This window comes from Pelobates fuscus, chromosome 2, assembly GCF_036172605.1.
Source record: "Pelobates fuscus isolate aPelFus1 chromosome 2, aPelFus1.pri, whole genome shotgun sequence".
Lineage (NCBI taxonomy): Eukaryota > Metazoa > Chordata > Amphibia > Anura > Pelobatidae > Pelobates > Pelobates fuscus.
Genome location: NC_086318.1, coordinates 232375983 through 232448071, shown reverse-complemented (window position 1 = coordinate 232448071; position 72089 = coordinate 232375983). Strand labels below are relative to the sequence as shown.

The following is a 72089-nucleotide window of genomic DNA, read 5'->3' as shown; positions in this document are numbered from 1 at the left end:
CTCTATTTAGGCTACCAGCCGGTTCCCTCGTTGTGTTTTGTATATATTTGTATTGAAGTTGATTGCTAGCTGGGAGCGATCTGAGGGAGGCTGTATTTCACCTACCACTGATAAGTATCATTGTATATAAGTGTGTGTATAAGGTGCATTTTTTTGTTGTATTAATATGTTGGTGCAACCTATTAAAGAATAATGAAATTCTCTTTTCAGCTATATAACTATGTAACTATGTAATATTGCTTGTGTCCCCAAACAATGAAAATAAAAATACAAGCTCCAAATGTGCAAACCTTATTTTGTTAAAGCGGCTGTGGCGCGTACATCATGTGCCTTTGGATTCAATGCTTCTCTATGAGAAACGTCTGAAAGGCAGAGTGAGGTAATTGCTACGTATGTGGCTTGGCAAGTAAGTTCATAGGTTATAGACCAGTGACAGCAGCCTGTCACCAGGGCCAGTGCAAAGATTTCTGCCGCCCTAGGCAAAGATCCATTTTGCCCTCCCGTCATGTCACATAACTCACTGACAGACACACACTGGCAGACATACACTCACTGACAGATACACAGACAAACAGACAAACACACTTACTGACAGACACACACTCACTCACTCACTGACACATAAACACGAACACAAAGACACAGACACTGACAAACATACACTCACTCCATGACAGACACACACACAAACACACGTGCGCACACACAGACATACACTTACTGATAGACATTCCCTCACTGACAGGCAGACAAACATACACTCACTGATAGACAGACATATACTCACTCACTGACAGACAAACACACACTCACTGACAGCAATACACTCACTCACTGACAGACACACACACTCACTGACAGACAGACATACACTCACTCACTGACAAACACACTCACTCACATACATACATACACTCACTCACTGACAGACACAGACACACACACACAGACAGACACACACTCACTGACAGACAGACACACACACACACGCACACAGACACTTACTGACAGACACACAAAGACACACTCACTTACACACACACAGACACTCACTGACAGACAGACACACACACACAGACACTCATTGACAGACAGACATCATACACTCACTCACTGAATGACAAACACACACACTCACTGACAGACATACACTCACTCACTGACAGACACACACACACACTCACTGACAGACAGACATACACTCACTCACTGACACACACACTCACTCGCATACATACACTCACTCACTGACAGACACACACACACATACACTCACTGACACACACACACACACAGGCACTCACTGACAGACACACACACATGCACACACACACACACTTACTGACAGAAACACAAACACACACTCACTGACAGACATACATTCACTCACTGACAAACACACACACAGACACTCACTGACAGACATACACTCACTGACACAATCAAAAACACTCACCTCCCTGCTGGGGTCCAGTGTGGGGCAGCTACTCACTCCTCCAATGCACCGTTTAGTATGCTGGGGCCGGAATGACAGACGGCCACCACCTGGGCCCCCTGTGACACCTTCGTGCACCTTGATCATCGGCCCAGCACCGGAGGCGGCTCAAGAGCCGCTCTCCCAGCGCTGCGGGCCCAGACACACACACACAGACACTCACTGACAGACACACACACAGACACTTACTGACAGACACACAGACACTTACTGACAGAGCTGCTCTCCCAGCACTGCGGGCCCAGACAGGGGAAGCCCACCAGGAAACATCACCAGGAATGCCTAGTTCGCCTAACGGTGGCGCCGGCTCTGCCTGTCACACGTGCCTAATACCTCATACGGCCCTAATTAATCTTGCACTACAGAGAGACACAGGAGGATGGATTTCCCAAGGATGTGGGTTAATCTCAGACATCATATTGTTCGAATAGGACCTGCCAAAAATGGGGTACATTGGTGTTGTGGCAAGCTTATGCAATTTCTTATAATATACTACTATAACAAAATCCACAATATAAAAAAAAAACTATTACATTTTGTGAGCTTTGAAGTTGGTGCTTAGTGAGTGACTGCGCTGGATCTTGTATGATATATATACATAATATATACGAGGTCTGTCCAGAGAGTGGCCAGCCATGTAATATGAGAAATAGAGACATTTATTGAAGAAGATACAAGATACAAGAAACATTGTACAATGACGCATAAGTCCCCTTCAAAGCAGGCAGGGGAGGGCTGGCAGCCTTAGACCTGGGGGGCAAAACCAGTCAAGTGGCCCATTGCACCACCTAATCAGTTCACCATCCATGCCCACCTTTTCCTGGTTTTATAACGGATATTGATGTTATGCTAATCAGTAGCTCTTTGCCATACCCGCTCCTTCACGGCTCTGACTTTCAATGTTGTCAGAGTGCAGGCTGAGAATCTCTGAGCCTGTGCTCTGACTCATTAACTGAGCGCCGGAACCACGAGGGAAAGGATATAATCTGACTGCACCTACTGCTGGTGCGCACCAGTGGACCACCAGCGAATCGTTTAAATTGAATATGCTGGTGTCCCCAACTTGTGAGCTGTGTTGGCTACCGGGCGCCTCTGTTGTCATGGCACCCTGCGTGACCGCACAGCTTGCACACCCCAACGGCTGGCCCTGCTGACACACACTGACGTTACTACTTAGACATCCCTCAATATTAATACAGACATCAGAGTAAACACCAATAAACTGTGGAAACAGAGCTGATCCCCCCCCCCCCCAAATTTATAAAGATTTGCTTACTGGATTTGTTGTAAGATTAAATCATGCCTCCTCCTCTCTCTCTCCCATGCGCTGCTCTGTAGGCTGGGAGGAAGTGAAGAGTAATCACATTCTCCCAGCACAGCGCCACCTGTGGCTGCATGGGGAACAGCTGTTTAATGTAATGCTTGCAGGACGGCCAGCTGCCGCAGAACCTATTTGTTCCCGTCTCTGCAAAGGGCTCCAGGCACTGCTTTCTGTGAGTGTGAGCCACTGTAAATTAGGGACAGAGGGCACTTGTACTGCGGTAAAATGGATCTGGGCAGAAGGAGAGTGCTGTGCAATCAGTGCACTCCCCTCCTGTGGGTCACCAGTAGACTGATGCACCTGCCCAGGATCAGAGCCGGTGCAAGGATTTTTGCCGCCCTAAGCAAAAGAAAAATTTGCCGCCCCCCCCCCCACGTGACATCACAATATACGATCCTATATGATCTGCCATATGAACTAACGCCAATGCTGCACACCGTGTGTGTTTACATTAAAAAGCCTGCAGGGACAGGCTATAGACACCAGAACCACTTCATTAAGCTGAAGTGGTTCTGGGGACTATAGTGTCCCTTTAATGTGAGGTAAATTATAGATTAGTGTCACTAATAATATCCTGGATTGCCTACTTACAATCAGATGAGGATGGTGATGGGCTGCAGTTTGGCTCCACTGGTCTGGTGTAGAACAGGATCTCTGGAGGCTGCTTGTAACTGTGGTCACAAAATTCAAAGTTCTAGTAGAATGGGAAGCAGCTCCATTTTTTGGGGGCCCCTTACACAGCTCAAGGTCTGGGCCCCAGGGCCTGACGGTGAGTATGCTCATAAGGCCCACCTAAAAGTCCACCTACATGTTCCACCCATGAGTTCGCTCACAGGGAGTGGAGTGTGTAGGGGATGTGTTATGTGTTATTGTAGAGGATGTAATGTGTGTGCTTATGGTAGGTAGTGTATAGGGATACCAGTTTGTGTAGGTAATGCAGTGTATTTGTTTGTAATGGAAGCAGTGTGTGTTTGTGTATAAGGGATGTATTGTGTGAATCTGTGTCTGTATGCATAAGGGATGCAAAGTGTGTGTCTGTAAGTGTGTGCATTGAGTGTGTGTAAGAAATGTATTGTGTTTCTGTGTATATGTAAGAGAAGCAGTGTGTGTTTGCATGTGTGTGTAAGGGTTTGCATTGTGTGTTTCTGTGTATGTGTGCAAAGGATGCATTGTCTTTGTGTGTAATGGATACATTGTGTGTTCCTCTGTGTGTAAGGGAAGCATGTTGTGTTTCTGTGTGTGTAGGGATGCATTGTGTGTTTCTGTGTATGTATAGGGATGCATTGTGTGTGTGTGTGCTCGTAGTGTGAAAGAGCTCCCTGTCCTGCCCCCTGTCCTATAGAGCTCTCCCCTGCCCCTTAGTGGTCTCTCCTCCCCCCCCTCCCCTAGCAGTCACTTCTCACACCCACCCACCCTCCCTGTGCTCTTCTCATCCCCCCCCAAACCCCCGTTGTTCTTTTCACCCCTCCCTCCCTGTGTTCTTCTCACTCCCCTCCTCCATGTGTTCTCCTCACTCCCCTCCCTTTCTCCTCACTCCCCTCCGGTTCTCCTCACCTCCCCCCCATGTGATCTCACTCACTCCCCCCACCCTCCCTGTGTTCTTCTCACTCCCCCAACCTCCCTGTGTTCCCTCCTACCGCGTGGAACAGGAGTTTCTGTTTCCTGTAACCGGCCGGACTGACAGGAAGTGCATCACTCCGGCCGGCCACCGCGGACCGGAGAGCAGCTCGGCCACGCTACAGGGGAGGGGAGAAGATGTGCTGCAGCCGCCTGAGGCTCTTACCAGAGCGCTCAGGCGGCTGCAGCATTTAAAGGGCCGGCCCTGCAGCGGCCGGTCTTAAAATGGTTTGGGGCGGCCTGGGGGGCAATTGCCTCGCTGCCCCCCGGCCCAGCCCGCCCCTGAAAGTAGGCACCTTGTTACCTTACTCAGTTCTCCCATCGTCTCTTCCACTGTTCAAAACACTATGCAAAATCCTTTGTTGTAGCGGCTGAACTATAAACTTCAGTGAGCCGTTTCAATTAGGCACGGTCTGTGCAAGCCTTAGTGATACATGAAAGTTGATTACAAGTCGCTTGCACAGTTCCATTATGATATGGCTCCATGTTCATGGTTGAGATCCTTGAGTGTAGACTCTTTCAGTCCAGTCTATGCATGCTTCTTTTATCGGGTAAACTTTTATTTGGACATTTTCAATAAGAAAGAAACCAAGGGAAGAAGAATTAATGTTCCTCAACAGAGATGTCCGAAATACTTTTATGGTTCTTGGTTCTAGACTTTCTAGAGGAATTCTTCCAGAGATAGGTGTTCTTTTCTCCCTTCAAAGTAATATGCTAGAATCTGCAAATGCCTATGCAGCAAATACTCAACTTCTTTAGCAGGACATTCCAAGGATATGCTCTTTCATAATTCCAGGAAAGTATTCCCACATTTCTAGTATCCAAAAACTGACTTATGGAACCCAACACAAAGACTCATGGGATTTATCAATCCAGTCAGGTTACACACTCAATGTCCTTGTGTTCCTATAAACAGCTTGTATTTTTGAATGTGGTTATGAAAAGTTAGTCTCCTTTGTAATAAGGAATTTCACCAGGGACCAGATAGAAAATGTAACCTTATCCAGAAGTTCCATCTTATCCTAAAACGTTATTCTATTAATAGTTATGTCCTTGGCATATAGAATGTATTGCTTTTTTTTCTTTTACACATGTGCTATTTCCTTACGTATAAACCTGTCACTTTATATACAGGTTATTTTCTGCCTTTTCTGTGGCACAGGAATAATAAATGTTTTCCCATTATATTCCTTTCTCAGATGTTTTACCTTTTTTTGGGATAATTTTACCATTCATAATAACATATGTTAGTTATGTAATTCATGCTTACCATAATTTTTTAAAAGTATTTAGAAAACTGGGCAGACTAGATGGGCCGAATGGTTCTTATCTGCCGTCACATTCTATGTTTCTATGTTTCTATGTTTACTAGCTATTATCCATGGCAGCATCTTAAAATTATGAAGATTTCAGAACTTGGTCATTATGAAACCAGTATTGCTCTGGTACCAACCCATGATGAGTAATCAAACCGTTTAGTATGGTTTGACAACTTATTTGGGTCCCACCTGCAGCTGCATCCCCTCCTTCTAATCTTCTGCAGCAGAATATGGTCAGCACTACATAGTTAAGTAGGACCATGCATATTGGCTGAGAGTGTCACCTGAGTGCTCTTATGCAATAGGTTCAGTCCTGGATTAACCATGTTCTAATCTATAGAAACATCCAGCCTGTTGCTTTATGCTGCTATGGATGATAGGTAGGAAAAGAAAATGACATTAACTATAAATAATTATTTCTTATTATAATTCTGTAACTTTCCTCACTATATATGTTCTTTCTAAACAAACAAAAAATAACACCCTCAGCATGCCACAAGATTTCTTGCAAATGCACCTAAAGGTAATTTATCTGTCTAGTCGTGTCCCTCAAGCTTATTGTCATATCCATCTTCGACACAAGTCAATTGGCTGGATAATCCCTTATTAAACTGTTGTGGGAATTTATGGTGCAAAAAAACAAAAATACTTCAAACAAAATATTTTTTTTAGTAATGCATTAATGGGTGTTTTTATTCATCCCTATTAACCACCCTTTGTTGTATTGTACTGTACATTTTCTTTTCACCATAGTGGAAATTATGTTGTTTATATTTTATTGTTTAATATAATTTTTGATTTAATAATAGAATTTGCAATGACCTCTGATAGTGACACCACCAAGTGAGATTTTCTTACCTGAACCTGTGACTCGCGGGTGGCAATATCCTCTTCATGCAGCTTTTCTTCAACTCCTGGTGCTTCACGTGACAGGAACCAACGTCAGTGCTGTACTCTTGCACAAGCAATAACTATGAAGGATTCCAAAAGACCACGTACTATGTCTGCGGGATTCTATATTGAAAGAGTTGTATTTCCCTACAGGAAAATACCTAGACAAAGTAGTATATCGTTTGACTGGGTTAGAAATTTAGTGAAATTCCAAAACAGTCAATCTGAGTATTTTCTATTATGATTCGATCATTATGAAATATTCGTTTTTGATATTGGGGCGACAGAGCCACATTAACAAATAGGCAAAAAAAATGCATATAAGCCATCAGTGCTTATATACATTTTTTTGTGTCTGGCTAATGTTGTGAAAGAGCTGTGATTTTTACATTTTCTAAAAAGTTAATCTGCTTGACGGCACACATGAAGAATAAAAAAGCTTAAAATCCCCAAAGGGAAATATGCATGTTTATATATATATACATTTTTTAAAGAACAGATGCTTCATTTTAGTTGTTTTTGGAGTGTTTTACATCACTGCTTCATGGCCCACAGATTGTCAGTTTTCTACTAAAAACAAAAATGTTTGTTAATAAATATCACTAGTGATGTCCCGAACTGTTCGCCGGGCGAATAGTTCCGGCGAACATCGCTTGTTCGCCACGGACGGCGAACACATGCGCTGTTCGGTCCGCCCCCTATTCGTCATCATTGAGTAAACTTTGACCCTGCTTGTACCTCACAGTCAGCAGACACATTCCAGCCATTCAGCAGCAGACCCTCCTTCCCAGACCCTCACACCTCCTGGACAGCATCCATTTTACATTCATTGTGAAGCTGCATTCTTAGTGAGAGTAGGGACAGTGTAGCTGCTGCTGATTTGACAGGGAAATTGATAGCTAGGCTAGTGTATTCAGTGTCCACTACAGTCCTGAAGGACTCATCTGATCTCTGCTGTAAGGACAGCACCCCAAAAAGCCCTTTTTAGGGCTAGAACATCAGTCTGCTTTTTTTTTTTTCTGTGTAATGTAATTGCAGTTGCCTGTCTGCCAGCCAGCCTGTGTGTCAGGCTCACAGCATATACTGTGCCCACTTGCCCAGTGCCACCACTCACTCACTGGTGTCACAATAGCTTGCATTTAAAAAAAAAAAAACAACTGTTTTTAATGTAGTATAATAGCAGTCAGTTTCCTTCACTAGTGTGCGTTTCAGGGCCTGCCCAGTGCCACCACTCACTCACTGGTGTCACAATAGCTTGCATTTAACAAAAAAACAACTTTTTGGACTGTAATATAATAGCAGTCAGTTTCCTTCACTAGTGTGCGTTTCAGGGTCTGCCAGGGCACAGTGTCACAACAGTGCAACTCATATCTGGTGTAACAGTAGTGTACATTTAAAAAAAAAAATTGTGACTGTAATAGATTGAATAGCAGTTAGTTGTCTGCCAGCGTGTGTGTCAGGCTCGCAGCGTATACTGTGCCCACTTGCCCAGTGCCACCACTCATATCTGGTGTCACAATAGCTTGCATTTAACAAAAAAAACTTTTTTGACTGTAATATAATAGCAGTCAGTTTCCTTCACTAGTGTGCATTTCAGGGCCTGCCAGGGCACAGTGTCACACCAGTGCAACTCATATCTGGTGTAACAGTAGTGTACATTTAAAAAAAAAAATTGTGACTGTAATAGATTGAATAGCAGTTAGTTGTCTGCCAGCATGTGTGTCAGGCTCACAGCGTATACTGTGCCCCCTTGCCCAGTGCCACCACTCACTCACTGGTGTCCCAATAGCTTGCATTTAACAAAAACAAAACTTTTTTGACTGTAATATAATAGCAGTCAGTTTCCTTTACCAGTTTGCGTTTCTTTGCGTTTCAGGGCCTGCCCAGTGCCACCACTCACTCACTGGTGTCACAATAGCTTGCATTTAACAATAAAAAAACGTTTTGGACTGTAATATAATAGCAGTCAGTTTCCTTCACGATTGTGCGTTTCAGGGCCTGCCAGGGCACAGTGTCACACCAGTGCAACTCATATCTGGTGTAACAGTAGTGTACATTTAAAAAAAAATAAAAAAAATTTGACTTTACTAGATTGAATAGCAGTTAGTTGTCTGCCAGCGTGTGTGTCAGGCTCGCAGCGTATACTGTGCCCACTTGCCCAGTGCCACCACTCATATCTGGTGTCACAATAGCTTGCATTTAACAAAAAAAACTTTTTTGACTGTAATATAATAGCAGTCAGTTTCCTTCACTAGTGTGCATTTCAGGGCCTGCCAGGGCACAGTGTCACACCAGTGCAACTCATATCTGGTGTAACAGTAGTGTACATTTAAAAAAAAAATTGTGACTGTAATAGATTGAATAGCAGTTAGTTGTCTGCCAGCATGTGTGTCAGGCTCACAGCGTATACTGTGCCCCCTTGCCCAGTGCCACCACTCACTCACTGGTGTCCCAATAGCTTGCATTTAACAAAAACAAAACTTTTTTGACTGTAATATAATAGCAGTCAGTTTCCTTTACCAGTTTGCGTTTCAGGGCCTGCCCAGTGCCACCACTCACTCACTGCTGTCCCAATAGTTTGCATTTAAAAAAAACTAAACTTTTTTGACTGTAATATAATAGCAGTCAGTTTCCTTCACTAGTGTGCGTTTCAGGGCCTGTCCAGTGCCACCACTCACTCACTGGTGTCACAATAGCTTGCATTTAACAATAAAAAAAGTTTTGGACTGTAATATAATAGCAGTCAGTTTCCTTAACGATTGTGCGTTTCAGGGCCTGCCAGGGCACAGTGTCACACCAGTGCAACTCATATCTGGTGTAACAGTAGTGTACATTTAAAAAAAAAAAAAAATTTGACTGTAATACGTTGAATAGCAGTTAGTTGTCTGCCAGCGTGTGTGTCAGGCTTGCAGCGTATACTGTGCCCACTTGCCCAGTGCCACCACTCATATCTGGTGTCACAATAGCTTGCATTTAACAAAAAAAAAACTTTTTGGACTGTAATATAATAGCAGTCAGTTTCCTTCACGAGTGTGCGTTTCAGGGCCTGCCCAGTGCCACCACTCACTCACTGGTGTCACAATAGCTTGCATTTAACAAAAAAACAACTTTTTGGACTGTAATATAATAGCAGTCAGTTTCCTTCACCAGTGTGCGTTTCAGGGCCTGTCCAGTGCCATCACTCACTCACTGGTGTCACAATAGCTTGCATTTAACAATAAAAAAACGTTTTGGACTGTAATATAATAGCAGTCAGTTTCCTTCACGATTGTGCGTTTCAGGGCCTGCCAGGGCACTGTGTCACACCAGTGCAACTCATATCTGGTGTAACAGTAGTGTACATTTAAAAAAAAATAAAAAATTTGACTTTACTAGAATGAATAGCAGTTAGTTGTCTGCCAGCGTGTGTGTCAGGCTCGCAGCGTATACTGTGCCCACTTGCCCAGTGCCACCACTCATATCTGGTGTCACAATAGCTTGCATTTAACAAAAAAACACTTTTTTGACTCTAATATAATAGCAGTCAGTTTCCTTCACTAGTGTGCATTTCAGGGCCTGCCAGGGCACAGTGTCACACCAGTGCAACTCATATCTGGTGTAACAGTAGTGTACATTAAAAAAAAAAAAAATTGTGACTGTAATAGATTGAATAGCAGTTAGTTGTCTGCCAGCATGTGTGTCAGGCTCACAGCGTATACTGTGCCCACTTGCCCAGTGCCACCACTCATATCTGGTGTCACAATAGCTTGCATTTAACAAAAAAAAACTTTTTGGACTGTAATATAATAGCAGTCAGTTTCCTTCACGAGTGTGCGTTTCAGGGCCTGCCCAGTGCCACCACTCACTCACTGGTGTCCCAATAGCTTGCATTTAAAAAAAACTAAACTTTTTTGACTGTAATATAATAGCAGTCAGTTTCCTTCACCAGTGTGCGTTTCAGGGCCTGCCCAGTGCCACCACTCATTTACTGGTGTCCCAATAGCTTGCATTTAAAAAAAACTAAACTTTTTTGACTGTAATATAATAGCAGTCAGTTTCCTTCACCAGTGTGCGTTTCAGGGCCTGTCCAGTGCCACCACTCACTCACTGGTGTCACAATAGCTTGCATTTAACAATAAAAAAACGTTTTGGACTGTAATATAATAGCAGTCAGTTTCCTTCACGATTGTGCGTTTCAGGGCCTGCCAGGGCACAGTGTCACACCAGTGCAACTCATATCTGGTGTAACAGTAGTGTACATTTTTTAAAAAAAATACAATTTTGACTGTAATAGATTGAATAGCAGTTAGTTGTCTGCCAGCGTGTGTGTCAGGCTCACAGCGTATACTGTGCCCACTTGCCCAGTGCCACCACTCACTCACTGGTGTCCCAATAGCTTGCATTTAAAAAAAACTAAACTTTTTTGACTGTAATATAATAGCAGTCAGTTTCCTTCACGATTGTGCGTTTCAGGGCCTGCCAGGGCACTGTGTCACACCAGTGCAACTCATATCTGGTGTAACAGTAGTGTACATTTAAAAAAAAATAAAAAATTTGACTTTACTAGAATGAATAGCAGTTAGTTGTCTGCCAGCGTGTGTGTCAGGCTCGCAGCGTATACTGTGCCCACTTGCCCAGTGCCACCACTCATATCTGGTGTCACAATAGCTTGCATTTAACAAAAAAACACTTTTTTGACTCTAATATAATAGCAGTCAGTTTCCTTCACTAGTGTGCATTTCAGGGCCTGCCAGGGCACAGTGTCACACCAGTGCAACTCATATCTGGTGTAACAGTAGTGTACATTAAAAAAAAAAAAATTGTGACTGTAATAGATTGAATAGCAGTTAGTTGTCTGCCAGCATGTGTGTCAGGCTCACAGCGTATACTGTGCCCACTTGCCCAGTGCCACCACTCATATCTGGTGTCACAATAGCTTGCATTTAACAAAAAAAAACTTTTTGGACTGTAATATAATAGCAGTCAGTTTCCTTCACGAGTGTGCGTTTCAGGGCCTGCCCAGTGCCACCACTAACTCACTGGTGTCCCAATAGCTTGCATTTAAAAAAAACTAAACTTTTTTGACTGTAATATAATAGCAGTCAGTTTCCTTCACCAGTGTGCGTTTCAGGGCCTGCCCAGTGCCACCACTCATTTACTGGTGTCCCAATAGCTTGCATTTAAAAAAAACTAAACTTTTTTGACTGTAATATAATAGCAGTCAGTTTCCTTCACCAGTGTGCGTTTCAGGGCCTGTCCAGTGCCACCACTCACTCACTGGTGTCACAATAGCTTGCATTTAACAATAAAAAAACGTTTTGGACTGTAATATAATAGCAGTCAGTTTCCTTCACGATTGTGCGTTTCAGGGCCTGCCAGGGCACAGTGTCACACCAGTGCAACTCATATCTGGTGTAACAGTAGTGTACATTTAAAAAAAAATAAAAAAATTTGACTTTACTAGATTGAATAGCAGTTAGTTGTCTGCCAGCGTGTGTGTCAGGCTCGCAGCGTATACTGTGCCCACTTGCCCAGTGCCACCACTCATATCTGGTGTCACAATAGCTTGCATTTAACAAAAAAAAAAACTTTTTTGACTGTAATATAATAGCAGTCAGTTTCCTTCACTAGTGTGCATTTCAGGGCCTGCCAGGGCACAGTGTCACACCAGTGCAACTCATATCTGGTGTAACAGTAGTGTACATAAAAAAAAAAAAATTGTGACTGTAATAGATTGAATAGCAGTTAGTTGTCTGCCAGCATGTGTGTCAGGCTCACAGCGTATACTGTGCCCACTTGCCCAGTGCCACCACTCATATCTGGTGTCACAATAGCTTGCATTTAACAAAAAACTAAACTTTTTTGACTGTAATATAATAGCAGTCAGTTTCCTTCACCAGTGTGCGTTTCAGGGCCTGCCCAGTGCCACCACTCACTCACTGGTGTCCCAATAGCTTGCATTTAAAAAAAACTAAACTTTTTTGACTGTAATATAATAGCAGTCAGTTTCCTTCACCAGTGTGCGTTTCAGGGCCTGCCCAGTGCCACCACTCATTTACTGGTGTCCCAATAGCTTGCATTTAAAAAAACACTAAACTTTTTTGACTGTAATATAATAACAGTCAGTTTCCTTCACTAGTGTACGTTTCAGGGCCTGCCAGGGCACAGTGTCACACCAGTGCAACTCATATCTGGTGTAACAGTAGTGTACATTTTAAAAAAAAAATACAATTTTGACTGTAATAGATTGAATAGCAGTTAGTTGTCTGCCAGCGTGTGTGTCAGGCTCGCAGCGTATACTGTGCCCACTTGCCCAGTGCCACCACTCATATCTGGTGTCACAATAGCTTGCATTTAACAAAAAAAACCTTTTTGGACTGTAATATAATAGCAGTCAGTTTCCTTCACGAGTGTGCGTTTCAGGGCCTGCCCAGTGCCACCACTCACTCATATCTGGTGTCCCAATAGCTTGCATTTAAAAAAAAACTAAACTTTTTTGACTGTAATATAATAGCAGTCAGTTTCCTTCACTAGTGTGCGTTTCAGGGCCTGCCAGGGCACTGTGTCACACCAGTGCGACGCATATCTGTTGTCACAGTAGCTTACACGCATAGTATCACTAATCGAAAAAAAATGACAGGCAGAGGCAGGCCACCCCGCAGGGGCCGTCGTGGTCGTGGTTCTGTGATTCCCTTTGGCCCTAGAAAAATGCCCAGTGTTCAGAGGCCACGTACCCTGAACTTGAAAAGTTCTGAGGACATAGTTGACTGGCTAACACAGGACACCCAATCTTCTACAGCTTCCGCTCGGAACCTCGACGCACCATCCTCCTCCAGCTTAGTTACCACTCGCCCGCCTGCCGCCACCACCAAAACTAGCACCACAGCCGCTTCACTTGGTATGTCAGAGGAGTTATTTACACATCAGTTGGAAGAAATGAGTGATGCGCAACCATTATTGCCAGAGGATGTTGATAACAGGGATATGTCTCAGTCAGGCAGTATTACACACATACGGTGTGATGATGATGATGTTGTACCCACTGCTGCTTCCTTTGCTGAGTTGTCAGATACAAGTGATGCGGTTGATGATGACGATGCGTCCGTGGATGTCACGTGGGTGCCCGCTAGATGAGAAGAAGAACAAGGGGAAAGTTCAGATTGGGAGACAGAGAGGAGGAGGAGGAGACGAGTTGGAAGCAAGGGGAGGTTGTCGCAAGGAGCTAGTGGCACAGTCAGACAGCATGCATCAGCACCCGGGGTCAGCCAGACAGCCCGCCAACCAACGCATGCTGTTGCCACCACCAGAATGCCGTCATTGCAGAGCTCAGCAGTGTGGCATTTATTTTGTGTGTCTGCCTCTGACAACAGCGATGCCATTTGCAACCTGTGCCAAAAGAAACGTGGGAAGTCCAACACCCACCTAGGTACAACTGCTTTGCGAAGGCACATGATCGCACATCACAAACGCCTATCGGATCAACACATGAGTACAAGCAGCACACAAACTCAAAGCCGCCATCCTCCTCCTGGTCCAGCATCTTCAGCCACGTTAACCACTGCTGTCCTCCTTGCCCCCTCTCAACCATCCGCCCCTCCGTCTCTCGCCTTGAGCAGTTCCTGCTCATCTGCCCACAGTCAGGTGTCTGTCAAGGACATGTTTGAGCGTAAGAAGCCAATGTCACAATGTCACCCCCTTGCCCGGCGTCTGACAACTGGCTTGACTGAACTCTTAGCCCGCCAGCTTTTACAATACAAGCTGGTGGAGTCTGAGGCGTTCAAAAAAGTTGTAGCTATTGGGACACCGCAGTGGAAGGTACCCGGACGAAACTTCTTTGCACAAAAGTCAATCCCCAACCTGTACTCGATTGTGCAAAAGGAAGTAATAGCATGTCTGGCACACAGTGTTGGGGCAAGGGTCTATCTGACCACTGATACCTGGTCTGCAAAGCATGGTCAGGGCAGGTATATCACCTACACTGCGCATTGGGTAAACCTGCTGACGGCTGCCAAGCATGGAATGCGTGGCTCTGCAGAGGAGTTGGTGACACCGCCACGACTTGCAGGCAGTCCTGCTGCCACCTCCTCTACTCCTCCTACTCCATCCTCTTCCATAACCTCCTCGGCTGAGTCCTCTTCTGCTGCTGCGTCTTGCTCCACATCAATGGCACCCCCCAGCTCCCCAGGTACTGTTCCACATCTCGGATACGGCAGTATCACGCCATCTTGGGATTGACTTGCCTGAAAGCAGAGAGTCACACCGGACCAGCACTCCTGTCCGCCCCGAACGCACAGGTGGATCAGTGGCTGACTCCGCACCGACTGGAGATCGGCAAAGTGGTTTGTGACAACGGAAGAAATTTGTTGGCGGCATTGCATTTGGGCAAGTTGACACATGTGCCATGCATGGCACATGTGTGTAATCTGATCGTACAACGCTTTGTGCATAAGTACCCAGGCTTACAGGATGTCCTTAAGCAGGCCAGGAAGGTGTGTGGCCATTTCAGGCGTTCCTACACGGCCATGGTGCACTTTTCCGATATCCAGGGGCGAAACAACATGCCAGTGAGGCGCTTGATTTGCGACAGCCCGACACTTTGGAATTCAACACTCCTAATGTTCGACCGCCTGCTCCAACAAGAAAAAGACGTTAACGAGTATTTGTATGACCGGGGTGCTAGGACAGCCTCTGCGGAGCTGGGAATTATTTTGCCACGTTACTGGCTGTAGGCTCATGCGTCCTTTTGAGGAGGTGACAAACCTAGTCAGTCGCACCGAAGGCACCATCAGCGACATCATACCATTTGTTTTCTTCCTGGAGCGTGCCCTGCGAAGAGTGCTGGATCAGGCCGTAGATGAGCGTGAAGAGGGAGAGTTATGGTCACCATCACCACCAGAAACAGCCTTATCAGCATCGCTTGCTGGACCTGCGGCAACGCTGGAAGAGGATTGTGAGGAAGAGGAGTCAGAGGAGGAATGTGGCTTTGAGGAGGAGGAGGAAGACCAACCACAACAGGCATCCCAGGGTGCTCGTTGTCACCTATCTGGTACCCGTGGTGTTGTACGTGGCTGGGGGGAAGAACATACCTTCAGAGAGATCACTGAGGACCAGGAACAGGACATAAGTAGCTCGGCATCCAACCTTGTGCAAATGGGGTATTTCATGCTGTCGTGCCTGTTGAGGAACCCTCGTATAAAAAGGCTGAAGGAGAACGACCTGTACTGGGTGTCCACGCTACTAGACCCCCGGTATAAGCAGAAAGTGCCTGAAATGTTACCGAATTACGGCAAGTCGGAAAGGATGCAGCAGTTCCAAAATCAATTAAAAAGTATGCTTTACACAGCGTATAAGGGTGATGTCACAGCACAACGGGAATCTAACAGGGGAAGAGGTGAAAGTAATCCTCCTCCTCCCACGACCACGCCGGCAAGGACAGGATGCTTTACAGACGTGTTGTTGATGGAGGATGCTTTTTAAGTCCTACGCATCGCCACAGCCCTTCGGGGTCCACCCTCAGAGAACGACTCGACCGACAGGTAGCAGACTACCTCGCCTTAACTGCAGATTTCGACACTCTGAGGAGTGATGAACCCCTTGACTACTGGGTGTGCAGGCTTGACCTGTGGCCTGAGCTATCCCAATTTGCGATAGAACTTCTGGCCTGTCCCGCTTCAAGTGTCCTGTCAGAAAGGACCTTCAGTGCAGCAGGAGGTATTGTCACTGAGAAGAGAAGTCGCCTAGGTCAAAAAAGTCTAGATTACCTCACCTTTAATAAGATGAATGAGGGATGGATCCCGAAGGGACTGACAGTGGGCGATACATTCGACTAAAAAAAGCCTGATGAGGGGGACTACTTAACACACCACTCCTACCTGGTGGCACATTAGATTGCACGCGCAGTGCCCCAAATTTGAAGTAGGAGGACCGACCAAGCATCTTTTTCTATCTCCCGCTTCCTAAAATCGATGCCTTATATACACGTCCCCTGATAGGGGACGTAACAGGGATTAAACTGATAGGAATAGTACTACTTAACACACCACTCCTATCTGGTGGCACATTAGATTGCACGCGCAGTGCCCCAAATTTGAAGTAGGAGGACCGACCAAGCATTATTTTTCCATCTCCCGCTTCCTAAAATCGATGCCTTATATACACATCCCCTGATAGGGGACGTAACAGGGATTAAACTGATAGGAATAGTACTACTTAACACACCACTCCTATCTGGTGGCACATTAGATTGCACGCGCAGTGCCCCAAATTTGAAGTAGGAGGACCGCCCAAGCATCTTTTTCCATCTCCCGCTTCCTAAAATCGATGCTTTATATACACGTCCCCTGATAGGGGACGTAACAGGGATTAAACTGATAGGAATAGTACTACTTAACACACCTTATAATAACGCAGAGAGAGGCAATGCAGAGAGAGGAGTCTGAAGAAGAGGAGTCAGAGGAGGAAGGTGGCTTTGAGGAGGTGGAAGACCAAACACAGCAGGCGTCCCAGGGGGCTTGTTGTCACCTTTTGGTGTTGTACGTGGCTGGGTGGAGGAAGAGACCTTCAATGACATCAGTGAGGACAAGGAACGGGACATGGCTAGCTTGGTATCCAACCTTGTGCAAAGGGGGAGTTTGCGGTTGTGTAAATGGACTGTTTGCGGTTGTTTGCGGTGCGTTAAACGGGGAGTTTGGTCTGTCACTGTGAAGCGGGCGTAACCCTTACACTACCTGATCGATACAACATCATACCTGATGTTTTAAAGCAGGTTATTCCAAACAATTTAGGAATGTTAGGTGATTTATGCCCTTTATGGATTAAAACCAGACTCTGCATCAACTATGTAATTTTCCATGGGAGTTTTGCCATGGATCCCCCTCCGGCATGCCAGAGTCCAGGTGTTAGTCCCCTTGAAACAACTTTTCCATCACTATTGTGGCCAGAAAGAGTCCCTGTGGGTTTTACAATTCGCCTGCCCATTAAAGTCTATGGCGGTTCGCCCGGTTCGCCCGTTCGCGAACATTTGCGGAAGTTCGCGTTCGCCGTTCGCGAACCGAAAATTTTATGTTCGCGACATCACTAAATATCACATCATGTGGAGCCTCACCAATGGTAAGGTGTTTAGTCACATGATACTTGTAACAGGTCAAATTTTATAAGAAACAAGAAACTAAAAAAGAGACTAAGTTATACATTTTATGAATTAAACTATTGCTATTTTGTACATTCCGGAGTTAATGGGTCCTTCAAACAGTTTTATCTTTATTTGCTAGCTTTATTAATTCTCCCCTTTTGAAGTTGTATATTTTGACGTTTTATAGTTGGCTACGCTTCCCTTAGTTATAATGTTTTACTTGTATCTCGCTTTGTAAAGGAAGAGCATTATAGCAAGCGTTATGTAACGGTGTTGGTGCAAGGACGCTATGGTTGATCTTCTTGGCACTTAAAGCGCACCACCTTTACTAGTAACATGATTAAGGTGATTTGTCATAGCACCATTATCCTGCAAGAATATAAACTCTGATTAGCAGGATTTGGCTATACTGAATTGCAGTTAAACTTGTTCACCAGGACATCTTGAAAAGTATTAAATTACAGTGGAACAACATAGCAAAAGTGCCAAGAGAAAAACCTTGGTCACAAACACTCATAATTTTGGAAAGTTAAAAAGGCACTTTACGAAATACGTGTATCTATAAGTTTATGGTGTTAAATAGGGCATGATATGCATGTGGTTAAGTTGGTGGGGCCCTACAAGTCAAGTTACAAGTCAAGGTGCCAGATTTAAATTCCAAGGGGAGAGTCTAGCACATCAGCTTTTTTAAAAGGGCACTATAGTCACCAGAAGAACTACAGCTTATTGTGTTTGTTCTGGTGAGTATAATCATTCCCTTCAGGCTTTTTGCAATAAACACTGTCTTTTCAGAAAAAAATGCAGTGTTTACATTACAGCCTAGAGATAACTCCAGTGGGCACTCCTCAGATGGCTACTAGAGGTGCTTCCTGGGGCAGTGCTACATACTGTGTACTGCCATTCAGTGTCTCCACCCTCTGAACGCAGACACTGAACTTTCCTCATAGTGATACATTGATTCAATTGCTGTGTTTTACTTGTGATGGCTCCGCCCCTGATCTGCTACCTTAAGAGTCTCAGTCAATCCTATGGGAAAGGATTGTGATTGGCTCAGACCACCACTTCTTATGATGTCAGCATACAGAGGCAGTTCAGGGGCAGAGGCAGCAGCTTCAGACTTGAATACAAGTAAGATTTTGCAATTTTTAGGAAGGCAAGAGGGGGCCTGATGGTGGTTTTAACACTATAGGGTCAGGAATATATGTTTGTGTTCCTGACCCTATAGTGTTCCTTTAAATTTCACCAGCCACTGCTGCATGTGTCAAAGGCCTTTGTATGAAGCTCTGAATTGTTATATACACATTTTAATAAGTTCTTCACATTCAGAGAGAATTTACAATAATCAGGGTGTTATGGATATCACCCCTTGTCAAATTTTATTGAATTATTTATTAATGGCACCCACTTCCCCATTAGTAAATTACTCTGTTTGCAGAAGCTTTTTAGTAAATCAATGGGACATTACAGATTTTAACCAGAAAAGAGGTTTCATTGTGCAAATATTTGAGCTCTTCTACATTTGTATATTTGCTGATATGGGTACATGACTTCTTGTCCTGCTGACTGACATGTACCATCGCACATTAAAGAGACAGTGAAATCAAAATTAAACATATACATATCAGAAGTCAATTGCAAACATTTTTACCTTTTTAAGGTTTCAACAACAGCCTTGTGTTATCTTTTAAAAGGTTATAATGCAGCTGACTCTTTGAAGATGTCTCAGCATCTCTGCTTGCATGATATTTACCTCTGCAGGAAGGTGTTTTTAAGTATCTGAGGAATAACTAGCTCTAAAAGATCTCTCACCCATGTCCTAATTTTTGTGGGTATTGTCTGTACCTCAACCTCTAGTGAAACCTCTAAAGTGGGAGAATGGAAAGTTTTACTTAGAGTCAAATGATCACGATTTAAACTGCTGCAGAGCTAACAGTGAGTAGTAACCATGCAATGCAATGATTTGTGTAGGAGGGTGCATGTGTGAATTTATCCAGCCTAGAAAATGATGATACTCATTGTGGAACATTAAGAAATAAGTATGTGCCTTTCCAGGTATTTAAGCCTCTCCTGTGTTGATCACTGTCAATTACACTGGCATAGGCGTGCGCAGCCTATTGCATTAGGGTGTGCACCCTAAAGCACAAACACACGGCGCATGTGTATATATGTAATATATATATATATATATACATACATACATACATACATATACACACACACATACACTGCTGTGTATGTGTGTGCTGCTCGTGTGCTGTGTGAGGGTGCTGGTAGTGTGCTATGTGGGTGAGGGTGTTTGTGTGTGTGTTTGTTAGGGTCCTGTGCTGTGTGAGGGTGCTGTTTGTGTGATGTGTGCATGTGATGGTGCCGTTTGTGTGATGTGTGTGGGTGTCGTGTATTTGTGAGGGTGCTGTTTGTGTGTGTTTGTGAGGGTGCTGTTAGTGTGCTGTTAGTCAGACACACACACTCAGACACACACCTACATTCACAGACACACTTACAGACACACATACATACATTCACAGACACACTCACTCACAGACACACACACATGCATACATTCAAAGACACTCACTCACAGACACACAGACACACACACACACATTCACAGACACACTCACTCACAGACATATACACACAGACACACACACACATACACACATTCACAGACACAACCACTCAGACACACTCACTCACAGACATATATACACAGACACACACACACATACACACATTCACAGACACAATCACTCAGACACACTCACTCACAGACACATACACACAGACACACACACACATACATTCACAGACACAATCACTCACAGACACATACATACAAATTATTATTTTTTTAATAAAAAAAATGTCCACCCAGCCTCCCTACCTGGAGTGCTGGCGTGGACTTGTCCCTGGGGTCCAGTGGGTCGGTCAAGCGCCGGTCTCCACTCAGCCGCGGCGAGGGAGCTGTGTGCTCTCTGCTTCCTCTCGCCGCGTGGGCTGTCTGCTGTAGCTGGGAGCCGGAATATGACGTCATATTCCGGCTCCCGGCATAAGCAAACAGCGCGCGGCGAGAGGAAGCAGAGAGCACACAGCTCCCTCGCCGCGGCTGAGTGGAGACCGGCGCTTGACCGGGGGGTGGGGGTCCTTCACCACCTGCCCCCCCCCCCATGACAGGGGTAACATAGGGGGAGGAATGGGGAGCTGAGTGCCTGCAGGACTCAATACATAGGCGTGCCACGGGGATTAGGGTGTGCCCAGGCACACCCGGCACACCCCGTGCGCACGCCTATGTACACTAGTAACGGAAACTAGTAAAGTTGACTTACAATATGGGGAATGGAACATGATAATGGTAGTTCCTCATCAGCCCTAGTAGTATATCATTACTTGAAGGGATACTGTAGGCACCCAGACCACTTCAGCTCTTTGAAGTAGTCTGGGTGCTGTGACCCTTTTGCACTTAGTGCTGCAATGTAAAACATTGCAGTTACAGAGAACTGCAATGTTTACATTGCAGCACTAAGTCTGTGTCACATGTTCATCCTCACCTTGTGGTGTCTGTAAAGGAAAAAACCTTTCTGGCATTACTCAGCAGCAATGTGCCGGTGTATCTGACCCCTGCACCATGTTGAAGGACACCGGTAGCTGCGGATCCATTACAATTTGTAATCCCATGCCCGCCCACGGTATTGACGACGTCGACGTGCGTGTGACGTCATGCAGGGGACGCGCACGCACGTTCTGGGGTCAAAGGCCGGGTATGGCCAATCAGATCTAAGGGAAGTTTATTTAAACTCCTTTTTCCTTTTCCTCATTGCCCTGTCGTGGTTTCACTTAGTGGTTGTCCGAGAGTGTGTTCCTGAGTGTTTATTTTTGGTTATTGACATTGGCTTAGTTTGAATTCCCTGTATTCTGGTATCCTTGACTTTGGCATTCCCTCATCTCGTTGTCTCATTCTTTGTCCCTGACCTCAGCAAGTATTCTGACTATTCTCTGGTACGTTAAGTCCAGCCATTCTAAGGCCCAGTAAGTCGTTACCTTTAGTCTTAGGTGTAATACAGTTCTGCGTGCTGGATCAACTAATACCCTGACATTACGACATGGCCATAGATCTGCAGAACTGTGTCAACACAAAGCAGTTTGCAAGTGAAAGCTAGAAGAGAATGATCACCGTATGGATCAATTTGCCCAGGCTTTCAGTACGCTTCTTACTCGAACAGTGCATCTACAGCCTGAGGTTTCTCGACTATGTCACCTCTGCCTAAAGTACCTCCACCTATAGTACATAAGGCACCTACTATCTCCCTATCTCCTCCCCCTGCATTTTGATGGTAATATTCAAGAATGCCGTGGATTTCTGAATCAATTTGAGTACCCCTTTGAGGCCTCACCGGGATCTTTTCCCTCGGACAGAGCTAAGATTGGTTACCTAATGAACCAACTTAAAGGTAAAGCCTTGGCTTGGGCCAATCCGTTATGGGAGAGTAATAGGAGTATTCCATATGATTACCAGAAATTCAAATTAACATTTGAACCATTAGGCAGGGAGGATTCTATCTCAGATCATGCCATAGAATGTTGCACCTTGGCTTCTGAGGTAGACTGGACTCATAGCGAGTTAATCTCTGCATTTAAAAAAGGATTATCCAAGACAATTCTGAATGAGATTGCTGCCAAAGACCTACCTAAAAGATTAAATGACTTTATCACATTTGTCATGCAGATTGATAATAGACTTAGAACCAGAGAAACTACCAGAAATAGAACCAGACGTATGGCTATGTCATTAGCACCTCGTTTCTCCAGACCTATTGTTCATGACCTCCCTGTACAGTCCGAACCCGAACCTACGCAGTTGGGGGTCACTAGAGGCTGGAGGAAGAATGGAGAGGCACACACTGCAAAATGCTTGAAGTCTAGCGTGAAGTCTAGCGTGAAGTTTCCACAGTCTGTGTTTATTTGGGGAGCCATGTCATCTGCTGGTGTTGGTCCACTGTGCTTCATTAAGTCCAGGGTAAACACAGCCGTCTACCAGGAGATTTTGGAGCACTTCCTGCTTCCTTCCACAGATGAGCTTTATGGGGATGTTGACTTCATTTTCCAGCAGGACTTGGCACCTGCCCACACTGCCAAAAGCACCAAAGCCTGCTTCAATGACCGTGGGATTACTGTGCTTGATTGGCCAGCTAACTCGCCTGACCTGAACCCCATAGAAAATCTATGGGGCATTGCCAAGAGAAAGATGAGAGACATGAGACCAAACAATGCAGAAGAGCTGAAGGCCGCTATTGAAGCATCCTGGTCTTTCATAACACCTCAGCAGTGCCACAGGCTGATAGCTTCCATGCCACGCCGCATTGAGGCAGTAATTGCTGCAAAAGGGGCCCAAACCAACTACTGAGTCCATATACATGCTTATAGTTTTCAGAGGTCCGATATTGTTCTATGTACACGCCTTGTTTTATTGATTGCATGTAATATTCTAATTTACTGAGATTGTGGATTTGGGGTTTTCATGAACGGTAAGCCATAATCATCGCACTTATGACAAATCTTGCTTTGCATGTAATACGTCTATCTCATATATTCGTTTCCATTTTATGTTGCATTACTGAAACAAATGAACTTTTGCACGATATTCAAATTTTTTGAGTATCACCTGTATACTCTAGGAATGATTACCAGCCTGTAGAGGAACACTTTTCTGTGCCAAAAGACTCTAGTCATTCATGCCATGCCTTTAAGTGTGCTGAAATGTCAGCTTATCCCTTCGTTCCAATAAGTAAAGGAAATGTTAATGGGTGATACCATTCCAACTGCCAGAGAGAAGGGAGGAGTGCATGAGCTTCTACCATTAGAAGCATTACATTAGCAGTTCAGAGATTGATACATTTTGCTTTAGCAATGTTAAATAACTTTATTTTAGAAATATATATTTTAACTGTATTTATTGTATGTGGGTATTGTGCTCCAATGCAGACATTTTTACATTTTGTTGCCATTTTAGTAAGCTGCACTGCTAGTAATACGTTCAGAGATCTTACAAATACCTATGAGTAGCATAATTATGTTCTATTTTTGGCACACCTACGTTTTGTGAGAAAACTAGTATGTTTGCTTTTATATTACAATTTCAGACCCTGTGTGAAATATTGCAACATAAAGGACACTATACACTGTTTAAATCTTTTCATTCCCCAAAAATGTCTTTAATGCATGGACCGAATAAAAAAAAACAAATAATTGTGCATACTTATTTTGCCTGAAAAGTAATTTGTACACAAAATGTTTTATTGTAGGGGGCGGAGCCGAACCAGCTAACTGACAAGACGCATGCTGTGTGAGCTCCTGCAGGGAAAGTCCGAAACCCGAGTACAACCTCACTCTAACAAATGGAAACTAATCACAACTGGGCTCAGTACATGGAGAAAGTGCCCACGAACCTGTCGGTACCATTTCTGGCACCTTACCTGCACGAGAACCGCTGCGGCAACATGAGGCCTAGCGGAGGCATGGGGGTCGGACGGCCGCCTTCCCGCCATACGCCGACCGCATCAAGTGTAAAGAACAAACTCACCCCCCCCCTATGGACCGACGGGGGATATCTCGGTCCCCACCAGACTGGGTGCTTCAACCTCCGCACCGAGCAACAGGCACACCGATCTCCCTACACAAAATGGAGACGGGAGACCCCAAGATGGTGGACCATCCTGACACGCAAGTGTCGGATAAGCGATGGCACCAAACCACCACAGCAGCAACTACAGACTACAAGGGAAACTCTATCGATAGAATCTTCAATCGTTTTTGGGCACAACTGGAGGCCCGCATGCAGCCAGAAACCCCAAGCCACAAAAAGGCCACAAGGGCCGGAGCCAAAGGCGGACAGAGGACTGGGGACACTCACCAGGGCGACTCTATGACCCACGCTCCATCTCCTCACCCCCAGAGCCCTCCTGGGCTGAGAGCAAAGAAGGGTATAACCCTGAGGTGCCGGCCACACTGGCGGAGAGCAGCACAGCGACTAAGCCAACGACTGGATGAAAGTCCCCGTACCACCCCGCGAGGGGCGACCCTGGGCCTCGTGGGCTCCCAGGCTCGTGGCCTACGAGCACCAGCTCTCCCACAGCTCCGGGGCAAGGGAGGGTTCCCACCTCCAAAATGCCGAGGCTCCGACATAAGATCCCTGCGGCCCTCAAGGCGAGCAAAGACACGTCGTCCAACCGCAAGCTCCCACTCGCAGCTATGCAACAGCAAGGCCCCCTCACGAGCGACACCTGCGAAGCACTCACCAACCCAGCCTCTCAGTGTCTGGCGCAGCACAACGCGACCTCCCGCCATCAGCGCTGCTGATCGAGGGTCTGAGCAACAGCGAACCTCACAAGACGCCATCAAAGCGAGATCCAGATATGAAGGCACATCGCCTAGAGCAGTGATGGCGAACCTTTTTGAGCCCGAGTGCCCAAACCGCAATACATGCCAACTTTTTTTTCCTTAAAGTGCCAACACGGCAATTGTGTGTGTGTGTGTGGGGGGGTGCGTGTGTGTGGGGGAGGGAGGGTGCGTGTTGTATGTGTAAATGAGGGGTGCTGTGTGTGTGGGGGGGGTGCTGTGTGTGTGGGGGGGTGCTGTGTGTGTGGGGGGTGCTGTGTGTGTGTGTGTGGGGGGGTGCTGTGTGTGTGTGTGGGGGGGGGTGCTGTGTGTGTGTGTGAGGGGGTGCTGTGTGTGGGGGGAGTGCTGTGTGTTTGGGGGGGAGTGCTGGGTGTTTGGGGGGGAGTGCTGGGTGTTTGGGGGGGAGTGCTGGGTGTTTGGGGGGGTGAGGTGTGTTGGGGGGGGTGAGGTGTGTTGGGGGGGTGAGGTGTGTTGGGGTGCTGTGTGTTTGGGGGGGGTGCTGTGTGTGTGTTTGGGGGGGTGCTGTGTGTGTGTTTGAGGGAGTGCTGTGTGTGTGTTTGTGGGGGTGCTGTGTGTGTGTGGGATGGGTGCTGTATGTGTGTGAGAGGGGTGCTGTATGTGTGTGAGAGGGGTGCTGTGCTGTGGGGGGTAAGGGGTACTGTGTGGGGGGGTAGGGGTACTGTGTGGGGGGGGGTAGGGGTACTGTGTGTGGGGGAGTAGGGGTACTGTTGTGGGGGAGTAGGGGTACTGCTGGGGGGTAGGGGTACTTCTGGGGGGTAGGGGTGCTGCTGGGGGGGTGGGGTGCTGCCGGAGGGGTGGGGTGGGGTGGTGCTGTGGTGGGTAGGGGTGCTGCTGGGGGGGTGGGGTGGGGTGGTGCTGTGGTGGGTAGGGGTGGTGCTGGGGGGGTGGGGTGGTGCTGGGGGTAGGGTGCTGCTGGGGGGGTGGGGTGGGGTGGTGCTGGGGGGGGTACGGTGCTGCTGGGGGGGTGGGGTGGTGCTGTGGGGTAACTTGGTGCTGGGGGGGTGGGGTGGTGCTGGGGTGCTGTGGTGGGTAGGGGTGGTGCTGGGGGGGTAGGGTGCTGTGGTGGGTAGGGGTGGTGCTGGGGGGGTAGGGGTGGTGCTGTGGTGGGTAGGGTGCTGGGGGGGTAGGGTGCTGCTGTGGGGGGTAGGGGTGGTGCTGGGGGGGTAGGGTGGTGCTGTGGTGGGTAGGGTGCTGTGGTGGGTAGGGTGCTGTGGGGGGTAGGGGTGGTGCTGTGGTGGGTAGGGGTGGTGCTGTGGTGGGTAGGGGTGGTGCTGGGGGGGTAGGGTGCTGCTGGGGTGTGGGGTGGTGCTGCTGGGGGGTAGGGGTGGTGCTGTGGTGGGTAGGGTGCTGTGGTGGGTAGGGGTGGTGCTGGGGGGGTAGGGTGCTGCTGTGGTGGGTAGGGTGCTGCTGTGGTGGGTAGGGTGCTGTGGTGGGTAGGGGTGGTGCTGGGGGGTGGGGTGCTGCAGGGGGGGTAAGGGTACTTCTGGGGGGGTAAGGGTACTTCTGGGGGGGTAGGGGTGGTGCTGTGGTGGGTAGGGTGCTGTGGTGGGTAGGGTGCTGTGGTGGGTAGGGTTGGTGCTGGGGGGGTAAGGGTACTTCTGGGGGGGTAGGGGTGGTGTGTTAGTATCCCACCCCCCTCCTTCTTACCTTCAATGAAGTGTGGGGGGGGGGGACACAGCCATCCCTGGTGGTCCGGTGGTGGTAAGTACTGCAGGGGGAGGGATCTGTGTAGCAGCTCCCCCTGTCCTCCGGCGCGATGCTGTGTGGAGCGTTGCCATGGTAACGCTCGGCAACGCTCCACACAGCATCGCGCGGGAGGACAGGGGAGCTGCTACACAGATCCCTCCCCCTGCCTCCCGACCCGGAAGCAGAATAGGCGCCTGCCGTTTCGGGCAGGCAGGCGCCTATTCTGCAGTGATGGCGGACCTGTGGCCGCGTGCCCACAGAGAGGGCTCGGCGTGCCACCTGTGGCACGCGTGCCATAGGTTCGCCATCACTGGCCTAGAGTCTCCAAGAAGGCACTGGGCATCGGCTGACAAGCCCACCTCTGTGCCTCTCAAGTGCACATGCCACACTTGCTTCTAGAGGGCACACTCACAGCCGGCAACAACCATCGAAATATGGACTACCCATAACTCGTAAATATAACTCTCACTACATGGACTAAGATTTATTTATTTTTTTTAAGTGGACAATGCTAGCCAACATATAACATATCTACCCAGAGATGCTGCAAAATATGCCATAGACTACCTCTCGTTATTTGTTTAGCTCAGAGCCAGATAGTTTAAGCTCTCCTCTGTGATTTATTATCTCCATTATGTCCACCTATAGTTAAGGTGCAGCAGACTAGCATGTTACCCAGCAGCCAAATAGTCTAGCCCGACATCTGAAACACCATACACGTCCAGGGCATACACTGCAAGCAGCGAGGGTCACCTCACCATTAACCACATCACACACTACAGGAATCAATCACCCCTCTCCACCAAGGACACTTAGGGTATCTAACCTCACCTGTATGCTATCCACTTACTAAATCTCACAGGTTGTCTGCCAGACACCCATCCATACCCCTCAATAATGCAGACCCAACCTCTAAAGCTACAACAGGCACCTTTATATTATCTGGCGGCACACTGCATTAATCTAATTTATAATTTATTTTGATCTTAATCTCTTTTTCTTCAATGTCCGCCTTATATACACTTGTGCTCCACGGCGGGACCTGTACATATGGTGTTTTTTTTTTTCTGTGTTTGCATGTATACTTCTTATAACGTTTTGCTCACTGCACACCCGCTGCAGCCTTAAACAGGGCAGAAGCCCCACTTCACAAAAGCAACAGGTTTAGCCGAGATTACACGCACTATATCTAAATGTATACCATAGTCTAATGTCAAACGCTAAAGAAATGTTCTAAGTCCAGATACAGGATGCTACATTTGCCCGATGAACCTAATTGCATAGCGCTCAGACCTAAACTGTTATGTGTTTCATTGTTTAAAACTTTTTCATAAAATAAAAATGTGCACCGTCTCCCATGCCAATGTTCATAATGCAATGTTCAAGTTTACACTGTTGTGGCGTCATTGAACCTATTTGTAAAACATGCACAATAAAATAAAGAATTAAAAAAAAAAGTTTTATTGTATGTTTATTTGCTAGCTAGCTATGCATCCATTATTTTAATAAATGTTATTTTAGTATTTTATTTAAACAAAAAGTGCTTAGTAGTGAAGGGGTTAGGGAGTCTAGGCTGGTCACCTGTTGTGGTAAACAAAACACACAAAAAATAATACTTCTGGAATTGGAGCTAGAATCCACTAGATTTGTGTACAGAAGAAAAATTTAGTTTGGCAGCAAATCTTGTGCAAAAAGCCCCCAAAGCATTTTAAGATGGCCCAATTTAGTCCATGCTGCAGTTCGGCATTTCTTGATTTCTTTACTGAAAAAAAAATTGGGAAATAAATTTTAACATCCCAAAAAAAGCAGAATAAAAGGTGACTTACTGTGCTTCCCAGTCAAAATGGCTACACTATTGCCTAAATGCCTAGCATAATGCCTTATCAATGTCAGATATTTTTGCAATGCCTCTGAGTTGGAAAAATGTGATCATTATAAAGCTGGACTAAAAAAATAGTGAAAAAGCGTAGTTTTATAATGACTGATTGTAATCTTTTAGCTATGTTATTGCCGTCACATGCTATGTTTCTATCATAGTCTTAAATTAGAGGAGCAAAGGTTTAAAAATAATATCAGGAAGTATTAGTTTACTGAGAGGGTAGAGGATGCATGAAATAGCCTTCCAGCTGAAGTGGTAGAGGTTAACACAGTAAAGGAGTTTAAGCATGTGTGGGATAGGCATAAGGTTATCCTAACTATAAGATAATGCCAGAGACTAATGAAAGTATTTTGAAAATTGGGCAGACTAGATGGGCCAATGGTTCTTATCTGCCGTCACACTCTATGTTTCTATCATATTAATGAAACATGGGGACAGGTGTAATTTTAAGTTGAAATAGGGGGCTGTTCAAAAAAAGTTACAGGAAAAAGTCAGTGATTAATTGACTACCCACTCACCTCTTCCACGCTGACAAGAACAAAGCTATCCCACACATCCAGTAACATGAATGACCGTCCCTCAATGTGGAAAAAACACAGCGCCCTATCAGTTTATGCTAATTGTGTCTGGGGGGTAGCAGCAAGAGTCAGTCATGCAGAGCAATATCACTACAATGAAAATCAAATCATACAATCAAAACATCTTAATAAACAAAATTAAGAACTTATATACCACAAATAAGGTTAGCATTTAACATATACAATGCATAGGTGAAAGATAGTATTTATGATGGGGTGAGTATAGGTTCTCACAGAAGACGAGAGACCAATGATAATACAAGTTCAGGTTTATCCCATCACGAATTTCATAGAAACGTAATGACATCCTATGGACACGGTGTACCATTTCTTTAAAGGATCACTATAGTGTCAGGAAAACAAACTTGTTTTCCTGACACTATACAATCCTTAGGTCCCCTCCCCCTCAGGGCCCCCCTCCCTTGGCGCAGAAGGGGTTAAAACCTCTTCAGTTACTTACTTTAATCCAGTTCCGGGCTCCCTCGGCACTGGTGACCTCTCCTCCACGCCGACGTCAGCTCCCGAGTGGAGCGGAAGGTGCATGCGTGGCAAGTGCCGCGCGCGCATTCAAACAGTCCATAGGAAAGCATTTCTCATTGCTTTCCTATGGACGTTCTGCACGCTGGATGCGAATTTCGCAGAAGCGCCACTAGCGGCTGTCAGGAAGACAGCCACTAGAGGTTGGATTAACCCTGCAATGTAAACATAGCCATTTCTCTTAAACTGCTATGTTTACATCTGAAGGGTTAAAACTCGTGGGACCTGGCACCCAGACCACTTCATTGAGCTGACGTGGTCTGGTTGACTATACTGTCCCTTTAATGTTTTCTTATCATATTAGGTAAGTGTCTGTGCTTCAATGAACTTCTTCAGATTGTACAATTGTGTTTTCTGAGTTGTACTTTACTTAAACTATCTTCCCCAAATGGTCACTCAGTACAAACACCTCAATCATGAATTTGCTCCTCACACTCTCCTTCACAAACACCCACGGTTTAAGCTGCTAATAATGCTATGGTATGCTTAAAAAAAATTACAAAAAAAGGAGTGGGCAAATGACGACCCACTCAACCCTTCCACCCTGAGAAGATCAGAGCTTTCCCACACATCCAGTCTGCAGTGCCAGTGTCCATCCTTCAGTGTGGAAAAACTCAGTACCCTATCACCTTCTTTCAACTGCGTCTGCAGAGGTAGAAGGTCCCCTAAAACTGAGCAGGGCAGGGCAAAACCACTACAATGAAAGACACTTGAAAAAAGGAGGGGCATTAGCTGCAATATGTGTATACATATATATATATATATATATATATATTTGTGCTCTGAATCTCTAATATGTAAATGGAATGTAGAGGAGAAGCAAAGTTGGTTGAGGTGTGCCGAAACCAACGAATGAGTAGGCCTGTAAAAAGAGGGCCCATAAAGTGAAATGTATAAAGGAGGGTGTAGGTGGGTGGGGATAAAACAGCTTGAATGGCAAAGGTAAGTAGGGGGGTAGGGTTTATATAGGGTCATAACTCCTCCCACAAATTCAGGCCAAATGACCTTCCAACTTGTGCTCGGAATCTATAATATGTAAATTGAATGTAGAGGAGAAGCAAAGTTGGTTGAGGTGTGCCGAAACCAACGTACGAGTAGGCCTGCAAAAAGAGGACAAAAAGGAATTCGAAGTAAACACACTTTGTTGCAAGTTTAAACAGCTAGATTTCTGAACGCTTGCCTAAGCTCCCTTTCCGGTTGAGGGATGTAGGAGTTGTATATTGAAGATTTCCAGCGTCCCAGTCTCTTAATGATGTGTACTGGAGTGTTAGTGCTTGAAGCCGATGATGCTGCGCCGATGCGGAACGAGTGACCAGAGAAGGAAGCTGGGTTGTAGCCCAACCTTGACAGTAGAGTTCTGATGTGTGAAATAAATTTAGCTGTGGTGAGTGGGTGTCCTTGAAGTAGAAGTAGTGGAGTGTCTGGTGAGTGTGTGTGGTAAAATAACAGGAGCAAATCCAGAATATGTACAGGGCACCACAGGTTCTTGGTAGGGAAGAGGGGAATGATAGTGGGATAGGCAGAGTGATTGGTTTTAGTTAAAGGTAAGGAGAGTATGTAATGGTCAACGTTTCTGTCCTGAGGCTGGTTAGAATCTTTTTGACATTGTACTATTGTAATATTGTATTTGGTTTCTGTCCTGAGGCTGGTTAGAATCTTTTTGACATTGTACTATTGTAATATTGTATTTGGTTTCTGTCCTGAGGCTGGTTAGAATCTTTTTGACATTGTACTATTGTAATATTGTATTTGCCCTTGCTTCTGTCATTTATTTTTTATATTTGTTTGATTGTAGTATATTTTGTATACAATAAATTTATGCTTTTGATTATTCATAGTTGTTATGGTGTGCATTCTATATTTTATAGATATTTGAATATAGTTTATATCACAAAATATCACATAACAGGAGCTCAGGAATCTATGAGAAAATAGACAAACAAAGAAACCATGAATGTTTTTGCTAATTAAAATAAGAGCGGTGTATGTTTTATCCTAATGAAACAAACAAACAAATAAAAACTCATTAGGGACCAATAAACATTCTTATGGAATATGTAAATACATGAAAACAACAGTCACAATGATACTATGTGTTCTCAAAAGAAAAATAAATAATATTCCTGATCACAGGCAGCTTTAATGAAGTTAAAAGGATACTGTAGTCACTATAATCATTTCACCTCCATTCAGAGTTAAACCATTTTAGAGCGGTTATAAAGAACGGCCCCTGGCCACCCCTTCTGGAGGTGTGGCTAAGGCATATATTACACACTTCCTTGCAGTCATACAGTCAGTTGGAGCACTGATAGGCTAAAAACTGGCCCTCTTAGCCAATCACAGCTGCCCATTGCTACTAAGGCTAATACTTCCTCAATTGCAAAGTAGCACAGAGGGGAGGGACTGCTGGGCACTCTCGTTTAGCATTAAAATATAAAACCATTAAAAACAGTTTAATACTGGCAACAGACACTATAACCAATTTAATGAGATGAAGCAGATACAGTTCCTACATAGTCCGTTTAAAGGATTCTTTATACTCTTGTCAAGCTTTTCAAACTATGATGTAATATGTGTGAGCAGTGTTCCTTTTGATAGAGTTTTGGAATGCCACATCTCAAAAGTAGAAAAACTGGTTCTCAAACAACCTAACTAGGAAAGATTTGGGAAGACATTCATACACAACATGCTTTGATCTTATAATCATAAGATGACATTTTCATAAGATGACATTTTCCTCTATTACACACGTCAGCATTTTATATCCCCGATATGTAATGCTTCCTTAGAATTAAGTTTAGGACTAGGAACACAATCTATTGTTATGCTGGAATTTACAATAATAAGAGTTTAATATATATATAAAATGTAAATGCTGTGCACAGAATTAATCCCACTGTGCTTGATTTGAACCAAACCTAAATGTGTCAGTTCCAATACTTATTTACTTTATTCTAACAGCACTAGTCAGAATTCAAACTACTAAAAGTGTCCATAACCCTGTTGCGATGTACTCTTTACCGTTTTTACTAGGAAATCCCTCTGTTAATATCAGTACTGAAGAGGTAGGGTTAGATTAATGTAAGGGTTAATGCGGTTTTAGGGTTAGGGATAATGTTAAATGTTAACTCTTAAAATCATAACCATTTCAACGATTTGAAGTTGTCATGGTGCCTGGAGTCTGTACATGTAGCGTTCTGCTATGAAAAACTGCACAAATGGAGTTTAACCCATCTTCTGACAAAGGTATAACTCCATCTCAGGCAGCATCATTGGGGTGTCATCCGTCAGTTAATGTAAATTCTGTGCAACTCTCATTGCACAGAATGTCAGTCAGTGGCTTAGAGCAGTGAGCTGACACTCTCTATGTCAATGTATGAAGACAGCAGCAGCTGCCAGCTTCTGCAGAGCGCATCACCAGACCACCAGGGAGCATCTAAGCTATGGGGGGAAAACATTCACTAAATCGTTTTTCCCATTACTTCGGAACCAGTCCGGGGTACTCCACGTAGCATAACCACTACAGCTGACCGGAGTAACCCTTTAAGGTTATGGTAGGTATACAGTTAATGTAAACATGGCATTAAGAGTAGGTTTCACCACACCTTAATGTGAAATGTGTTCCTTCATTGTATCACTCTATCAATAAAGTTCATAAACATTTTGCACCTGTCAGTCACCATAGAGAAAGGAGAAGAAAACATGGGAGACATTAATCAAAGTGTTATTTATAAAAAAAAAAAAAAAAAAAAAAGTTGGTCTCTATTCTGTTCATATTAATTATTTTAAAATGATATAAAAAGATTGTTGCCTTTTCTCTGCCTTAATTCCAACATTTTTTGCAAAAACAACAATTTCTGAAAACAGCCCAATTTAGAGAGGGGTAAAAAAAAAAAGAGAGGTAGATTAGAACACTTTTTCTGGTGGAAAAGGTGAAGAAGATTGATAAATCTTTTGTCTTTGCAAAATAGTATACATTCAAAAATGACCGTAAAAAAAATTAAATGAAAAAATAAAAATTAAATGAGAGTAAAAATAGATTTAATAAATTGTGCAAAAACATCAGAACAAAAAAAGCACAAAAAAGTAATCTTTAATATACATCTAAAACAAAAGTGCAGCATAAAAAAAGGTTAAACACAAGTTATAAGTGACTTTCAATATTCTATTCAATACTGTAGTATGATTTCAAGAGAAGTCAAGAGGTCCCTATTTAGCGCTACACAATGTATTTAACTATAATAATAATAATAATAATAATTAAAAAAAAAACTCCACATCTCACATTTAATGCCATGATAAAACTAAATATTCAGAAACCATATAAAGAAAAAAAAAAAAAAAAAGTCTAATTCACTACTTACAAATTCATGAATTTTGGGATGAACGGCAAACATTCGTCACTTACCCAGGACAACAAGATAAGATACTGTCTAAATATATTTTGTATGGAAAAAATACTCCACAAGTGTTCCAATAGTGCAAATGTCAGACAAATAAAGTACACTTTGTTTTTTGTTTTTTTTAAAAAGTCATTTTATTTTTTTACAAGGCAGTACAAAATAAGTGCAGAATTGCTGCACTAAAAAAAATATTTTAAGGCAGCAGAATTCAAAATCCGTAAAAAACAGTGTTCTCATTTTTACATTTTTTTTTTGTTTTCTTTTTTAGATAAAAAGGCAGTACTGTACATAAATGTTGCAACAAAAAACACGAGAAATATACAGACAAAAGACAAGTTGGAAAACAAAAATAGGAAACAAAATAGACATGGTCTTCTCCCAAACAAACTGAAGGTGCAAGACTTTAAACAATCTCCCAGTATGTTTTTTTTTCGTAGAAAAATTAAACGCACACAAAAAAGTTGAAAGATAAAAACAAAAATGGATATGAAATGCTAGTGCATAATTAAGCAGACATCACCAAAGTGGTCGTCTCTGTACAAATTCCTTTTGTACTTTCACAATGCCAGCATGTCTACATGCTATAATTATAGCAGCGGGTGGGGAGTGGGGGGCATTTAAAAAACAAAACAAAAAAAAAACACTAAAAACCCCCAGATCATTATTAATTTGGCATTTGTTATATAAAAAAAAATTAAATTATTGAATAAAAATATAATTCGCTTTATAAAAACTATGTATTTCCAGTCTGATAAATTCTTAAGCAAGCTAATTCATACATAAAAAAAACCTGGAAAAAATAAATCCACACATGGTAATTACATGAATATACTTCAAATATTAATTTGGAGTATTCATAAATTTCATACAACCTTCTGTTATTTGTATACCTGTGATAAATAAGGAATTATGTAGTAAAGCTTGCTACTTTATTTGGTACCAATGCATTTTGTCTATTGACAATTAAAAAACTGGTAGAGTTCCTGCTCTCTATATGCCAAAATATACACATATAAAACAATACTGGTAAAGATTTGCTTGTTCTCCAAAATATTTTTGCTTATGAAAATTATACTACATTACAAAGTAACACCTAAAATATAGGCGTCATTTTTTTTTTTTTGGCAAATATCAAATCTCCAGTAAAACAATTATATATAAATTGTTTTAAAAGTAATATGATATCCAAGAATACTCTCAGTGACTAAAACAAAATGCACTTGGTGCTTCTCCCAACTGTTGTACCACAACAAAGTTCTCCCAATCAAACAAAAAATCCCAAAGTTTTATGTAGAGGAATTGTAAAACACAATTCCATGTCATCTTGAAGTGTTTATATAATGATAATGCTTGTCTGGGCCATGCTACATCTTTACATGACTAGAGTGGATAAGGATTTCATGTACTTGCAGTACGGTTCAGTCATGATCTTTTGATCTTCTGTCTTTCCACAAGACATTGAATCCCATGTGTTCAGATGCTGTAACAGACAGGTGGATTGGCATTAACAGAATGTATAAGAACATAACATGGATACATCTGATAAATAGTGATATTTAATTGTACTCCATTGTCCATCGATTATGAAAACCCATTTCACTTGCTCAAAATACACTTTCAATATGTATACACCTGTTAATGATACTTTTCCGTTTCTTTTAAAGTGGAACTAGCAAATACCTCAAAATATGTCATCATAGATGTCTGTGAGTAATATATTTTTTATTTTGTGATTTTTCTTATACAGCAGATAGTTCAATTTGAACAAAACTATTCCTCGCACTAGTCCTCCAAAATTATGTTTGCTCTGTGTAGGGGAAGGAGAGCTGACACCATTTACTGTCTAGAACCAGAGCCCTAGTGGAGAAATGTATTTTTCTGTCAGGTGATAAAGCAGACAATTATAAAATAATTAGGCTTTAGATAAGATCTCATTTCTGAATAAGTGGCATCCAAACTTTGGTCCTTCCTATATCCGGAAATGCCTGCCATTTATTGTAGTCTGTGCTGTCCATCATTAGATGGAGAGAAATGCTTGGACTCCTAGCTAAACTCTGAGCTTTCATGAAAGGGACACTATAGTCACCAGAACATGTACAGCTTAATGTAGTTGTTCTGGTGAGTATAGTCAGTCCCTGCAGGCTTTTTAATGTAAACACTGCCTTTTCAGATGGCGGCCACTCAGACTGCCGCTAGAGGTGCTTCCTGGGTCAGCGCTGAGGTTCAGTGACTCCACTCTATAGAGATGCATTGATTCAATGCATCTCTGTGAGGAGATGCTGAAAGGACAGGCAACATTTGGCTAAGCCCTGAGATCATGAGATTTAACGATCTCAGCCAATCCAATGCTTTCCTATGGGGAAGTATTGTGATTGGCTAAGATCATTCATTTTAAAAAGGTGAAATGCTGGAAAAAGGTGAGTGAATGCAGTATGTGTTTAGTGTGTGTAAAGTGAATGCAGTGTGTGCATAGTGAATGTAGTGTGTGTAAAGTGAATGCAGTGTGTGTGAAGTGAATGCAGTGTTTGTGTAGTGTGTGTATATACTGAATGCAGAGTGGGTGTGTGTGTTTCTGTAGGTATGTAATTTTTAGGGGTGGGGCATTTTTTATTAAAATGTCTTTTTTTTTTTTAGTCCCCCCTCCCTGCTTCTTTACTGGCCAGGGAGGGGGGATATAGCATTCCCTGGTGGTCCGGTGGCATGTACTGTGCAGTGGGGGTAACCTGTGGCAACGCTCTGACGGCCACGGGACTCGCAAGATTTAGACAGGGGAGCTGAAGGGAAGGTAAGTAAGAGCTTGCTGGCCCCCCTCAGGCTTGTCATGGGTCCAGCGGTCCTGGTATGTATTATCGGCAATATCGGTATCTTTATTGGCCAATACCGTTATTGACGAAAATACAGAATATCGGCCAGACTGATAATCGGTCGACCCCACCACCTAAACAGTGATTTTAGAACTATAGTGTCAGGAATACATGTTTATGTTCCAGACACTATTGTACCCCTTTAAAGGAACACTCCAAATACCTAAAACACTTCAACTTGCGTAAAAGTTTTATGCGTAAAAAGTGTGTCTTGTTTTTTTTTATTTAAAAAAAAGTGCAGATTTCAATAGAAATGAACACACTTTAAATTAACCTTATTACACCCCCTTGCTGTCAGACAACAAGTTCAGTTGTCGTTTAGTTCAAACGAGATAAACACAAGAGGCAGGCAATTGCCCAGAGCACTTGCCTTGCAAAAACTTCTCATTGAGCTGCTGTCAGAAGCTACACAAAGTCTTGGATAGGAAAAAAAGAGGAGGGCTTGCAAACAGCAGATCTGCAGCTTTTGCAAACAGTTTTTACACCTACAATGTAAAAAAATGCATGTATCTTTTCATTGGGTCTATCTATAAAATTGCTAAAAATAGTCATTAGAGTTTTCCTTTACGTTTGTAAACAATATGTGAATTAATGTATATGACTGCAGTGCTATTAATTTAAATAGTTATCTTGAAGAACACTAGGTTTTATTAGGATTTTAATAAGAATCAAATTTACTGCTATCCCACTTATAAATAATGTGTAAAAAAACAAAAACGGCATCACCAATTTTATTAGTTTAACCAGTAATAGCTTTCCACAATGCAAACACCGCAACAAGACAATGTTTTATTAAAGGTAATCCCCTACTTTAGAGTTATGAGCAAATAGAGCCATGAGCAAGTAAACTGGAGATGCAAGTTGTGTTTAAGTGGTATTAACCCATTGTCATTCAACTTGACAGTTTAACTCTTAACTGAGTCTATTCAGATGCTCTGTCATTCTAATTGGTTCTATTCTATACTTCATAAACATCTTGTAGATTAGCCTAGAGCATAATGAATGAACAGCTATAATGTTGTTGTTCCGCAGCTACAAGCTGTGTCATATTACCAAGTCTGTATAAAAAAAAAAACCTCTAAAGTGTTTGAGAAAGTATACAAAGAGGGTCTGGTGCCTAGTTTTACAAGCATCACTGTGGAAACCACAAGTATTCCTGAAAGTGTTTCTACTTTTAGAACTTTACCCCAAATTGCTTTGTATAAACAGTTTCCATCAGGCAGTGGACATAGAAAAAATATATAATAACGTTTAGGGACTTGAACAAAATTATATAAATTGGAAAACTGAAAACATTTGGTGGAGATCAGCTGGGCACAAAAGTATTATCCCGCATTACTTGCAGAGCACCAAACATTGCAGGCCTAAACACTTTCCTTTTAACTGTCTTTTTGTTTTTGTGGAGACATCTCTTGATAAATGATGGCACTTGGAGGGAGAGAGGGAAGTTAAATATAATCACCTAAACATTTCTGTTCAGTGCCTGCATCTTGATCTTTGTGCCATTATTTAGTTTCTGGAGGTTTCCTCTGCCTGACTCACTAGAAGATACTGCGAGACTGAACACTATCTCACATATGTGCAATAAAATGCCAATGCAAAAAAGACAGCTGATTGGATATGTCATGGTAGAAGTGACTGTTTTCTAATCTTTTTATTGTGTTGGAATTTCATTTAAATTCTAACAGGATTTAATATTATTCTATGTTACATAAAAATATAATTTGTACAACATAATTATTTTCACCAAAGTTGCAATTAACATTTGTAAATTTTTCCTTGTGAAGGTGGCCGGCTAGGAATAGTATTGCAATTATTTAAACCCTCAGTGGTGACAGAAAAGGGAAGCAGTTACCTGTAATGGGCTTGTATAGGATCGATTCTTGGGGAAGGGAAATGTTTTACATTTGTAGTCTTCTTTTTCATACATTGGCCTCATTAGCAGAGAGCTGGTAAGAAGATTATTCTGAAAAACAAACAAACAATGCAAGTCCAATTTATGTCTACACAACAGCTACAGGGACAATTCCCTGTTCACAATTCTTTATGCCATGCATCAACAGTGTACATTTAATATGTAATGCTGCACCACAGGGTGCAGTCTACAAACAGTGGCACCATGTGTCTACTGAATTTAACTTGAAAGTATATATTTTCTGCTTTGGAGAGCATTTCATCTACTGATGTGTGCTAGATATTTTTCTTATGACATATGCTTTCTTGATTGGTCTGTGATGTCAGCTACTCACATTTAGTAATGTTATGCTACATGATATCTCCACAGTTAACAGAGGCCACAATTTATATCAACATTTATATATCCAGCCAACTTAAACTGTAAGCTCTAGGGGCAAGCACCATCCAGACATGTATTGCAACCCTAAAAAGCTACTAAACGTTTTGTGCCATCTCCTCTACTGTAACATAATCTACTATATAAATAACACAAGCTTGCAAAATATATCAACATATCTAGTAACAAAAAACTTGCTTTGGGGGCTCTAGGTCAGACACACCATTGCAGTCCTTCTACATTATTGCAGAGGAAAATCTCATCAACTACCGAGATATTTTAACATTAATTCATGGTCAAATAATCATGATATGTACAAAAAAAAATTAAATAACGTTTGATAAAACAAATCTGAATAAGTGGGAAGGGAGACTTACTTGAGTATCTTCTATAGTATTAGGCTGTATGAAAAGCTGAGTGGTAAGGTTCTCTGTTTCCCATTGATCACAGAGAAAAACCTTATGACATGGTGACTCTACCTGAAATCACAAAGAACATGATTTATATACTTTAAATCTAGATTTTATGAAAACTAAAGAGATACAACAACAACATGGTTCACTTCAATTAGTCTCTGAGAAAGCATCAAAAGTGCACAAAAATACTTTCAACATGGTGGTTTTGAAGTTTATACCAATAAAGTCCTCCTTATTATGAGGCCAATTCATACACTTTACAGAATGTTGGTATTAATAATAGCCACCTTAAAACTAAAAGAATCTGCACTCAAATTTGTTTGATTGCAGTATTCTGTAGATCACTAATCTTATTCCATGTTTAGGACTCACTTAAAAAACAAACAAAAAAAAACAGTTATCATAATTCTATCTTGACTTCATTTTTCAGCACTGTTGCTTCCATGATGGTTTATGTGCGTGTTGCAGTAGCCTTAACCTCATATGGAAAAAGGTTGTTGATTTACATTTGCATAGAGATCAATCAAGGTAAAGAGTGAAACAATTATCTCAATCAAAATCCATGCAAAATATCAGCTTACCTCTTGTTTGATCTTTTTCAGTTGGGGTTCATCAGATTCATGGAGATCCAACGCAATGCCAGATTCATCATTCTCCTGTTTGATGACTTCTTGCAAGTCTTCTACAAGGTGTGTAGGGGTGTGAGTGTGATGCTAAAAAGGAAAGATTAATAAATTATAATGATATATGACTATGTCACGATGACCAGACTTAAATGAAGATGCATATGCTGAGTATCTTATTGAGCAGACAACTCACCAAGAACTTTAGAGGGCCATATTTGAATTCCTGAGCTGCTAGTGCATTTTTGAAAGGGGTAGGAGTCCTTGGAGAGCTTTCAAGGATTGATCTTTTCATTGCTGGAGTTCGGAGACTTAAGTAGGAAGAAAAAAAAAATGTAAAAAAAAAAAACAACGTATAGAATACACCCATTTTTTGACACACAGACTAATTCACTAAAGTGGTATAGGTCATTTCACTCTCGGTGACCCAGGCATTATATGAACATTTCAAGCACTACTGCAGTAGTTATTGTGTCTGGAGTGCCTTGATGCCCCCAGAAAGTAGGTAATCAACCCATTAGAGAAGGGTTTGACAACTTACCAGGCACCGGTCACCTCCTCCTGTGCCACCAGAGGCTCCTGCAGTAAGCAAGCCTGGCAATGCAGGGCTTAGCTCATTGGAGCTACCATAATATCTATGAGATGACAGAAACACCCCAGATAAATTGTCAAACTGTTTAACTGCTTACCCTGGGAGGACACCAGTGCACTCCTTGCATTATAATACTACAGTAGGCTGTAGGGTTTATAATGCTTAAAGTGTTTTAATATCACCTCTTGTCTTGCTAATGCTCTAAATCTACTCATTTTAAGTTGGACTGTTTCATTGTTGTGTTTGTTCAGAGTATACAGTGGTGTTGCGTGCCATACTTAAGTATTGCAGCTGGTTTCATATATCCTAATACTCCCATCTGATAATGTGTAATTGGCCAATATTTTCCATAAATAAATAGTTTACACAAAGTTCTCATTTTTTTAGAGCAGGCATACTATTCTGTCTAAAACCTTTTAATGATTGCATTGTGGAACGCTCATGGTTGGTTGATGATAAAGAATAGTTACATACATCTAGCTGGAAAAAAACATTTCCTAAAAAAAACAAACCAATATATCTAACAGTTGGTGTTACGAGTCAGATCTGCATTATTATGTATCAACTTAAGATAGCACCACCATAGCATAAATAACGTACATATGATTTTCCTTCTGAAACCTTGGAGTGTGGTCTCGATGCAGAGGTGCAGACAGGGCAGTTTTGTGAGATGTACAGAAAGGTGTTGAGGTGAGAGAGGGATGCTCCATTTCCAGATTTTCATGTGCTGCAGTGTTTAAGAACTGGGGAAACAAGAAGATAATGTTATTAAAGTATACTTTCTGCCCCAGATTTGCAGAAATAAAACCAAAATGTCTATACATATAAAACATGCATATACAAGCTAGCACAACAAAAGAGTGTCGGTAAAGCATGAAAGGGAATGCAAAAAGAGTAATCAGTAATAAACCCCAGCACCAAAGGAATGAAATGCAAGAGTATTGCCAGGAAAGTAACAGCAACAGTATCAGATAAATGCACCCATCTCCCAAACAACAAGACAAAAACACCCGTGTGTGTTGGAGGCCAGCTCATCTCAGTGCTCAAGGATTTACAGATATAAGAAGAAGTGAACTAATGAGTGAAATCAACAAGTATGAGAGGAATTAGTCATTTGTTCCAAAGAGTGAGTTTCTATATCGTTATTATTCTTGTAACTGCTGAGAATTAGTAACAGGTCTATGCAGAGTTCTATTTCTACCTGGGAGGGAGAGAAGGGCAGGCTTTCGATAGGGGAGCGCTTGGGCGTAGAAATGTTGATGTCTGCCCAGCTAAATAAACCATTCTCTCCATTGGCTAAGTAGCTCTTTTTGCACAGGATGATCAGCGGCGACGGGGTGACTTTTGAGGAATTTAAGAGGCTGGAAGATGTGGGGAAGTCCTGACACAACATGTTTTTGTTTAAAGTTGCATCAGGGGTATCCTCAGGGCTGGTGAGGCTACCTGATCCCTCGTGAGGCTCGGAGGCTTGGACTGAGGGAGGTCTGGTGAGGGAGGAATCTGCTTTCTCATAGTTTTCACAATTGTTGAGTTCACTCCATGACGAAGGAGCCTGGAAACAATGTGGGAGGCACGGAACTTTAAGATAATGCAAAGCGCCACCTCAAAAAATACATAGTGCTAAAAAAGAACTGTGAGGCCATCTTAAAGTAATACAGCTTCCTAGTAGTTCAAATAGTATATAAAACAAAAATCAGAGCATCCTTTTTTATTCCTACTGCTACGGATCTCCTGTAGCATAAATTTTGGGCCTCTTAAACTAAAAGCTTATAGAAAACTTGTTGTACATTGCCACAGAATAAAGTAAAGTAAATATCCCTGCACACTAAGCACATGTCAGTAAAGCTTTGATAAACATACAGCATGCAGGCTTGTTAAAGACTCGAAGGTAGACAGGCAAGCATCCCCCCGCACCCCCAACATATGTTAAAAATAGACAGTGCTTTTTAAAGTTGTGATCAAATTTAATAAGTATATAAGTCTACCTATGTGTGCATATAAGTGTACTTAAATAATTATCCAGGTAGGATGCCACCAATTTAGGTGTAGGTTATCAAAATTAAACTATTTCTATACCTATTTCTACTGGCTCAGCAGAAGATATTCTGTATACTTCTCAGAGTTTTTGTGGATGTATAGAAAGGAAGTTCTTGTAATCTTAGTGTATTGTGATTTACATTTCTGGTTATCTATTCAGTTTACTTACTGAGTCTATAAACTGCATGGTTTCAGAGTACTCAGGCATGTTCTTCATCTGGATAAACAGGTTAACCCCAAAACATCGAGCAGGGGATGCACTTTCTTCAGGCAAACAGCCGTGGTCCACTGGTGGAGAGGGTATGGAATGCTGGTGGTCTCCATGGCAGGAGATAGGTACACTATCCCCATGGAGTCTGGAATTGTCTGCAATGGTTGTGCTGTGCCACACGGGGTAATCAGGAGAATGATTCTGTGCATTTAAAAAAAAAAAAGGAAGGGAAAAAAAAAATGAAAGTTTATTTTTTTTTTTACTATATATACACACACACTTAAAAGAAAAAAAAGGGGGAAGAAGGAACTTAGCAATGAAATTGCTCAAGGTGTCTAACACAAAGCAAGAAGCCAGATAAAGGGTTGCATCATCCCAAGGACTTACACTTCTGAAACAGTTATCAAGATGTTTCCTTTCATCAATGTATTACTCTGCCTGAAATGCTGGCATGTTGTGTCATCTTGAAATTGCCATTTTATATTGCAGCTTTATGCATGTGACAACGTCAGTATGTGTAAATTACTACATAGCCTACATGGCAATTGTTTTAAAGACAATTAACTCGAAACTAGATGGCCATATTAATAAAGCAAGCAGCCATGGTTATGATGCAATAACACTTTATGGTTATTCATTAAAGTCAGAATTGTCAGGAATTCAAAGTGTTCAAAGAGTTTCAAATTTAAGACCAAAAGCAGGTGAGCTGGAAGTGTAGAAGACGTTGAGAAGTTCAGTATTTTGGTCCTAAATTTGTAGTTCACGTTGAATTCACATTAAATTCCTGACATTCTCACTTTAGTGACGAATCTTGTTAGTGGTATGATCTGGTTATTGTAGTCCCCTCTGGGGGACACATATAGACAACATGTACAGGACACGTTCCCTTTCTTTCTCTTTGTAAATTATTAAATAAAAACAAAAAGAAATGTGTATAATGTATGCACATGCACTGTATTATGCGCATGCACTTTAGCCAGCATGCTTTTTGACCCATCCTTAAAGGCTTATCACAAAGGGCAAACAATGAAGTGTAGGCATGTGTAGATTTTTTCTTGCAGCAAGATCTTATGGCCAGCCTGAAACCATTGTAGCTATGTTATAGATTAAATGTTCTGGACAGATTGGTGGCATTTTCTGTTCATTTATCTAACATTTTATGGGTTGATAACTGAAAATAAAAAAAAAGCTTATTTCAACACAATTAATTTGTAGTATTTATAATGTGCCAACACCGTGCAAAGAACACAGTTCCTTTTTTATTATTTAGTAAATGTCCCTGTAGTGTTTTGTTTAAACATTATATAGGCCATAACGGTGGAGAGTTGCATGGTTTGGATTTGTAAAACTGTATGTATGACGTAGTAAAATTTTATTTAAAACAATTACCGGTAGTGCTTGCTGTCCTTTTAGTTCATTCTCAGTTGACATAAGCAGCAACTCTAATTCTTTTATACGTTTTTCTTTCTCAGGATCCTCATCATTATAGTGTCTCTATAAATAAATTAAAAATGTTGAAGTTAGAGTTTTGTGGATTGTCTTGGATATTTAAAGACGTAATCAATATAATGTAACATGTTTGTAAATGCTAAAGTAGATACTTGCAATTCAAAATCCAGTAATAATAAATCACCTAAGATGCAAATACAACAAACTTATGGTCTGAAATAAAATTCTAATAGTAATTAAATAGTACAGAGAATTGTGTCCAGTACATCAGTCATAAAAGTGGGCACAGCTGGATGATCGCACACTACACTGCGCATTTTAAGAAACAGATTCCCCTTCAAATTTGGATTAAGAATATTGGAAAAGGCATGATACCGGATTGCTGAAAATGGACAATAGACTGTTTTAGCGTATTTTATATAGTTTGTACTTCTGTAGAAGATATTAAAAAAAAGACTTCTGAAAATGAATATTCATATATACACACATACATATGTTTAACATAGTATCTCTATCAGGAAATGAGCACCTCAGAAGAAATTTAGAATTTTATTTCTAGCATTGGGCTGTAGAACTATTATTTCTCACTGTTCTTAAAATTAAACTTAGATAGTATTTCTTAAAAATAAATAAAATAATAACATACCTGGACAGCCGCAGTCGCTGCTTGTGGGACATTGACAATATTTACATGCAAAGCTACTGGATAGGAAGCCTGTAGAATAGATGGTGGGAAAAAAAACACACATCAATTATAAAGAGTAAGATTATCACTATAAAGTCAAACAAAGTATTATATGACATACAGCGAGTGTCTGATTTGCTTATATATTTAACTGGTCTGGTTTTCTATTATACAATAGAAGTTATTTGCATGAGTCTACTGCTCATTCTTTATATAAACAATGCAAAAGTAGGTTCTAAACTCTTTGCGAGAATGTAATGATAAGGCTGGATCACTGTTGAGAGCATCACATGTTCATCTATTAGCAAATGAGTGAATAATAAAGACAGAACTTTGACTATTTTATGATGAAAGTTTTGCATGCATGTTTGCATTAAATTGTCCACATTCAAACTAGGTGGGATGTAGCTTCAGTCTTTTTAAAAATACAAAACAAAAAAACAAGATCACTTTTTGATCATTACAGTGTGCGGTTGTCAGAATGACTAGCAATGCAAGCATTATTTGCAGAACCCTGATATTTAGAAAACTTAAGCTTTGTCTAAAATAAAATAAGAGTGTATTTCTCATTTAGAATTCACATATAATCTTTACTTACTCAAGATTATTCACCAAACTGAGAATTTAAACAGCGAACAATGCTGCATGTTCCCCTTAAACCTTCAAATAACTAAACACCCTTTAAAGGAACACTTCAATTTGGAAAACAAAACAAAACAAAAAAAGGAGATTGTCCGATTGCCGGCCAGAGTGTGTAACCAGGTTAATTGATTTATTCAAAAACAAATAAATAAATTTAAGTGTAAATTTCTATTTAAATCTACACTTTTTGTAAAAAATAGGGAACAAAAAGCCACACTTGACACCTAAAAGACTTAAGCAAGCTAAAGATTTGTAGGTGTGTGAAGTGTCCTTTTAAGAGGCTAGGCTGAAAGGAAGCAAAAGTGGTTTACAATAGTACTCTGTGATTTTAAAGGTTAGGCTAGCATTACCAGTGCAGTATTACTTACTTGCTGCTCAGGCGTATGGTAATAAGAGTAATTAGTCACAAGAGACTGGCTGGATTGGGAGAGCTGAGTAGAAGGTGGTGCATGGGTGAAACCCATCAAGTGGTTGTTCTTCGTGAAGTTTGTGGCTACAGATGACTGGTTGGCTTTGGCTGATTCCTGAAGATAGCCTTCCTGTTCAACCTTGCGCCGCATGGTAGAGTTCCAGTGGTTCTTGATAGCATTATCAGTTCTGCACAGTAAAATGCCATTAAAATTACAAAATCATAAAAAAAACACACACACACACATTTATTTTAGATATGTAATTCAAGGACACCAACAGCATGACAGACATCAGAGATATACCAAATACTTCACATTTAACTGTGGCAACTGCAAAAATATTCTAGAATTAATATTTATAAGGGATTTAGTCTGGCCAGTGGATTGCATGAAAACCAGCACTGTCAAGTGAAATTATTGCTTTTTTTTGCAGGGACACTTGGAGGTGGCACTTCTAGAACAACATGACCACACTACAATAAAAAAAAAAAAAATATTTAATAGGGGATTAAACCAACATAGAATAAATTTGGGTATGGATAAATATCTCCGCTACTCATGTTTGCATTGAAGGGGTTAATAAATGATATAATAAGAAAGACTGGGATTTTAACATAAACCATGCCAAAGAGAATGAAACAAATATATCCCTGGCTGCATTGTTACCTTCCAGGAAGAAGCTTGGCAATCTCAGCCCATCTGTTTCCTAGACGCTTATGAGCTTCGTATATTATTCTGTCCTCCTCCTCTGTCCACGAGGTCTTCTTAACTTCTGGATTGAGATGATTATGCCACCTCTCTCTGCATTGCTTGCCAATTCTGCCCTTCAAGTGCTTGGCAATCACAGACCAGCGTTTGGGACCATATTTGTGCACAAGTTCTATCACCTAAGGGAAAATAGAAACCAAAATTTGCACAAATCTAAAAACCTAAGTAAATATTAGCTGTGCCATCAAAATAAAAAGTTACCAAACTTAATAATTAAACTATATTTCATTTAAATAAAAAAACAAAACCACATAAAATAATGCACATGGCAAAACAGACAATACAGGCACACTGAATTAAAGCAATAAAAAAATATTTACCCGTTGATCCTCTTCCTTGGTCCATGGACCTTTGATGAGTTCTGGGTTTAAAACTTTCTGCCATCGGTGTTGGCACTGTACATCTGTTCGGTTCTTGTTTTTACAGAGAAAAAAAACCAAAAAAAAAACGTTAATCTCAAAGTGTTAGTGACTCATTGTTAAATATCATTAAACTGTAACAGGGGAATTAATTTTATTATATTTTGTGATTATTAAGATAGCTTAACCTGAAAGATCACAAAATAAGGGAGATTTTTTAAATGATCTAATTTGAGCAACTTAGTAAATGCCATGGTGTGGACCTTACTATAAACTGCTGTCAAACTGCATGGCACATGAAGACTTTCTTATCAGCACCCAGATGGCACAAGTTTGAAGTGTTATCACCACTATTAAAATGTAGCAGTTTTTGCTGAGAGAACTACAGCAAGCAAATTAAACAACTATACGTGGTGCATTTCCACAGCCCATTTAACCATGTTTTTCAAGGACTTCAAACTTATGAAAAATTATATTCCCTTAGCACTAACTGCTACATTTATTTGCCAGTTCCTTCTGACACACCATAATTACTAGTAAATTTCATATGTGTGTTAATGGTAAGTAACATATATGAAAACATCCCAAGAAATACAATGAACTGTAGAACGTATAATATTAGGTGCACATTTAGATCCTTTATTTTATCTTTTTAGAGATTTCTTTGGATTCCTAATCCTCATCCTAAAGTTAAACTTACGGTAATCAGGATTAGTTATTCATCCTCAATTATAGCACAAAAAAAACAAAACAAAAAAACTGTTCAATCTCTAAGAGAATAAAAAAAAAAAAACCTATATACAACTTACAGGAAGGAAACTGGCAATAACTTTCCAGTCTTCTGTGCCATTCTGTTCCACTAATGACTTGAGTTTCTCATCCTGAGACAAAGGAAGGTACAGTATTATCACTAGCCTATCTACATAAAACAACGGTTTCTACATCTCACTTACACATCCTCTGCCCAATTAAAATAGTAATCTTCATGTAGAATATTCCAGCTATTATGGAAGAACTGTTTCTTATATGAAGTCTCACTAATTATTGACCATTTTGCATTTGATAGATGACTCCCTAAGGAATTTATGAATTATGACTTCTCAATTCCCTGGTGAAGTGAACCTCCATCAGCCAATGTTGAGGTTATGCTAAATAGATTAATCTAACTGAAATGGGCCGTGGTACAATAAAAAAAAAAACAAAAAAAAAAAAAAACAAACAACCCTAAACTGAAATTAACTAATCCATCCTATGTAAAAATGGTTTTGAAAACAAAATGTGACATTATCTGAGCGCAGAAACAGAACTACTCGGTAAGATGGCAAGACATAGAAATGTTTGAGTATATAGTATCAGAAATGCCTTTAAATGCTGCAAATATTACAGAGCACACCCCACTTTATCATAATTCCAAAGTGAAACCAATAAATGTAATGTTTACACTAGAAAAAGAGGGTGCTCAGACTTTGAATGATTAAAAAAAAGTGCAAGTCTTAAAAATGAAGAAGAAAAAAAAAGTCATCTAAATCACAATAACTGCTATGAATCGTGATCATTCTCAATTAGTCACGAGCCATTGTGGATAACATTACATGAAATAAGGAAACAACTGGTCTATTTACCAGTTGACATGAAGAAAGGTCACTCTTTTCTGTTCACTAAGCAACCACACAACAAACCCAGGACCTGGATACCCAAGGAAGCATTCAATGTGAACACTATGTATTCCAAAGTAAACACAGAGCACAAGGGTTGCAGATAAACAAAATATCCCCAAGCATGTGGCTGCAAAAATTACCTCTTCACGGGTCCAGCGTGTTTTTCCTAAGTGGCGTTTGCTCTTGGACAAAAGGCCATCGTAGTCATGCTCATACATTTCTATCTCGTCATCATCATCCTCCGAGCTGTATATGCTACAAAGAAAGACAGAACAATCATAAGAAAGTGAAAAATATAAATGGTAGCGGTTTGTATTCTCTGATTAATGGAAAAAAAGCATAAACAAAAAACACACACACACACACACAACATTAGGAAAAAACATTTTGCTAGAAAATCTGCAAATCTTGAACAAGATTTTCTTCAGCATTCTGCTGCCTTTATATTCTTAACAAATGCTAGTGTTTTTGGTATCCACAGATACATAAAGAAGGCCTGGCAGCCTGCTCATTGCTGTACATGTTCAGACCTGCTCCTGCTGTCAGATGAGTGGCAAATTGCACATTTGGCAACCTTTCCACCAATGAAGTAAAATATAAACTTGAAACCTCTGTGGATTGTAAAAAAAAAAAAAAAAAAAAAAAAAATCTATATATAAGCTTGATATATTGTGTCATTTAAGCAACCAAGCACTTAGATTGTTTATCAGATTTGTGAAATAGTCAAACATTTGTGCCAGTGTGCAACAAAAAACACCATTTGTATTTGCTTTGACCAAATAACTCCAGAGGCCAAGCAAACAAGTTTATTTCTTGCAAAAGAATATGGAATACAGCCTGATAGAGTAAGCCCTTACTTATTAAGTCTGAGCACTTGACAGCTGAATTTGTTCTGTTTCAAAAAATGGCATTGGTGATTGTATACTGAAAGTTGTTGTCTGCTTCAAACAGTACAAGAGCCATGACTAATTCACAGTATAAGGATGTCTTTAATTAACACAAAATCAGCCAATTGAGCCTGCAGTTAAACAATGCTCTAAGAAGGTCTAATATGTCAACCAGGCTTGTCTGTGGCACTTGGACTGGATATAGACATTTCTGACTTGAGCAACATGTAGTCTAGAAAGAAAACAGGTTTTATTTACATGTTTTGGTAGTTATGGTGGGACATTGCTAATGGTTCAAGGGTGTAACTGTTGATTTCCATTAGCAGAAGGATATTAATTGCCAGCTCTAGAACAATTCACAAATTAGCTAAACTTAGAATGTGTAAGTCAAACCTAAGAATATTAATATAAGCAAAAGACAGCATTGTTGTAATGTATTGACATTAAAGTTAACAGTGACATTAGATTATGGTTAAGAGAAAAAAAAATATCTTGGGAATAAACCCTTCTTTTTCTGGTGATGGGTTATAATTTTGAACATGTAGCTGTCTCCTCTTTTATTTTATTTTTTTTGTTGCTGCAAGAAACAAATATCCAGGCACATAGGTATTGCTACAGGTTTGTAAATGCAGAGGGGCTACTTTGGTGAGTTTTCAGTACATATATGTACCAAAGGTGCATGTTTTTGTACCCTCCATAAACTCATGTTGTTACACAGGCTGCATACACATGTATAATTAAATTAGGCCTGAACTTTTGCTTATTGGTTTAGAATTAGAATGTATGCCTAATTTTAACTTAGGGGTTTCCCCTTTGCAGAATATAAGTGAAAAGAAAATATCAAAGTTCTTACACTGTAAAATTCTAAGCAAAAAATAAAAATTATGTGAATCGGGAACAACTGTATGAGCTTAAATATTTAAGTATGCTTGTCACTCAGTACATTACATTTTAACATCTCCAAGTTTAGAGATTCATTTTTATTAAGAACAATTAAGGCTTCAAACAATTTTTTTTTTTTTTTAAAACAGGAAATTCATTTATACTTTGCGCGACTAGAAACTCTTTTTTGACACCTACCTTGTACACAAAAAAAGTGTGTTATACAGCAGATGTCTTAGTATGGAAATAAATGATGTCAAATGAAACTGCTTGATGAGAAATTTGGAGATCATTTGTGTTGATAGTGGAAGTATTTATAAATGCTTAATCCAAAGAAATAAATAATTAAAAATAAATAAATGAAAAGAATGCAATCTAATGATAAAACAAAACTGTTTGATTTTTGCTTTATCTGACTTTTTTCCACCTCTAACATGCATATTACTTTTACCCTGCAAAAGGTAGGGGTTTAATTAATACAAAATATTTAAACAAAAATATGACTAAAGTAAGACCTGAAACAGCAAGTGTTAAACCTTTTTTTTTTTTTTGAAGGAACAAAGTTATGCAATGTACTAAGAGGTAAAAGGGAAGAGAGATGGAAGCAGGGGTGGGCTGTTTACAAAGAGGGCACTATCATAACCATAGTGCCTATTGGTCAACAAGACGTGTAATTAACCCTACATATACTGGACTGAGCTAATTTCACATTTCCAGCCTAGAAAAGCCAAATAAATAATGTGAGGTGATATGAAGCTTTTTGGTAGACACATTGATCAACACTTTAACTTCAAATGGAGGAGAACACATAGCAAAGATGTAAAATACTATTGCCAGATCATACATATATTTATTTATTTCCCTCCTCTCCTACATAATACACAGGTTGCTTTTTCGGATGTTGGGAATTCATGCACATTGCAAAAGTCAAGACAGACGCAGACTCCAAATCATACATAGGCTGAAAGTATGTTTGAAAAGGGATATTATATATAAATTTTAAGTTTTTTTTTTATATATATAAACTGCCCTGTTTTGTGCAGTTCATTCTACAGTATACATTATAGATTAGTCTACAGTATACATTTTAGACTAGAATAAACTAATTTCAGCTACATCTACAGCACAGATAATTAATGCCTGCAGCTCCAGAGCACCCTGCAAACACACTCCTTCTCTGTCCTTACTTCACCCACCTCCAGCAGACACATGCAGTCAGCTGCCTAGCAGCCTGTGATCCAAAAGATCACATTAATGTTCCCTTTTTAAGGAGTAAAGCTGAATTTGCAACAAGTCATTTTTGGGGCTTGTTAACTATATGATTGGACACCTGCTTAAAGTTCCAAAACCTAAATCATAAGGACATTTAAAAAATAAATAAAAAATAATAAAAAGCATGTGATTAACTTTTCCTGCACTTATTATGTGCATCTTTAAATATGCCTTGTGGGTGTTTGAGCACATATCTTTGCCAAGTATGGGAACCTTTCCCCTCATATGATGCTACAGAATATGTTAAGTGGGCAACGTGTACTAAATAGTAACATTTGCCATGAGGGTTATGGTTATCTTGCTCATCACAAAGGTCAACATAACAATGCACTTTTTGCATTACCTTTTGGGACACTGTCTGGTCCAAACGTTTCCATTTAAAAAAAACAAAAAACAAAAAAAACAGGACTGGTTTTAAAATTGCCGGAGGTGCTGCAACATCTAAGTTCTAACGTTATACACAAGCGTTATTATATACATTTAGACCCACTCACAAAAGTAACAGCAAAGTCAATAAAACTAAAGAAAACGTCAGCCTGCCAGTGCTTGCCCGCTACCAAGACACTGGCAGGTTACTGGATCCAAAGAAATCTAGATCTGTGTATAACAAGGGGTCACAGTTGTGTGAAGGAAAAGACACCATAGATTATTTTAAGCGCAAAGGAAAGTCCCCCAGATGTCCCCATTGAAACGAAAACCCAGGCTGAGCTATCCACGTGTGCGAGGTACATGGAGATGACTTCACAGATAAAGGTCCTTCCCACGCATGGGTCTGAGCGAGCATCTATGAAGGACATATGCATGTCCAAGAGGCTCCCGCAAGCCATCCACCACTGACTGCACACAGAGCTCTACACAGGCACAGGTGACATCTCGCTCCAACAAGGCTTCTCATGAAAACCACCCACACTATGCACAGCACTGTCACAAATCAAACTTTGCACTTTCGTACACGGAAAACGATGTGATCAGGTTTAAAATGCCACCTACAGACAGACTGCACCTTCACCAGAGTGCCTAGAGAGTATGCCATTACAAAGGAGATGTCACAACATAAAGCATGTAGCCTCCTGACACATGGGTTGCAATTTGGGTAAAAAAGGGCATTAGATATTAAAGCAAGCTCGTTATCTTTCTGTCCATTAGCCATGGGCTGTAACTAAAAGAGCAATAAGGGCACAACAATTTGAAAGAGATCTCTCCACCACAACATGTCGATAGAAACTTGCAAGGTGCATGCCTCTAAAGAGTCCAATGCAAACGTTCTAAAATCTACTAAAAATTTCCATTCTGGGTCACAATAAAGTGCCATAGGAAGATGTCACTACTCTTACTAGAAGTGACACGCTTTCCTCTCCAGTTGTCTTCTTCTGCAAGGGATCCAAAGCGTGCCATCTTGCAAAGCCAGACAATAGTCACAAAATTATTCTGAATAAAACAGATAGAAATCGCTTAATATCCAGTTAAGGTAAATGGATGGATCCAGATGTGCAGGTAAAAGATCCTGGGTTTCTTTTGCTAAATTCATTTTTTTTTTTTTTACCTGTTCCTTGGTCTCCTAGCCATCCTCAGATCAAGGTCAGGGGGGAGAGGGTGAGGCAGGAGTTGAAAGCGCTTCTTGCAGAGTAAGCCAGTACTGAGAGTTTTTACACAAGCTCTAGAAAAGGAAGACCAGCTCCAAGGGGTGGAGACTGGAGGAGGGAACAACAGGTTAAGATGAAAGAGTAGTAATTGTAAACAGAGATTCCCTCTAACAAAAGCTCACTGGACACACCCCCTCCCGCCAAATCTGGCGCCCCAGCTCCACGCAGGCGCTTTGCCCTGGTGTAGCTGCCTCGGTGCTGAGCAGCGCCAGGGGAGAGGCGCCTTTTTAGGCTTAATCCCCGCTCTGTGTGGATACACAATGTAAATAATGGAACGTTGCGTGCTCACTGTGTTCCACGACCTGTCAAAATTCTCACATGTTCCCCTGCAGGTGGCTCGAAACAGCGCTGTTTGAATAAGGGGTTAATTTTTGGGTTCAAGTAATGAGGTGCGAGTTTCTAATGGAGGTGCTGCTTGCTTAAAGCCCCGGTCACGGAGAGAGAGACGCTTTGGTACCAGAAACCATATATTCTCATTGCACGAGTTTTTTGTTGTTGTTTAAAATAGTCTGTCATTGGCCTTCATTACTTCAGTTTCATTTTTAAGTTGTTTGTTTCAGAGTCCATCATCTTCAAACAATGTACTTGTTTAATGTGTTTATGAGAGATGGTTTCATAGTTATGGCTTGTTTTTGGAATTGGTTACTGGGTGGGAAGCATAAAAGAAACTTTGGTTGCTATGTACTAAACCAGCATAGTGGAAAAATACGAAAAGGCTGAGGAAAATCTACTGGGGGAAAACAATGTTCTCAGGGTTAGAAAAATTGATTGCCCTTTTACTTAAACTTTTTTTTTTTTACTTAAAATTTTTGTTTTTGTTAGTAAACTTCATTTAAAGGGAAGGGGGGGTTGATACAGTGAAATATCACTCAGTATTCTATTTACTAAGGAGACCTATAAAAAGTGTTTTTGTTTTTATATATATATATATATATATATATATTGGAAAAATGGTAATTAAACTTATTTGCTGTGGCCTGTAATACTTTCAGCACTATATTATGCAAAATCCTTATGTTGTTGTTATAGAAGGAATATTGACTAAACTAGTATTCCAGGAATGAAGGTAGTACAAAGAAATTGGCTCCTAAATTCAAATTACTTTGGCAGTGAGAACTATTTTAGCATGGAGACATCATTGGCCTACCTCGGCCCTGTCAAACTACTTTATATAGTAGGTATTTATTCAGGGTTATTCATGAAAGTGAGTATTCAGTCTTAAATAAATCGTTTTTGGCTCTGCAGTATGACAACAATTAGTTGTATATTTTATATTAAATATTTGTTAGCACAAATAAATCCCATTGTTGGCATCTTTGACTCTATTAAAGTCATAGCAAAGCAAGTCAGTGACCCTTCTACATGTACCATTACTCATGCCTAATATCCATTCCTTAAAGGGTTACACCAGCCCTTTTGTACCTTAATGCAGTATGATATGGAATGCAGAATGGAGGGAGGGGACATAAAGGTTTCCCTGTACAGGTGCTCTCCCAGCTCTACCTGCAAGGGTAGAAGTTCATTACATCTGTTACCAGTGCGCAGTGATGACAGGTGTAATTTTTGCACTGGTCTAACATTAGGCAGCCTGGAACAGAGGGCAAAATATATCTGTATTTGCACCATTTCAAGCCAAAATGCTGCATATACAGATTCCTACCACCATGACCACCTCTAAATGCAGATTTGGGCATGGTTGTTGGAATAGCCCTATAAATGTTTTTTATTGTGCAAAAATTGTACAAAGAGACTGGCACATAACTCAGCTCATACACACTATCATGGTTATTAACGTCCCTGACGGTAATCCCGAGCGTGGCTCGGGGTTAATTTTCAGTACCAAAAGCAGTAACCCCAAGCCACGCTCGGGATTACACTGTAGTATCGCTTACCTTGTCCCTACGAGTCCCTGGTGTAAAAAAAATAAAAATACACACAATACATTGTAAAAACAATGTACCGCTTTAACATTAAAAAATACTGACATAATCAGACTGCCAGGGAGGTTAATGAATGTGACTTATTTAATAATTGAAAGAAGATTTTAGGCCAAATTAGGCAGATTGAAATATTTTTCAAATCAGTGAAAAACTATTAATACTGTATAACACTTGTACATTTGTACTAAAGGGGGCAGTGTCAGAATGTTCCATTCAATGCCTTTTTTTGTGTTTGCTGAACCGTAAAATGTGTGGGAGTGTGTCCCACATATTGCTAAATTTAGTATTGTAAACACAAGTTTAAAGGTACTATACTTTTAAATAGCATTTACTTCATATTTATAACCTAGCGCTGGTTGATTGTAATTTGACAATAATGTGCAATCATAGTCATTTTAAGATTACAGGAATTTTAGCTGCTATTGTCTTAATGGAACACTCCAAGTCTCACTGTAGTGGTTATGGTGCCAAATGTGTCCTGGCGGCACCTCCACATTGTAAGCAGTAAGATTGTTTTTGAACTTCTTTCCTGAAGTCTGCCGGGCGCTGCTCCCCTCTTCCATTACTTACACTGGAAATCCACAAGTTCCTGCCTAGTGCTGGGCTTAGCTCAATGGCTAAGCCTTAGAGCAATCAGATGACACTCTTGGAAAATAAGCTAAGCACTGCATGGATAAGCTTAGCAGAGCTAACGGAAATTCCTAGTTAGAAAGTTCCATATAATTGGTTTTAGAAATGGAGTGGAGAGGGGGCGGGAGTAGTGCCTGGTGAACCCCAGGTATGATTTCAAACTGTTCAAAAATAGATTGACTACTTATAATTTGGGGGGTGGGGAGGGATGCGAAGGAACTCCTGGAACAATGGCCAATACAGCAAGCTGTAGTGGTTATGGTGCTTGGAGTGTTCCTAATGTATTGGCACACATTGGTGATAAATACCCAGGGCCTAATTTCTATTTTTGCTGTGTCTTGTGTTTGAAACACTTGTTATGGCCAAGTGCTAGACACAACATTCAGTTCTCTGTAAATGATAGCTGCCCTGAAGTATAATGTGTGACTCTGTGCTGGTACATAAATCTGCGATGATATTTGCATAATCACTGCTGATAAAGATAAATGGCAATGAGGATCAGGCGAGAAATCTCCTTCCGTCAGTGGCTCTAAGTTTGAGTGGTCGCTAACATTCCTGTGAAACTTTACTATGTGAAGTCAGAAACGTTTAGTGTGTAGTGTTGACACTGCTTGTCAAACCTCACAGTTCATAGCAGTAACTCAAGTTCTCAAGTAGATGGAGCAATTCCAATGACAGTCTAGAAAAACATCGTTATTCTAACTATATACACACTTGAAAATTATTGAAGAATTGTGCATTTTAGATAGTGTGTGGCATTTGTTAAAGACATTTAAAAATACTTGAAAAGTATATTATTCTGGTTAAAAACAATAGATGTATTTTTTTGTCAACCTACCGTTTTATATTTACGAAATACCAAACAGACCAAACATAATACAGAAATACTCACATTTGAGGTTCCTGCAATTGCTGCAAATCACAAAGATGTAAATCTTCTGCTGAGTGTTTCCAAAGCAGGCACTTACTCAGCCGGTCATGATATCAACGCAAAAATTCTCTAGCACTCATAAACCTTTTTCATAAGCTTTAATTTATTGGCACAATTTGCTTACTGGATATAGTAAAAACAACTTTGATTTAAAAAAAAAAAAATGTGGGAAAGGAGATTATCTACTAAATACCATACACAGGTACAGGAGTGATCATACTTCACTCCTTTAACAAACATGTAAAAACAACTCCCAAAACACAACTGTTGAAGCGATAACTATGCAAATTTTAAAAGAAAATAAATTAAAAAAATCGATACACAAATATAGAATTTCACAAACAAGATCAGCCCTAACTACACAGTTATAATCTGTATATGAAGCTACATAAACATCTTTCCATTTTATAAAAAGTAGAGATGATATCCATATAAGTGATCACAGTCTGAAATGGAAATCTCACAGTCCCTAAGTGTACACTGTAAAAAACTTCTCACACACAAATTTTGTAAAGCAGAATGGATTGCTCAACAGGAAACAACGTTTTTACCTCCCCTGTGGGCAATAGGATCAAATTGTTGCACTTGTTCATTGGAAAAAAAAAAGATGGTCCCTCCGGGTGCCAGCTCCCAACAGAGCCACATATTTATGATGCAGGAGCTGGTCGTGGTGTGAATGCCCAGCCCATCTGGTAGAAATACTGCAGCGTTTCAACTATCCTTCATTGAGGGAGAGCTGCACCATATTCACAAAACCTATATTCATGTCAATTTCCATCCTTTGCAGAGTTATATTTTGTTGTGTTATGTGGTTAGTTGTATGATTCCTCATATAATTATCTTTCAAAGTATTGTATTGAGCGTGTAATGGTGATAAGGGCTGGTTCTTGGTGTAAATAAAGAACACTGGAGTAGTTTCATTAGGAACTGTGTGTCTTGCCTGGTCAGGGATTCTAGAGGCAGAGTTTTTCATGGTTACCTCTAAGCATTGTGAGCCACAAGTGCCTTTTGTACAGGTAGTATTTGGAGGCAACACAGGCAGAAGGCTCAATACCTGCCCGAAAGAGGGAGAGAGCAGAGGCATTGATGCCAGCCTGGAAGAAGTGGTCGTTCCTGGAGCCTGTCCCTAAAGGAGGGACATGTGACAAGTGGTTTGGCACTCCCAAGGGTGTCCAAACTACCACCGGGACCTAGTTTCCATGAAGAGGCTGCACCTGAATGGAGCAGGCCTACTGCGGGCTGAAGAGTGCAACTCGGAAGGACCTGCTGCAAGACATAGGATAGGTTCCAGCAACAAAAGTAGTCTTGCTAATAGCCGATCTGATGTAAGGCAAGAAGAAAAACTGCTCTATGGTATCTGGGGAGAGCATCTTACTACAAAGAAGTCAGAGACCATCTCTCATTCTATGGACCCAATCCCAGCCTGGAAATGGTAAGTAATGTGACAGCAGAGGTCACCAAAATGCTAGATGAGGACTAGGACAGAGATAAAGAACAGGCACCCCCACCAGATCCCCACATAGCACTACTGCTAATGTAAGGATGAAACTACCCTTTAAAACATTCTAAGTACTTAGAGCCAAGGAGGAGGACATTCATGGATACCTGCAGGATGTTAAGCTGCAATATACCCTACATTGGATTGACCCAGGAGACTGGATCACCCTCCTGACTTTGCTGCTGAAGCCTACTGGGTTGTCTCAGACCACATTAGCAATGACTGTCAGTGTGAAAGAAAAACTATTAGCCCAGTATGCTATTACTCCAGAAGCCTATCAGCTTAAGTTCCAGGATCTGCAAAAGAGGGAGCAGAACTCTTGTGGTGAATATGCATACAGACTATATCAGCCTCAAACTGGTGATAGGGATGCCAAGTGTCCATAGTGAAGGAGGAATTCCAGCTTGTTATCCTAGAGCAATTTTTCCAGCATTTAGGTCCAGTGATTGAGAGACTGAAACCCTATAACAGTACAGGAGGCTGCAAGGCTGGTAGATCAATACCTGGCGACTTGGCTTAGCAATAGGGCGTACCCTGCACTGCAACCAGTCCTATTTTACACATCATCTTCTGGCAGTTCCTACACCACACAACTGTCCAGAACTTTCTCTCCCCATAGTAGAACCCCTGAATTAAAGTACTACTAGTGTATCCATGTGAGGCACCTTAAGGCAAGATTCACAACCACAGACCATGGAATATCAGAAGGGTTGTAATGGTAGAGTGCTCACTGCACTGAAAAAAAGAGGATCATGTATTATTAATATATAATGGATAACACTCAAATTTATCAATAACATAACAAATATTGCCAAAATCAAATAAGTCTGGAATGTCAAATTTACAATTTAAACCTGCTGGTTTCTGAGTATGTAACTGAAAAATCTATTTTGCTTCACTAAAAACTATCCTGTTTGTACGACTCTCACCTGATGTTTGGTTGACAAGAAATAGCCAACAAAATAGGTTCCAGAACACTGTTTTTTATTCAAAAAATCATTAGAGTTAAGACACAAGAGGGCACAGACAAATCCAAGAAGTTAATATTTTAGTTTAATGTTTGTCCATGTTAAACCTTACATTGTTGCCACTATCATTACAATATGTAAACAAAGCATCAAGGTTCTGAATTGAACCATCCCAAATTAAGATTAAATCAACTAACTTGTGCTTCAAACTGTTTTTTTGTTTTTTTTTTGCCTTTTGGATCAACAGCAAAAAACAGGTGTGAGGAAGGCTGAACTTGATGGACGCAAGTCTCTTTTCAGCTATCTAACTATGTAACTATGTATCTCGGGACAAATATGTGTGTGACAACAAAGGAATAGTTCCTCTAAAAATGTGGTACTCCATTTACGGCATACAAAGGAGCAAATATAATCTCCATAACATTTCCACATCACTGGAGGTAAAATGTCCCATCAAACATAAATATTGATTTAGCTAAAAAGTATATATGGATTGGTAAAATAAAATATAACCAAGTGCTACTATCACCTATGTGGGTCACCCCACCACACATATAAAAGTGAAATGCAAACAAATACCAAGTGGGGAGAGCACACACAAATATATTACCACTGAAAAAAAATGATAAACATAGGGTAATATAGTAATGGTAAAATTTAAAACAGTGGATGATTTAAAACATAGGGTGATATAGTAATGGTAAAATTTAAAACAGATGATGATTAATCATCCACTGTTTTTAAGTTTTACCATTACTATATTACCTTATGTTTGTTTCCTGTTTTTCATTGCAGGATTGAATTCGTTTTAAGTGGTAATATATTATTTATTTTTGTGTGCTCTCACCACTTGGTATTTGTTTGTATAAAAAAAATGATTACTCAAAAGGTACCAAATATAGTCTAAGGTTATCCATGTTATTGGAATATCTTTCCATGTGGTGTTTAACCCAGTCTAATTTAGTGAGAACCATATGTAGCTGGTTTTCTATACAAAATGTGACAATAACATAAGAACATTCTTAGTTTCCATCAAAACTTGAACAGTCTTAAAACCAATGGCTGGAAAATAAATCACTCAGGTGCTCATTTAATGCATTAATTCCTGCAATAACTGGCCACCCCAAGGGTATCAAAGGTATGTACACCTTGGGGAGATGATGAAAAAATTGTACCTTTATAAAATTAGCATGGTGACTTAAACCCATATCAATCAGTCAAACTTATTCCTATGAAAATTGCTAGTCTGTTCCAATTGTAACATAGAAATGTAGCGACATCCTGCTATCCTCTTCATGCCTCCTCAAAATAATAGATATTTTTCAGCACCACAACATATCCACCTATATACGCCTGTCTACTAAAGATATTAAGGTCACCCATACGTATCTTAGGTGCATGCCATTTTTTTTGAATGTTACGCTAAAGTACACAAATCACGTTCAACCTGTTAATAGGGTAGATCAATCTAGTGTTGGGGCTGGATCCTTCAGGGTCCAGAGACAAGGTAGTTCCTGTTCACAGTAGGTGGATGGTTGCACTTGCAATAGATGTATTTTGAAAGACAAGAAGGAACAAACGAAAATTCAATGGTGGAGTGTCTCTCTGTATGGGGACCGGAAAATATGTGGAGAGCCACTTACATTTAATTACACCAGCTCAGAGAGGTAGCTCCTGTGTCTCTGTCTTTGGACAACGTGGCCTTTTAAAGGTACAAAATATTGGTAGTAGTTTCTGTGTCATGCGGTCATACCCCAACTTATAGGATATGACGAATCCCACAAACAAAGGTTTTAAATAGACGTATTACTGGGACTTAGAGTGGCCGGACTTAATATAAGTAAGATAAGGTATGAAATAGCCAAGGACAGGATTGTAGAAATAAGGATAAACTAAATAACAAGGATTAGGATTCCAGAAATAATCAAAGTCAGAAACAAGCCGGGTAAGGATACCAGCAATACACAAAGTAAATATCAGAATATCAAGAGAGAGGAGATCAGGGCAGAAACCACGATAGGCACTGAATAAGGGCCCACATCATGGGCGTCCGCAAGGGGGGGCACTTGGCTCCCCTTGGATCTTACAGCTTGTTCTGCTATTTTTCGTGTGAGATTGATTACAGTGCAATACCGGCGCCAGCCAGTAGGTGGCACTGTGTATGGAGAGAGGCAGGGATAGCAAGCTACATCTTATCCCTGCTTCTCTCTCCTGACTGAATCCACAGGGTATCAACTCCTAGACTGCAGAGACAGCCTACAGATCAGGTAAGTGAGGAATGGGGGGAGCAGCCTACAGATCAGGTAAGTAAGGGATGGGGGGAGCAGCCTACAGATCAGGTAAGTGAGGGATGGGGTGGGGGCAGCCTATAGATCAGGGAAGTGAGGCATGGGGGGCAGCCTATTGTCAGGGAAGTGAGGCATTGGGGGGCAGCCTATACATCAGGGAAGTGAGGCATTGGGGGGCAGCCTATAGATCAGGGAAGTGAGGCATGGGGGACAGCCTACAGATCAAGGAAGTGAGGCATGGGGGGCAGCCTGTAGACCAGCGAAGTGAGGCATTGGGGGGCAGCCTATAGATCAGGGAAGTGAGGCATGGGGGCAGCCTACAGATCAGGGAAGTCAGGGATGGGAGAGACAGCCTATAGATCAGGGAAGTCAGGGATTGGGGGGAGACAGCCTATAGATCAGTTAAGTGAGAGATGGTGGGAGGGGGGGGGGTTGAGACAGCCTATGGATCAGGTAAGTGAGGGATGGGGGAGCAGAAAGGAGAAGGAACAGAAATGAGCAGGAAGGGACATCAATGAGCTGGAAGGGACAGCAAGGAGCACAAAATGTAAAGTAGGAGAAGGAGCACAAAGGAACAGAAATGAGCAGGAAGGGGCAGCAAGGAGCAGGAAGGGTCTGCAAGGAGCAGGAAGGGTCTGCAAGGAGCAGGAAGGGTCTGCAAGTAGAAGGAAGGGTCAGCAAGAAGCTGGAAGATAAAGCAGCAGAAAGGTAAAGTAGAAGGAGCAGAAAGGGTCAGCAAGAAGCTGGAAAGGGCATTAAGGAGCAGGAGGGACAGACGAAGCACAAAGGTAAAGTAGGCGAAGGAACAGAAATGAGCAGGAAGGGACATCAAGGAGCAGAAAGGGTCAGCAATGAGCTGGAAGGGGCAGAAGGAGAACAAACTTAAAGTAGGAGAAAGAGCAGAAGTTAGCAGGAAGAGGTCAGCAAGGAGCAGGAAGGGTCTGCAAAGAGCAGAAAGGGACAGAAGGAGCACAAAGGTAAAAGAGCACAAAGAATCAGAAGGAGCACAAAGATAAAGTAGGAGAAGGAGCACAAAGGGTCTGCAAGGAGCAGAAAGGGATCAGAAAGAGAAAGGCCGCAAAATAAGCAGAAAGTAGCAGAAAGGTAAAGGAGCAGAAGGAGCCAAAGAGGAGAGAAGACAGTATCAGAAGAAAAAGAAGACTGTGTCAAATGAAGGAGAAGAAAATAGATTGAAGCAGGAAGGACAAGTGAAGTGAACCCTCCACTTTATTCTGGACACCACATCATAAGGCTTTGGTACCTGGGCCTGGCAGGGAAACTTTGGACCTTCTCATCTTCCCAGGTAAAAAAAAATATATCTGTGTTAATGTGTTCACTTTTATTTACTGAGTGTCAGGAAGCACAGAGTGCCGCTGGGTAGGGGTGTTGCTTATTTGCTAGAGCGGTCTGCTGGTACTCTAAGCCAATCAGTAGCTCCCCATTCATAAAAAAGTAAAACATTTTTATGAACCGGGAACTAGTGATTGGCTTAAAGTGTCAACTGACCACTCTAGCCATTCTGCAGCACCCATGCCTGATGTCAATCTGCACTTCCTGACACTCCGTTTCAGAAACCGAATACCACTGAGCGACCTGGAGATCTGGAGCTGGAGGAAGCCTTTGGAATTAAACCATTTGAGAGTGGTTTAATACCTTAAAGGAAAGAGAGCACCCAGGGGCTTCATGGCATCATAGCATTTTCATTTAGATGATGTTGTTATTGTGACCAGAATATTCCTTTAATTTGCTTAAAGGAACACTATAGTGTCAGGAATACAAACATGTATTCCTGACACCAAAGTTGTGAAAACGCTATTCACCCTGGCTTTATGTGATAATGACTATGCCCCTTCCCTTTCATGACACTGTCAAAAAGGGACCAAGCATGGATGTCATTACAATTATTATTTCCCTGTTCAGGATGAAGAAGGGAGCTGTGCAGGCACGTGGAGCATGTAAATTAGCTACAGAACATACCCCTGGGAGGATACACCCACCGAGCATGAAAGACCAGGCATGCCCTGGTGACGCAGATGAAAGGAACAGATCAACCATGGATATTATTATTATTATTGCCATTAATAAAGTTCCATCAGATTCCGTATCGCTTTACAATATTATGAGAGGGGGGGGGGATTTAACTACAAATAGGACAATTACAAGAAAACTTAGTGGAACGATTGATTGAAGAGGACCTTGCTCAAACAAGCTTGCAGTCTATAGGACGTGGGGTATAAAACACATTAGGACAGGAAATAGCAATCAAATAAGTTGGGAGTGAAGCAGAGCTGGAGGAGTGAGTAAAGTGCTGCCCTTTAGGAGAGAGCAAGAGACAGAGGTTACTCAGGGAGGCCATAAGCTTTCCTAAAGAGATGGGTTTTAAGACACGTCTTAAACGATTGAAGACTAGGGGACAGTCTGTTGGCGATAGGCAGGCTATTCCATAGGAAGGGAGCCGCCACAAGAAGTCCTGCAAGCATGAGTTGGCCGTACGGGTGCGAGCAGCGGTCAGGAGAAGGTCACAGGCAGAGTGGAGAGACAGAGAAGGGGCATACCTATAGATCTGTATAGAGATATTAGATGGGCTAGAATTGTTCAGTGCTTTATAGGTATGGGTTATCACCTGAATTGACTCCTATAAGATACAGGAAGCCAATGTAAGGACTGACAGAGGGATGAGGTGTGAGAGGACCGACTAAAGCGGAAAATCAGTCTGGCGGCAGCATTCATTACAAACTATAGTGGGGCAATACGGCTTTTGGAAAGACCAATTAGGAGAGGGTTACAATAATCCATGCATGAAATTACTAGAGCATGGAACAGCTCCTTGGTAGCATCTTGCGTAAGAAAGGGTCGGATGCGGGCTATGTTTTTAAGATGGAATCAACAGGATTTGGCAACATACTGGATGCGAGGCTCAAAGCTGAGGCCAGAATCAAGTATGACGCCAAGACAACGCGCTTGCAGGGATGGACTTATGTGGATACCACTAACTTGAAGGGAGAGTGAAAGAGGAGGATCAGTATTAGAAGGAGGAAAGACAAGGAGCTCAGTTTTGGAGAGATTGAGTTTCAGAAAGCGGGAGGACATTCAGTCAGAGATGGAAGAAAGGCAAGCAGTGACACGTTGCAGGATGGCAGGGGAGAGCTCCAGGGAGGAGCGATATATCTGGGTGTCATCAGCGTACAAGTGGTAGCGGAATCCAAATTAGGTAATAAATTTGCCAAGAGGCAGTATAAAGAGAGAATAAAAGGGGACCAAGGACAGCGCCTTGGGGGACTCCAACCAAGATAGGACGAGGGGAGGAGGTATCATTAGAAAATGAGACACTGAATGAGAGTTGGGAGAGATAAGAGGTAAACCACGACAGGACAGAGACCGAGTGATTGAAGAATTTGAAGAAGAAGAGCACGATAGACGGTGTCAAAGGCAACATAGAGTAATTAGTATGGAGGCGTGGCCTTTGGATTTAGCGGAGATTAGGTAGTTAGTAACTTTGATAAGAGCAGTCTCAGTAGAGTGGAGAAGGCAGAAGCCAGACTGAAGAGAGTCAAGGAGAGGGTTGGAATTGAGGAAGTGAGACATACGGGTAAAGACAAGTCTTTCCAGAAGCTTTTAGGAAAAAGGGAGCAGGGATATGGGACGATAGTTAGAGGGGGAGGACAGGTCAAGAGATGTTTTTTTCAGGATAGGTACTACAGTGGCATGTTTAAGGTCAGCAGGACAATGCCAGAAGAGAGAGAGCAGTTGAAGATGTGTGTTAAGGAAGGCACAAAACAGGGGGAGAGAGATCTAATAAAGTGGGATGGGACAGGATCGAACGGGCAAGTGGTGGGGTGAGAGGAAAGGAGAAGCGCAGCCACCTCTTGTTCAGTAGCCGGGGAGAAAGTCTGAAGGGTAGGAAAGGCATGATCAATGTATGGTTGAGAAAGAGAACGTCAAGGTGGGGATAATTCTTTCCTTAGCTGTTCAGTCTTCTCAGTAAAGTAGCATGCAAAGCTATCAGCTGTAAGGTTAGTTTGGGGGGTGGCCACAGCAGGGTGAAGAAGAGAGGTAAAGGTGTCAAAGAGACGCCTGGGATTGTGGGAGCATGAACTAATGAGAGAGGAAAAGTATGACTGTTTGGTGAGGTCAAGAGCTGCGCTGTATGAACACAATATGAAATAGTCTGCCTGGGTGCGAGACTTTCTCCAGAAACGTTCAGCACAACAGGAGCATCTTTGCAGGTAGCTCGTTGATTAAATATGCCATGGTTGGGGGCGTGCCCTCCTCGAGGTGCATGTTTGGAGCAGGGCTGCATCGTTCAAGGCAGAGGTGAGGGTAGTGATATATATGGAGATTCTCAGTGAGGGACAGGAGAGGGAAGGGATGGATAGCAGTTGTGAATCAATATCAGCTGACAGCTGCTGAAGGTCAATAGAAATTTAGGTTCCTCCTGCGTTGATGGGGGTTAGGCTGAGATTGTTGGGTGAGGGGTACTTGAGAGCAAACGATAAGAGGTGGTGATCACAGAGAGGAGTGTTGGAGATATTAGACACTGTACATGCATAAGAGAAAATGAGGTTGAGGGTATTGTCAGCTTCCAATGGTGGGATAATTAGCCCACTGCGATAGCCCGAGGTAGGAAGTAATTGAAAGTAGTTTAGAGACTGCTGAGATCAAAGGTCGGTTAATGGGAAAATTGAAGTCCCCGAGAATTAGGGTTGGAATATTAGAAGAGAGGAAGTAGGGTAGTCAGGCAGCAAAGTGGTCAAGGAAGAGGAGAGGGGAACCAGGTGGGCGATAAAAAACGGCAATGTTAGCAGAGAAGGGTTTGGAGAGGCGAATTGAATGAATTTCAAATGATGGGAAAGAGAGGGAAGGGGAGGTGGGTAGTGGTTTGAAGAGCAGTGAGGTGAGAGGATAAATCCTACACAACCACCTTTACATTCAGAGTATCTTGGGTTGTGGGTAAGTTGAAGACCACCAAAGGATAAATATGCAGGGCTAGCAGTGTCAGAAGGGGAGAGTCATGTTTCTGTTAAGGCTAGTAAATCTAGGGAACGAAAAATGAAGAGGTCGTGGACAGCAGTGGATTTTGTAATATTGCAAACAGAGCGTTTATTCCAGAGGGCAGTATTGAAGGAGGATTTAGAGGAAGAGTAACATGTGAAGGTGGGAGTAGATGATATCTCTGCTTACGCTTTTCTGCAGGGCTTGGTTGCTTGTGAGTACTGGGTGTTGATTATCAATGCTGTTATTAGTTGATTATCAATGCTGTTATCAGACTCCAGTCTGGGGTTAGAAAGAAAAAACACCATTATGGGTGGGGAGACATGGAGATAGTGAGGTAATTAGAGATGTAAAACCAGATGAGATAACATTTGGGATAAACAGATATAAGGATCAGATAGATGAAAATCATACACAGTGAACATAAATTTACAAGACTATCAGTGAAAAACGTAACACTAGTTAAACAAACAATTAACAAAAAGTCATAAAGAATGAAAATAAAATAACAACAAGACTATGAGTGCATTTACTTTAACAAAACAGAAGATCAGGATGGGAGATATAATAGTTATCAATTAAGTAATGAGAATATAAGAAGGGAGGTGGGATAGAACATAATTTTAAATTAAGAAATAAAGGGAAACAATAAGTAGTACATGTAATTCTTGAATAGATCTTCCAGAGATGATCCCTCTGCTTAGGCTTTTCTGCAGGGCTTGGTTGCTTGTGAGTACTGGGTGTTGATAATCAATGTTATTAGGGGCCCAGTCTCTGCTTAAATATCAAAGTGAGGAACCAAACTACACTTCTTCAGTCCATACTCCTTCAAATAGACAAGTTATTGCAGATGGCCCTAAGGAATCTAGAATCACGGAAAGATCCAGCATCCAGCCTCATATTCCTCAACATTGTCAACAGAAAAAGGTGGAGAAGCACAAGGTCCAGTATAATGGTTACAGAAAGAGGTTTCAACAGGGAGGTGTGAAAGATGTTAGGTATAAGCATAGAATGACGTAAGTCCAAAGCATATGAAACAGGGTTCACTTTATGCAAGAAACAATGAGGAGCAAATTTCATAGAAGGCATTTGGAGAGGAATATTGTGTGGAGAAAGCCAGAGCCTATCCCCCACCACATAGGAAGGAGCAGCGCAACTATGTCTCTCAGCAAGTACTATGCAAACCAGCCATATGTTTATTCAGAGCTTGCATTCCCTGTGAGGATGATTAATTTGGGAGAACCAATAGGTCACCTGCATAGAGAATTTAGAAAGGGCTTTGACCTGAAACTTCGTGAGTAAAGATAATGTCTTCTTTAATCACATTAAATTGCCTAGACAAAGTGTTGGTTTTGGTGTTAAGTGGTCCAGGTCTATACGTGAAAAGGAAATTAAGAGACCATCTAGCCTGTCGAGAATGTAGCCTTTTAGCCTCTCCTAAGTATGACACATTCTTGTGATTTGTTAGCACTATTATAGGATCCTAAAAGCCTTCTAGGAGATGTTTCCATTCTTTTAATAATGGCTAATAACTCTCTATTCCCAATATCATAATTATGTGCGACCTGCGTATGAGTTCTTGAATAGAACCCACATGGGTGTTATGGTTGGTCAGGGGACTTGCACTGTGATAGAACAGCACCTACTGCTATCTCAGAAGCATCCACCTCCCATATAAATGTAAGCATAGGATCTGGGATGTCTGAGAATAAGAACAGAAAGAAAACTCTGTTTCAGCGTTTTGAACGCTTCTATAGCTTCAAGGGACCATAGGTAGTGGTTTGCTCTTTTCTTGTCGAGGTTCGTAATAGGAGCTGTTACAGCTAAAAAATCATTTCTGAATCTTCTATAATAGTTTGCAAGCCCTATGAACCTTTGTATCAGTTTCAAACCTTGAAGTAAAGGCCACTCTAGTACAGCCAACAACTACTTTGGGTCCATAGTAAATCCTGAAGCGATTTTATCATGTAGCCCAATAAATTTACCCCAGATTGGTTAAACAGACACTTTTCAAGTTTACAGAACAGACCATTATGAAGAAGCATTTGAAATAGTTTAGATACATGCCACCCTCAGGGCCCCTCCCGCTGGGCTGAAGGGCCACTTACCTTTATCCAGTGCCGGGCTTGTGACCTCTCCTCCCCCTCCAACGTCAGCTCCCAAGTGGAGCTGAATGCGCATGCACTGCCAGAGCCGCGCGCGGATTAAAAACGCCCATAGGAAAGCATTTCTCAATGCTTTCCTATGGACGTTCTGCGAGCTCAATGAGATTTTCCGCATTGAGCATCGGGGAAGCGCCTCTAGCGGCTGTCAGGAAGACTGGATTAGCCCTGCAATGTAAGAAGCTGCTATGTTTACAGCTGCAGGGTTAAAACCTGGGGGACCTGGCACTCAGACCACTTAATTGAGCTGAAGTGGTCTGGGTAACTATATTGATCCTTTAATATATTCCTCCATTATTATGCTGTTTTTTGAGGTGGTAATAGGAACACTCTGCCTTTAGGAGGCAATGTGCCTAATAGGAGATCTACAGAACAGTTGTAGGGTCTATGAGCTGGTAACTTTCCTGCCTCCTTCTTATAAAAAATGGAACTAAGATGCAAGTGAGGAGGTGGTATTTCTGTGGATAACGGTGGAGCAGTGGGAACATTGATAGAACGCAAAGTTTGATTTTAGTTAAAATGGTATTACCTGAAAATGCAACCTCTCTGTGTGCAATAAACCAGAAAGTATATTAAAAAGCTCTGTCTCATGTGTTATAATAGGAGAAGATACTGGTCTATCATCTATGACGTCAATGGCCAAAGGTGTATCATTCTTCCTTAAGGGTAGTGTATAGATATGGTAGTGTATGGAACAAAACCTTTGTCTTTAAAGTTATAAACTTCTCATGAATCAATCAATGCCTGTATGCCAGTCAATTTGTTTTCCCAACACATGGTGATAGGGAGAAGCAATCAATTCTTAGGTTTAAAGGGGGACTTAGATGTCACACCCAAGACCAGTCCATTGAGTGAACTTAAGTGCAAGAGTTTTCCAGACGCACCGGACAATCATTTCTGAGATGTCCTTTCATTCCACAACATAGACAGAGTCCCTCCTTTCTCTTGTATTGTTTTTTCTACCTTGGACAGCTTGGTTGCTCCTAACTTCATTGGTTCAGAGTCTGATGCAAAACACGGTACAAGGAACTGTGACTCTAGGAGTAAAGACTACAGCAGGACATCTCACTCTAGTCCTCTGTAGATGTCTTTCCCCTAAACGATAATATACGTATTTATTAGATAATCGATACGATCCTCCAAAAGTACTGGAAGATTTCTAGCTGCCACCTCATCTAGAACATTATTGTCAACTCTTTCCATAAACGCAGATACCAACCCACAATTTGTCAACCTCTGATGAAAGAATGCGGAAATAAATAGCATACTCTGCTATTAATTTGTTTCCTTGTTTAATTCTTATCAGGGTTTTGGCTGCATTTCTCTCGCTACCTGGTGGATTAAACAGCTTACGGAAAGCTGTTAACAAACTTTGTTAGTCGTATACCAGACACTTATTTCTTCCCTTTACAAATTAGCCCACTCCAACACCTTATCTGTAAGTTGGCATGACAAAAACCATAGACCTTTCAGTAGGGAAAGACCAATGAGACATCTCAAAATGGAATGCTATGTTATTGATGAACTCTTTGCACGTTTTCAGCTCACCTCCATATGTAGGAAGTAGGGTAAGATTAGTGGACATACTGTTGTGAATGGAAGCTTCCAATACAACAGGTACTGTCTGTGGTGGCATGGGTGCAGGGTTATCAGGAGAGAGGTAAGCAGTTCTAACTAACAACGTCTGGGATGCCTGAGCAAATTGATCCATCTTGTGACCTAATTCCTCAAACATTGCATCACAAGAAGTTTGTCCATATCCCATTCCTGCAGGGCCCATGGTCCTATTGTTATGTCCAGTGATAGGACCCAGCATTGTTTCAGTGTTAAACTCTGTGAAACAACAGGAAGAGCCTCTAGTGGCTGTCTGGTAGGTGTCAGGATTACAGTTGATCCAGCACGCAGAATTGTATCACATCTAAAGACTGAGGATAACGTCTAACCGGACCTTAGAATGGCCTGTCTTAACGTACCAGAGAATAGTCCAACTACTCGCCGAGGTCAGAGACACAGAATGAGATGCAATGATGAGGAAACCCAGAATTCAAGGATACCAGAAATCAGGGAAGTCAAAACAAAGCCAAAGTCAGAAACCAGAAAAAACACGATTAGGAACACACTCTCGGATAACCAGCTAGTGGAAACAACGACAGGGCACTGGCAAAAAAGTAATTTGGGTTTAAATAACCCTCTTTAGGCTGTAATTGTCTGTCTCCGACCTCTGACCTCAAAACTAGCGTAAGTTTATTATAAAATCCTGAACCGCAGTGGCCGGCATTCCCAAGAACTTCGCATCCACTGGGGACCGGAACGGAGGAAGACCGGGCAGCTGCCTGCCGCGACCAAGGTAAGTTTTATACCTTAGGAGAGAGGTAATAGCGTAATCCGTAGGCTTGGATTGCCTTGGGAGCGCTAAAGGGGTAGTTCTGCAGTTATCGTTCTGTCTTAGGTGTCAATCCTTTAAAAATAATAACAACTTTAATGCGGGTATCATGAAAATAATGATCCAAAAAAACAAATGAAAATGAAACTTAATGCACCATCACCACTAAGAGGAAAATAAAGTGATGGGGGTAGGGGGAACCATATAATCTGTGGAGTTATCTCAGATTAAAAAGGTGAATGAAGTCTAGAGGGTAATGACCTGCATCAACTAGAGGCTGTATAGGTGTCTCTAAATAAGGAGACTCAATATCACCGCGGCAGGGTGACCCCTAGGCTCCAAAGAGTAGATTGAATC

At 41.6% G+C, this 72089-nt stretch overlaps 1 protein-coding gene across 3 annotated transcripts; it reads right to left on the bottom strand.

Annotated features, from left to right (window-relative positions):
• Window positions 1-34415: 34415 nt before the first annotated feature.
• MYB (MYB proto-oncogene, transcription factor) lies at window positions 34416-53995 on the bottom strand. 3 transcript variants are annotated; one of them, XM_063443257.1, is made up of 16 exons: window positions 53841-53995; window positions 49397-49511; window positions 48408-48479; window positions 47560-47652; window positions 47138-47358; window positions 46430-46658; window positions 45381-45449; window positions 44675-44779; window positions 43244-43486; window positions 42239-42589; window positions 41638-41780; window positions 40642-40756; window positions 40404-40535; window positions 39784-39885; window positions 38969-39079; window positions 34417-35729 (listed from the first exon to the last, which is right to left on the bottom strand). In XM_063443257.1, exons 1-16 carry the CDS (start codon window positions 53861-53863, stop codon window positions 35622-35624), a joined length of 2232 nt encoding a protein of 743 aa, XP_063299327.1. In that variant the 5' UTR covers window positions 53864-53995; the 3' UTR covers window positions 34417-35621. The 3 variants fall into 3 exon arrangements, with proteins under 3 accessions (XP_063299325.1, XP_063299327.1, XP_063299326.1); XM_063443255.1 differs by lacking the exon at window positions 48408-48479 and having other exon boundaries at window positions 34416-35729; window positions 53841-53943; XM_063443256.1 differs by lacking the exon at window positions 42239-42589 and having other exon boundaries at window positions 34421-35729; window positions 53841-53943.
• Window positions 53996-72089: the final 18094 nt, after the last annotated feature.

Coding starts and splice junctions, on each gene's coding strand:
- MYB (XM_063443257.1), bottom strand. CDS start 53,863: ATGGCTAGGAGACCAAGGAACAG. Junction 48,480..49,396: donor CACGCTGGACCCGTGAAGAG/GTAATTTTTGCA, acceptor CCTTTGTCTCAG/GATGAGAAACTCAAGTCATT. Junction 41,781..42,238: donor TGCCCTTCTCTCCCTCCCAG/GTAGAAATAGAA, acceptor TTGTTTCCCCAG/TTCTTAAACACTGCAGCACA.